The sequence below is a fragment of the Carcharodon carcharias genome, assembly GCF_017639515.1.
Source record: "Carcharodon carcharias isolate sCarCar2 chromosome 36 unlocalized genomic scaffold, sCarCar2.pri SUPER_36_unloc_1, whole genome shotgun sequence".
Lineage (NCBI taxonomy): Eukaryota > Metazoa > Chordata > Chondrichthyes > Lamniformes > Lamnidae > Carcharodon > Carcharodon carcharias.
The window spans coordinates 2,418,354-2,488,403 of NW_024470726.1; the positions used below are offsets into that span (position 1 = coordinate 2,418,354).

The 70,050-nt window shown below is 54.5% G+C and overlaps 2 protein-coding genes and 1 long non-coding RNA gene across 4 annotated transcripts in view; all 3 read left to right on the plus strand.

Annotated features, from left to right (window-relative positions):
- Positions 1 to 1,599: 1,599 nt before the first annotated feature.
- LOC121274360 lies at positions 1,600 to 33,793 on the plus strand. The gene is made up of 3 exons (XR_005942249.1): positions 1,600 to 1,624; positions 16,166 to 16,389; positions 33,260 to 33,793. It is a non-coding gene; the product is annotated as an uncharacterized LOC121274360 (long non-coding RNA).
- Positions 33,794 to 35,347: 1,554 nt separating this feature from the next.
- On the plus strand, positions 35,348 to 49,757 carry vps72b (vacuolar protein sorting 72 homolog b). The gene is made up of 6 exons (XM_041181611.1): positions 35,348 to 35,589; positions 40,363 to 40,515; positions 42,278 to 42,401; positions 43,683 to 43,868; positions 44,226 to 44,370; positions 49,367 to 49,757. Exons 1-6 carry the CDS (start codon positions 35,473 to 35,475, stop codon positions 49,734 to 49,736), a joined length of 1,095 nt encoding a protein of 364 aa, XP_041037545.1. The 5' UTR covers positions 35,348 to 35,472; the 3' UTR covers positions 49,737 to 49,757.
- Positions 49,758 to 62,546: 12,789 nt separating this feature from the next.
- tmod4 (tropomodulin 4 (muscle)) overlaps positions 62,547 to 70,050 on the plus strand; it is a 25,355-nt gene continuing 17,851 nt past the window's right edge. Inside the window, exons 1-3 of one of the 2 annotated variants that reach the window (XM_041181659.1) lie at positions 62,547 to 62,716; positions 66,023 to 66,179; positions 68,498 to 68,623. In XM_041181659.1, the coding sequence (XP_041037593.1) occupies positions 62,600 to 62,716; positions 66,023 to 66,179; positions 68,498 to 68,623 (400 nt within the window). In that variant the 5' untranslated portion in view covers positions 62,547 to 62,599. The remainder of the gene's footprint in view (positions 62,717 to 66,022; positions 66,180 to 68,497; positions 68,624 to 70,050) is intronic. The other variant, XM_041181660.1, reaches the window with a different exon arrangement.

Here is a 70,050-nt window from a genome sequence, read left to right on the forward strand (position 1 = left end):
GCTCCCACGGGGAGTGGGGAGAATGTGGGACTCGCTCCCGCGGGGAGTGGGGAGAATGTGGGACTCGCTCCCACGGGGAGTGGGGAGAATGTGGGACTCGCTCCCACGGGGAGTGGGGAGAATGTGGGACTCGCTCCCAAGGGGAGTGGAGAGAATGTGGGACTCGCTCCCACGGGGAGTGGTCGAGGTGGATCGCAGAGATGGATTGAAGCGGAGGGGGAAGCTGGATAAACACATGAGGGAGAAAGGAATAGAAGGATATGGTGATGGGGGAGATGAAGAGGGGGGTGGGAGGAGCCTCGTGTGGGGCTGAAACACCAGCACGGAGCAGAGGGGCTGAATGGCCTGTTTAATGCTGGAAAGTCCATGTAACATCTTATGTAGCTCAACATCAAATCTTGTCCAATATCCTCCACTGGGGCTCCCTGGGTCATCTTATCACACAAATGGTGCCACATGAATGCAATTTGTTGTTGTAGCTGTGGCCCCTTCGAGGCACTCTCCCTCCACTCTCCCTCCCCTCTCTCACTCTCTCTCCCACTCTTTCCCTCCCCTCTCTTACTCTCTTTCCCCCCTCCCTCACTCTCTCTCTCCCTCCCCTCTCTCACCTCTCCCTCCCTTACTCTCTCTCCCCCTTTCCCTCCCCTCTCTCACACTCTCTCTCCCCCTCCCTCTCTCTCTCCCTCCACTCGCTCCCTCCCCTCCCTCTCTCTCTCTCCCTCCCCTCTCTCACTCTCTCTTCCCCTCCCTCACTCTCTCTCCCTTCCGCCTCTCACTCCTCCCCTTTCCCTCCCCTCTCATTCTCTCCCCTCTCTCTCTCTCCTCCGCTCTCTCACTCTCACTCTCTCTCCTCTGCGCTCTCACTCACGCTCTCTCCTCCGCGTTCTCACTCTCTCTCCTCCCATCTTCCTCCCCTCACTCACTCTCTCTCCTCCCTGCTCTCTACTCTCTCTCGTCCCCTCTCTCACTCTCTCTCCTCGCCTCTCTCACTCTCGCCCTCCCCTCTCTCTTCCCCTCCCCTCTCCCTGCCCTCTCTCTTTCTCCCCTCTACTGTCTATCTCTCTCTCAATCTCTCTCTCTCTCTACTCTTGCATCTCTCGCTCTCCTCGCTCCATCTCTCCTCTCCGTTGATCTCCTCTTCCTCACCTCTCTCTTTCTCCTGATTTCTAACTCTCTCTCTACTCTCCTCTCTCCCACCTCTCTATCTCTCTTTCTCTCTCCTCTCGCCTTCCTCACTATCTCTTTTTTCTCTCTCTTTACTCTCAAACTCCTCTCCCCCTCCTTTCTCCTGATTCTACTCTCTATTTCTATTTCTCTCTCTACTCTCCTCTCTCGCACCTCTTTGGTTCTCTCTCTCTGCTCTTGATCTTCTCTCACCCGCCTCTCTCCCTCTTTCTCCTGATTCTGCTCTATTTCTATCTCTCTCTCTATTTTCCCCTCTCCCACCTCTCTCCCTGTCTCTATCTCTCTCTCTCTCTGTGCTTGAATGCAAGGTCAGTGACTTGGCTGAGAGCCTCCAAATTTCCTCTCCATGAAGAAATATGTTGATTGGCTCGTAAAAGCTTTTTTGCTGTGAGAGAGCCAAGTTCCTGGTGGTCTGTTTTGGCACGGGCTGCATCAAAAGGTGTGTTGGGGGCTGTGGGGGGTGGGGGAAGGGTGAATGGTGGGACTAGGGGGTGGGGGGGGGGGGTGGTTGTCAGCGTGGGGTACATGCTGGCACATTTTTAAACAGTGAGCTCACTTTTATAAGAGAGGAACTTAAACGCCCGTTTTCTCAGGGCTCTCCCACAGAGCGATTTCACATTCCACACCCTTGCCCAGACTTGTTTACAATGCTCTGGTATTTATCCTCTGCATGTTGAAGGGAAAATCAGCATGAACTCTGGTAACCTAGAGGCCCAGGCAGGGTTCCTCGCGGGAGGAGGCCTCAGGCTTCAGGCTTCAGGCCTACGCACAGGTTAGTCTGAACGAGTTTTCTGAGGAGGCTTGCCCCCACAGAAAATATCAGTTGTGGGGGAGGTTAAATGTGTCAAGGAAGAGAACACCCAAGTTCCACTTGGCCATTGACTGTGTTCTCCTGCCGAGTTCCTTTCTCTTAAGCGAAAATGCTTGACTTTATTGTCTTTATTGTTTGGGTGTGTGTGAGGGCCTCAGGGCCCTTGCTATTGTGGCCCTTGTTCACGCCGACCTTCTGGGCGATACAGGCTGATAATGGCAGCTGAGGTGTCTCGTACCTCGGGGGTAACTGTTTTACCAGCCGATCCCCCCGGCTCTGCCTGGGGTTTTGAGGCAGGGTTCGGTGGGAAGGTGTTTGCGAGAGAGGGTGTGAGAGACACAGAGAGAGAGGGAGACATAGAGATTGAGAGGGACTGAGAGAAAAAGGGAGAGAGGGACAGCTGGAGTGAGGGAAAAATTGAAAAGAGGCAGAATGAGAGAGTGAGGGAGAGAGAGAGGGACAGTGAAAGGGAGAGAGGGAGAAGAGAGAGGAAGAGAGTGAAATTGAGACAGAGAAAGAGACAAAGAAGTGAGAGAAAGGAAGAAAGAGAGACAGAGTGAGAGAAAGGGAAAGGGAAAAAGGGTGAGAGTGATAAAGAGAGAGGAAGAGACAGAGAGGGAGAAAGAGAGATACAGAGTGAGAGAAAGGGAAAGAGAGAGAAAAGGAAAGAGAGAGAGAGGGTGAGAGAGGGAAAGAGGAAAGTTCAGGCAGAGTGAGAGAAAGAGAGTGAGGGAGAGAGAGTAGAAGAGACTGAGGGAGAGAGACAGTAAGAGAGCAAAAGAGAGTGGGAAAGAGAGAGAGAAAGAGATAAAGAGGGAGAGACTCAGAGGGAAAGAGATAGAGAGTATGAGAGGGATTAAAAGAGACTGAGGGAGAGAGGGAAAGAGACTAAGAGAGAGAGACTGTGAGAGGGAGAGAGAAAAAGAGAGAAAGAAGCAGTGACAAGGGAAAAGGGGAAAAGAGAGAGAGGGAAAAGGGGTAGAGAGGGGGAGAGAGAGAGCGAGAGAAGGAGAAAAAGTGATATAATGAGAGAGGGTAAGTGATAGAAAGAGAGACAGAGTGAGAGAAACAGTTACAGAGAGAGAGTGAGAGATAAGGGAAGAAAATAGCCCCGATTTGATCCTGTCCCTCAGTTTGACAAGGACCGGGTGAACGAGAGATGGACAAGTTCCAAGCACTGATGGTGGTTCCTGGCTGCCTTCAGGTTGCAAACAGTTTTGTACAGCTGGAGATATCACTCAGACCAGAGGTTATTTTACCCCAGGGTCTGGGGAAGAGGAACAGAAATAAAACTAGCTGGAAAAACTCAGCAGGTCTGACAGCATCTGCGGAGAGGGACACAGTTAACGTTTCGAGTCCGTGTGACTCTTCAACAGAACTAGGGAGAAAAGGAATTGTCCCCTGGGGGACAGGAGGGATCCTTAGACTCAGGCTACCCCTCCCCTTCCTGTGACCACAATGGGTTTGGACCAACGCCCCTGTCCACTCCCTCATAGCCCGGGGCTCTCACATTGACAAACCTCTCGGCCCTCGCTGAACGTTCACCCATGTTAAAATGGAGCCTTTTACCAACTAAAATGAGCCTTCATAATAGACCAAAGCCCGTTAAACTCTATTCCTCACCCCTCCCTATCTCTGTAACCTCCTCCAGCCCCCTACCCCCCTCCCTATCTCTGTAACCCCCTCCAGCCCCTACACCCCTCCCTATCTCTGTAACCCCCTCCAGCCCCTACACCCCTCCCTATCTCTGTAACCTCCTCCAGCCCCTACACCCCTCCCTGTCTCTGTAACCTCCTCCAGCCCCTACACCGCTCCCTATCTCTGTAACCTCCCCCAGTCCTGACAACCCTCCGAGATCTCTGCTCTCCTCCAATTCCGGCCTCTCGCCCATCCCCCGATTCCCATCGCTCCACCATTGGCGGCCGTGCCTTCAGCTGCCTGGGGGGGGTGCCCTGAGCTCTGGAATTCCCTCCCTCAACCTCCCCCCTTCTCTCTCCTCCTTTAAGACGCTCCTTAAAACCGACCTCTCTGACCGAGCTTATGGTCACCCTGTCCCTAATATCTCCTCACGCGGCTCGGGGTCAGATTCTGTCCGATAACGCTGCTGTGAAGGGCATGGGGACATTTCACTGAAGGAGCTAAATAAGTGCAAGTTCTTTCTGTTGTGCGATGACTAGGCCGAGGCCTGTTGTCATGACAATCTGGTTAATCATTAATGGCCTCAGGAAAGCAACCGTGCCTCACGCATTTCATATGTTGACCGTCATGTTTGTCAGCAAGAGTAAATATCCGACTTTAGAGGGGGAGAGCGTCACTAATGCAAGGCTTCAACTTGGAACTTGAGGGCCATCTCCGGAGCAGATGGACCTCATCCATTCTCAAACTTCCTCCCCATCTCCTTCTTGGCAAGTTGACACACCTGTCACTCTGTCACTACGCACAGGTAGACACGGCCTTAGAAATGTTGTCTCACCTGACAGAACAGGTGACTGGTCTGTCACAACCCCGCCATAGGAAAAGTAGGAATGGGAGGAGGCCATTCAGCCCCTTGAGACTGCCCTAGCCATTCAATGCCTATATCAGGATCTCAATTCCACTCACTCGCCGCACCTCCCTATCCTTTCCCCCTCTCGGATGGATCTCAGGCTGCTCATGTCAATTGAAGAGGGGGGTCTCTCTGTCAGGGACCCCTGTTTAAAGAGGGAGTCTCTCCATCAGGGACTCCTTTTTAAAGAGGGAGTCCCTCTGTCAGGGACCCTGCTTAAAGAGGGAATCTCTCCATCAGGGACCCCTTTTTAAAGAGGGAGTCTCTCCGTCAGGGACCCCTGCTTAAAGAGGGAGTCTCTTCTTCAGGGACCCCTTTTTAAAGAGGGAGTCTCTCCGTCAGGGACCCCTGCTTAAAGAGGGATTCTCTCTGTCAGAGACACTTTTTAAAAAGGGAGTCTCCCTCGGGGACCCTGCTTAAAGAGGGAGTCCCTCCGTCAGGGACACTTTTTAAAAAGGGAGTCTCCCTCGGGGACCCTGCTTAAAGAGGGATTCTCTCCGTCAGGGACACTTTTAAAGAGGGAGTCTCTCCGTCAGGGACCCCTTTAAAAGAGGGAGTCTCTCCGTCAGGTTCCCCTTTTAAAGAGGGAGTCTCTCTGTCAGTGACCCCTTTTAAAGAGGGGGTCTCTCTGTCGGGGACCCTGTTTAAAGATGGAGTCTCTCTGTCAGTGACCCCTTTTAAAGAGGGAGTCTCTCTGTCGGGGACCCTGTTAAAGAGAGAGTTGCTCCATCAGGGACCCTGTTAAAGAGGGGGTCTCCCCGTCCTGGACCCCTGTTAAAGATGGAGTCTCTCCAGTGGGGACCCTGGGGACCCTGTTTAAAGAGGGAGTCTCTCCATCAGGGACCCCTGTTAAAGAGGAATTCTCTCCATCAGGGACCTTATTAAAGAGGGACTCTCTGCGTCAGGGACCCTGTTGATGAGGGAGTCTCTCTGTTAGGGACCCCTGTTAAAGAGGGATTCTCTATGTCAGGGACCCCTATTAAGGAGGGAATCTCTCCATCAGGGATCCTTTTAAAGAGGCAGTCACTCCATCAGGACCCTTTTAAAGAGGGAGTCTCTCTGTCCGGGACCCTGTTTAAAGAGGGAGTCTCTCTGTTGGGGACCATGTTTAAAGAGGGAGTGTCTCCGTTAGGGACCCTATTTAAAGGGGGAGTGTCTCCGTCGGGGACCCTATTTAAAAAGGGATTCTCTCTGTCAGGGACCCCTTTTACAGAGGGAGTCCCTCCGTCAGAGACCCTGTTTAAAGAGAGAGTCTCTCCATCCGAGACCCTTTTAGAGAGGGAGTCTTTTCATCAGGGACCCTTTTAAAGAGGGAGCCTCTCCGTCAGAGACCCCTGTTAAAGAGGGATTCTCTCCATCAGTGACACCTTTTAAAGAGGGGGTCTCTCTGTCAGGGACCCTTTTTAAAGAGGGGGTCGCTCCCTCAGGAACGCTTTTATAGAGGGAGTCTCTCCATCAGGGACCCTGTTTAAAGAGGGGGTCTCTCCATCAGGGACCCTTTTTAAAGAGGGTGTCTCTCCGTCAGAGACCCCTGTTAAAGAGGGAGTCTCTCCGTCAGAGACCCCTGTTAAAGAGGGAGTCTCTCCAGTGGGGTCACCTTTTAAAGAGGGATTCTCTCCGTCAGGGACCCTTTTTAAAGAGGGTTTCTCTCCGTCAGTGACCCCTTTTAAAGAGGGGGTCTCTCTGTCAGGAATGCTTTTATAGATGGAGTCGCTCTGTCAGGGACCCTGTTTAAAGAGGGGGTCACTCTTTCGGGGACCCTGTTAAAGAAGGAGTCTCTCTGTCAGTGACCCCTTTTAAGGAGTGAGTCTCTCTGTCGGGGACCCTGTTAAAGAGAGAGTTGCTCCATCAGGGACCCTGTTAAAGAGGGGGTCTCCCCGTCCTGGACCCCTGTTAAAGATGGAGTCTCTCCAGTGGGGTCCCTGGGGACCCTGTTTAAAGTGGGAGCCTCTCCGTCAGGGACCCCTGTTAAAGAGGGAGTCTCTCCAGTGGGGTCCCCTTTTAAAGAGGGATTCTCTCCGTCAGGGACCCTTTTTAAAGAGAGTTTCTCTCTGTCAGGGACACCTGTTAAAGAGGGATTCTGTCAGTGACCCCTTTTAAAGAGGGAGTCTCTCTGTCGGGGACCCTGTTAAACAGGGATTCTCTCTGTCAGAGACCCTTTTAGAGAAGGAGTCTCTCCGTCAGGGACCCTTTTTAAAGAGGGAGTCTCACCGTCAGGGACCCCTTTTAAAGAGGGAGTCTCTCCACTGGGGGCCCCTTTTAAAGAGACGGTCTCACCGTCAGGGACCCCTGTTAAAGAGAGATTCTCTCCATCAGGATTCCCTGTTAAAGAGGGAGTCTCTCTGTCAAGGACGCTTTTAAAGAGGGAGTCTCTCTGTCAGGGACACTGTTTAAAGAGGGAGTCTCTCTGTCAGGGACCCTGTTTAAAGAGGGCGCCTCTCCGTCAGGGAGTCTCTATGGTGGGGTCCCTGTGGACCCTGTTTAAAGAGGGAGTCTCTCCATCAGGGACACTTTTCAAGAGGGAGTCTCTCCGTCAGGGACCCCAGTTAAAGAGGGATTCTCTATGTCAGGGACCCCTGTTACAGAGGGAGTCTCTCCGTCAGGGACCCCAGTTAAAGAGGGATTCTCTATGCCAGGGACCCCTGTTAAAGGGAGATTCTCTCCATCAGGGTTCCCTGTTAAAGAGGGAGTCTCTCTGTCAAGGACGCTTTTAAAGAGGGAGTCTCTCTGTCAGGGACCCTGTTTAAAGAGGGCGCCTCTCCGTCAGGGAGTCTCTATGGTGGGGTCCCTGTGGACCCTGTTTAAAGAGGGAGTCTCTCCATCAGGGACACTTTTCAAGAGGGAGTCTCTCCGTCAGGGACCCCAGTTAAAGAGGGATTCTCTATGTCAGGGACCCCTGTTACAGAGGGAGTCTCTCCATCAGGGACCGTTTTAAAGAGGGAGTCTCTCTGTCAGGGACCCTGTTTAAAGAGGGAGTCTCTCCGTCAGGGACCCCTTTTAAAGAGGGAGTCTCACTGTCATGGACCCTGTTTAAAGAGAGAGTCTCTCCATCAGAGACCCTTTTAGAGAAGGAGCCTCTCCGTCAGAGACCCCTATTAAAGAGGGAGTCTCTCCAGTGGGGTCCCCTTTTAAAGAGGGATTCTCTCCATCAGGGACCCTGTTTAAAGAGGGATTCTCTCCGTCAGGGACCCCTGTTAAAGAGAGAGTCTCTCCGTCAGGGACTCTTTTTAAAGAAGGGTTCTCTCTGTCAGTGACCCCTTTTAAAGAGGGAGTCTCTCCATCAAGGACGCTTTTAAAGGGGGAGTCTCTCCATCAGGGACCCTGTTTAAAGAGGGAGTCTCTCCGTCAGGGATCCTGTTTAAAGAGGGAGTCTCTCCGTCAGGGACCCTTTTTATAGAGGAAGTCTCTCCGTCAGGGACACCTTTTAAAAAGGGAGTCTCTCCACTGGGGGCCCCTTTTAAAGAGACAGTCTCACCGTCAGGGACCCCTGTTAAAGAGAGATTCTCTCTGTCAGGGTTCCCTGTTAAAGAGGGAGTCTCTCTGTCAAGGACGCTTTTAAAGAGGGAGTCTCTCCGTCAGGGACCCCTGTTAAAGAGGGAGTCTCTCCGTCGGGGATCCTGTTTAAAGAGGGAGTCTCTCCGTCAGGGACCCCTGTTAAAGAGGGAGTCTCTCCGTCGGGGACCCTGTTTAAAGAGGGAGTCTCTCTGTCAGAGACCTTTTTTAAAGAGGGAGTCTCTCCGTCAGGGACCCTGTTTAAAGAGGGAGTCTCTCCATCAGGGACCCTTTTTAAAGAGGGAGGCTCTCCGTCGGGGACTCTGTTAAAGAGCGAGTCTCTCTGTCAGGGTTCCCTGTTAAAGAGTGAGTCTCTCTGTCAGGGACCTGATTAAAGAGGGAGTCTCTCCCTCAGGAACCCTTTTTAAAGAGGGAGTCTCTCCGTCAGGGAACAATTTTTGAAGAGTGAGTTGCTCAGTCAGGGACCCTGTTTAAAGAAGGAGTCTCATCATCAGGTTCCCCTTTTAAATAGGGCGTCTCTCCATCAGGGACCATGTTTAAAGAGCGAGTCTCTCTGTCAGGGAACCTGTTTAAAGAGGGAGTCTCTCTGTCAGAGACCCCTGTTAAAGAGGGATTCTCTCCATCAGAGACCCTTTTTAAAGAGGGAGTCTCTCTGTCAGGGACGCTTTTAAAGAGGGAGACTCTCCATCAGGGACCTCTGTTAAAGAGGGAGTCTCTCCGTCAGGGACCCTGTTTAAAGAGGGAGTCTCTCCATCAGGGACCCTTTTTAAAGAGGGTGTCTCTCCGTCGGGGACTCTGTTAAAGAGGGAGTCTCCCTGTCAGAGACCCCTGTTAAAGAGGGATTCTCTCCATCAGAGACCCTTTTTAAAGAGGGAGTCCCTCCATCAAGGACGTTTTTAAAGAGGGAGTCTCTCCGTCAGGGACCCTTTTTATAGAGGAAGTGTGTCCGTTGGGGACCCTGTTTAAAGAGGGAGTCTCTCCGTCAGGGACCCCTTGTAAAGGGGGAGCCCCTCCACTGCGGACCCCTTTAAAAGAGGGATTCTCACCGTCAGTGACCCCTTTTAAAGAGTGAGTCTCTCCGTCAGAAACCCTGCTTAAAGAGGGAGTCTCTCCGACAGGGACCCTGTTTAAAGAGATTATCTCTCCATCAGGTACCCGCTCTTAAAGAGCGAGTGTCTCGGTCAGGGACCCTGTGTATAGAGGGGGCCTCACCATCGGGGACCCTGTTTAAGGAGAGAATCCCTCTGTCAGGGACCGAGGGTTTGGTCACTTGTCCGCTAATATCTGCTTCTGCGTCTTGGGGTCAGACTGTGTCTGTCTGACGCTCCTGTGGAGCGGCCAGGGCTGCGGAGCTGGTTTAAAAACACTGGCTAAGTCGCTGAACTTGCCGTAGTGTCCATTTTGAGGAACTGGTCAGCCAGGGATGCTTTACCTGAAGGGCGAATCTGCTTGGGTGTGGGGGAAGAGGCTCTCACACGGTGTCCGGTGAGAGATTCGAGGTAGGCGCGACCTCCGGGGTTCCGAAACGCGTCCCTACCGGCAAGAGAATCGACCAGACAAACGGCCGAAGTTAGCAACAATCCTCTTCTCCCTCAGTTCCTTCCTCCCACCCCCACCAAGTGACCATCCATCAATCACAGGCCTCACGCGACAAAGTGGAGCTGCATTTCTCTAGCGCCCTTTGGGAGGTTCCCCGGAAGTGCTCCCCCAGCTGACGCTGCAATTCTGCTCCTAACCCCTGGAGCGCAGCAGCAGCAGCTGACTTGTGCACAGCAAGATCCCGCCGAGCGGCGGCTGTTCGTTTCGAAACGTTGGCCTGTAACGGGGAAACGTTGGCCTGTAACGGGGGTGGGGAGGGGGGGTTGCGAGTCGACCGGCGCCTTCCTGGACAGCGCAGCACTCCAACAGTACCAGGTTCTGGGCCTGTTGGATGAGTATTGCAGTGAGAGTTCGGCAGTTCAGCGGGGGATTGTTGTGGTGGCGGGGTTTGGGGGGGGCTGGTTGTGGAGGGCATCGGGGGCAAGGGGGGGGGGGTTACAAACCCAAACTCCCCGGGTATTCTTGGGCCCAGAAACACATGTGAAAAATACTATCTCTGCCCTCGCCACCAGTGTGCGGTTTGAGCCTCAGGATTATAGACCAGTGTGACCTCCTGTAGTCGAATAGCTGAGCCCCACTTTTACACCCTCCACCCCCACCGCCCACCCCCAACCCCACACCAGCTCAGAAAGCGACATGTCAGCAAGGGAACCCCACCCCCCCAGCAGACTCATTGAAGGCGTCTGTGTTTCAGATGGAAACATCCCTCTAGTGAGCTGTGTTAGTATACTGTGCCCTCAGGCTCTGGCTGCAGTTCGCTCTCAGTGTTATGACTCCAGCAAGCCAACTCCTGCATTCTTCCTCGTTTTTCTGCGCAGTGTTTGTGATGGAAACTCAGCAGGCGGTGTTTATTGTAAACAGTCAACTGAGAACATTCACATTTCAGGGACTTCACAGTCTCCTCCTATCTGGGAGCAGTAAGCTCTGTCTGTTCAGATCTCCATCAGAAGGGAAGACACACACACACTCCACACACACACACGCTTACTCACACACACTCAAACATACACTCTCACACACACTCAAAACATACACACACACTCAAACATACACTCACACACATATACTCAAACATACACACACACACACACACACACTCAAACATACACACACACTCAAACATACACTCACACACACACTCAAACATACACACACACTCAAACATACAGTCACACACTCACTCAACTATACACACACACACTCAAACATACACTCACACACTCAAACATACACTCACTCACACTCAAACATACACACACACTCAAACATACACACACACACACTCAAACATACACACACACACACACTCAAACATACACACACACTCAAACATAAGTCACACACTCACTCAAACATACACACACACACTCAAACATACACTCACACACTCAAACATACACTCACTCACACTCAAACATACACACACACTCAAACATACACACACACACACTCAAACATACACACACACACACTCAAACATACACACACACTCAAACATACAGTCACACACTCACTCAAACATACACACACACACTCAAACATATACTCACACACTCAAACATACACTCACTCGCACTCAAACATACACACACACTCAAACATACACACACTCAAACATACACACACACACACTCAAACATATACACTCACACTCAAACATACACTCACCCCCTCTCAAATATACACTCATACACACTCAAACATACACTCAAACACACTCACTCACACTCAAACATACAGTCACTCACACTCAAACATACACTCACTCACAATCCACTCACTCACACTCAAACATACGCACACACACTCAAACATACGCACACACACACTCAAACATACGCACACACACACACTCATACACTCAAACATACACTCACTCACACTCAAACATACACTCAAACACACTCAACATACACTCACACACACTCAAACATACACTCACTCAAACATACACACTCACAGACTCAAACATACACTCAATCACACACTCAAACATACACTCACACACACTCAAACATACACTCACTCACATACTCAAACATACACACACATACTCAAACATACACACACACTCAATTCACACTCAAACATACACTCACACACACTCAAACATACACACACACAAACATACACTCACACACTCAAACATGCACTCACTCACATACACACACTCACTCAAACATACACACACACACACACATGCACTCTCACGTGCACACACAAACTCACTCACACACAAACATACATGCACTTACACACAAACATACACTCACACCCATTCACAGACTCATACACACACACAGTCACACACACACTCACACACTCAAATATACACACACACTCACTCACACTCAAACATACGCTCACTTAGACTCTTACACTCCACATACACACACACATACACTCACTCGCACATACGCTCATAGACATACATTTACACATTCACACATACACTCACTCACACACACACTCAAACATACACTCACACACTCACTCACACACACACATTCCACAAACACACACACACTTACACTCCACATACATGCACACACACTTACACCCTTCCTCACACACACACACACTCACACACATTTACACTCTTTCACACACTAACACACGCACTCACACGTCAAAAGCCAAAGCCCTGTCTGCCCTCTCAGGTGGAGGTCAAAGATTCCACACCCACTCCTATTCACGATCTATATCAGTGATTTGGACGTGGGGATTAAATGTAATATTTCCAAGTTTGCAGATGAGACAAAGCTAGGTGGGTTTCGAGGAGGATGCAAAGATGCTTCAAGGGGATTAGGAGAGGCTGAGTGAAGGGGCAAAAATTTGGCAGCTAGAATACAATGTGGAGAAATGTGAAGTTATCCACTTTGGGAGGAAAAACAGAACATGGTGAGAGGCTGGAAAGTGTTGAACTTCAAAGGGACTTGGGTGTCCTTGTTTTTAAGTCACTGAAAGCTAACATGCAGGTACAGCAAGTAATTAAGAAGGCAAATGTTGTGTTGGCCTTTATTATAAGAGGATTTGAGTATGGGAGTAAAGATGTCTCACTGCAATTATATAGAGCCTTGGTGAGACCACACCTGGAGTATTGTGTGCAGTTTTGGTCTCCTTACCTGAGGAAGGATATACTTGCCATAGAGGGAATGAAATGAAGGTTCACCAGGCTGATTCCTGGGATGGAGGGATTGTCCTGTGAGGAGAGATTGAGGAGACTGGGCCTTTATTCTCTGGGATTTAGAAGAATGAGAGGTGATCTTATTCACTACTGAGGGAGACTGCACCACGTTTCCTCCAATAGCAGTCATGGGATACTTTACATCTGAGAGGGCAGACGGGAGCCTCCATTTAACATCTCTGACAGTGCGGCACTCCCTCAGTACTGACCCTCCGACAGTGCGGTGCTCCCTCAGTACTGACCCTCCGACAGTGCAGCGCTCCCTCAGTACTGACCCTCCGACAGTGCAGCGCTCCCTCAGCACTGACCCTCCGACAGTGCAGCACTCCCTCAGTACTGACCCTCTGACAGTGCAGCACTCCCTCGGTACTGACCCTGCGACAGTGCAGCACTCCCTCAGTACTGACCCTCCGACATTGCAGCACTCCCTCAGTACTGACCCTCTGACAGTGCAGCACTCCCTCGGTACTGACCCTGCGACAGTGCAGCACTCCCTCAGTACTGACCCTCCGACAGTGCAGCACTCCCTCAGTACTGACCCTCCGACAGTGCGGCGCTCCCTCAGTACTGACCCTCCGACAGTGCAGCACTCCCTCAGTACTGACTCTCTGACAGTGCAGCACTCCCTCGGTACTGACCCTCCGACAGTGCAGCACTCCCTCAGTACTGACTCTCTGACAGTGCAGCACTCCCTCGGTACTGACCCTCCGACAGTGCAGCACTCCCTCAGTACTGACTCTCTGACAGTGCAGCACTCCCTCGGTACTGACCCTCCGACAGTGCAGCACTCCCTCAGTACTGACTCTCTGACAGTGCAGCACTCCCTCAGTACTGACTCTCTGACAGTGCAGCACTCCCTCGGTACTGACCCTCCGACAGTGCAGCCCTCCCTCAGTACTGACCCTCCGACAGTGCAGCACTCCCTCAGTACTGACTCTCTGACAGTGCAGCGCTGCCTCGGTACTGACCCTCCGACAGTGCAGCCCTCCCTCAGTACTGACCCTCCGACAGTGCAGCACTCCCTCAGTACTGACTCTCTGACAGTGCAGCGCTCCCTCAGTACTGACCCTCCGACAGTGCAGCACTCCCTCAGTACTGACTCTCTGACAGTGCAGCCCTCCCTCAGTACTGACCCTCCGACAGTGCAGCACTCCCTCAGTACTGACTCTCTGACAGTGCAGCGCTCCCTCAGTACTGACCCTCTGACAGTGCAGCGCTCCCTCAGTACTGACCCTCTGACAGTGCAGCGCTCCCTCAGTACTGACCCTCCGACAGTACAGCAGGCCCAGTTTGCGCGTGGACAGCTCCCGCGAGCCTTGATGGGGGCCCGGCCCTCGCGCCGGTGATGTCGGTTCGAGGGGGCTGCCCACCGCTCGGGGTGGGCTGATCCTTGACCCGCTGACTTTTGGGGCCCGCGAAGCAGCAGGGATCCGGAGTGCAGGACCCGACTCCCTTCCCCCTTCCCTGCCGCCGCTCTGCCTCATCACTGGGACGTGGTGACTCGAGGCGCGGCCCAGCTTGTCGGGCAGTGGGGGGAGACGAGCGGCTGCCATCTTGACCGATGGCTCGCGAGGCTCCTCCCTCTCGCGAAGCTCCTCCCTCTCGTGAGGCTCCTCCCTCTCATGGGGCTCCTTCCTCTCGCGAGGTGGGGCTCCTCCCTCTTGCGAGGCTCCTCCCCCTCATGGGGCTCCTCCCTCTCACGGGGCTCCTCCCTCTCTTGAGGCTTCTCCCTCTCGCGAGACTCCTCCCTCTTGCGAGGCTCCTCCATCTCATGGAGCTCCTCCTTCTCGCGGGGTCTCCTCCCTCTCGCGGGGGCTCCTCCCTCTCGTGAGGCTTCTCCCTCTCGCGAGACTCCTCCCTCTTGCGAGGCTCCTCCATCTCATGGAGCTCCTCCTTCTCGCGGGGTCTCCTCCCTCTCTTGAGGCTTCTCCCTCTCGCGAGACTCCTCCCTCTCGCGGGGTCTCCTCCCTCTCGCGGGGGCTCCTCCCTCTCGTGAGGTGGGGCTCCTCCCTCTCACGGGGCTCCTCCCTCTCTTGAGGCTTCTCCCTCTCGCGAGACTCCTCCCTCTTGCGAGGCTCCTCCATCTCATGGAGCTCCTCCTTCTCGCGGGGTCTCCTCCCTCTCGCGGGGTCTCCTCCCTCTCGCGGGGGCTCCTCCCTCTCGTGAGGTGGGGCTCCTCCCTCTCGCGGGGTCTCCTCCCTCTCGCGGGGCTCCTCCTTCTCGCGGGGCTCCTCCCTCTCGCGAGGTGGGGCTCCTCCCTCTCGCGAGGTGGGGCTCCTCCCTCTCATGGGGCTCCTCCCTCTCGCGGGGCTCCTCCCTCTCGCGGGGTCTCCTCCCTCTCGCGGGGGCTCCTCCCTCTCGCGAGGTGGGGCTCCTCCCTCTCATGGGGCTCCTCCCTCTCGCGGGGTCTCCTCCCTCTCGCGGGGTCTCCTCCCTCTCGCGGGGCTCCTCCCTCTCATGGGGCTCCTCCCTCTCACGAGACTCCTCCCTCTCGCGGGGGCTCCTCCCTCTCATGGGGCTCCTCCCTCTCATGGGGCTCCTCCCTCTCACGAGACTCCTCCCTCTCGCGGGGGCTCCTCCCTCTCATGGGGCTCCTCCCTCTCACGAGACTCCTCCCTCTCGCGGGGGCTCCTCCCTCTCGCGGGGTCTCCTCCCTCTCGCGGGACTCCCTTGTGGGGCCAGCCTCAAGAGGGGCACCAGCGCTTGCTCGAGGGTCCTCCCGTTGAGTCCGGAGGACAGAGGCATTGCCCTCGGGGCTTCTCTTGGGCCCTCGTATGTCGCCGGTGCACAGTCCGGAGCATGGAGCGTGGTGACGATAACTGCTCCGCACACGAGGACATTCACTGACTTAGCGGGGTCTTGGCTGGCAGGCGCTCGCTGCCACAGGTTGTACCAAGGCTGGAGCCGGCAAACAGGTGATCTGGTGAGAGAGGTGGCTGCCTTTCAGCACAGGAAGCGCATTCCCGAGTCTCCCCTCCCACACATCGGGCAGGTGGAATATTTGACGGGCCAGGTCGCGAGCGATGGAAGAGTTTTGTTTTGCTAGCGTTGGAGAAGGCCGAGCGGTGTGGATGCAGAACGGAGGAGAGTCCTTTGCTCTGTGACACCTTTGGCAATCTCTTCTTTGCCTCCACCCACCACTGGCCCCCTCTCCAGCTCTACCCATCCCACTGCCCCCCCCTCAGCCAGCTAATGTTTCGCCTCATTTCTCCATTTCCTCACCTCCGTTGAAGAGTCACACGGACTCGAAACGTTAACTGTCTCCCTCTCCACAGACGCTGTCGGACCTGCTGAGTTTATCCAACAATTTTTGTTTCTCTTTCAGATTTCCAGCATCCGCAGTTTATTTTTACTTTTATCTTCGAGATTGAGAACGGCTTGTCCAGCGGGAAGAGAGTCAGCCGCGACACTGCAGCCATCCGGAAACTGACCGGTCCACGGTGGGGGAGGGGTCAGTTCAGTTTCGCCACGGAAGCAACTGAGGTTAAAGGGATTTCCATCTGGACGGTGTTTAATGATGACACCAGGGGCCAGTTGATCTTCGATTCGGTAAGTAGTCACTCTCGGGCCGATTGGAAATAGTGTTGGGGCTATCGCGCAGCTTTGCTTCACCCCAGTCAGGATGTTGAAGGCGTGCGATTCCAACCTCCTCCTCAAGGCAGCTGTGGTCTTATTGTCCTGAATCGGCTGCAGCATGTATGAGCAAGTCCTGCGGACCTCCAGATTGTTGCAATCTCAGTTTGCGGCAGCACACGTTTGGCAGAACACGTTCCCACCCTGTTCCAGATTCGGCTACTCCCACGCACTCCCGGCTGCTCCCCCACATTCTGCCCTCCGTAAAATTCAGCTCGTCCAAATCTCTGCCGCCCTCCACCAACCACCGCCCCCCCCCCCCACCGCGTGTCCCAACTTGCATCGATTCCCCGTTAATCCAACATCCTCAGTGCTCGCTGACCCACACTGAGCCCCGCTCCAGCAACATGGTGATTTTTCAAAAGTCTCCTCCTCCTTTCCAAATCCCTCCATGGCCTCACACCCCTCCCTATCTCTGTAACCTCCTACACCCCTCCCTATCTCTGTAACCTCCTACACCCCTCCCTATCTCTGTAACCTCCTCCAGCATCTACATCCCTCCCTATCTCTGTAACCTCCTCCAGCATCTACATCCCTCCCTATCTCTGTAACCTCCTCCAGCATCTACATCCCTCCCTATCTCTGTAACCTCCTCCAGCCCCTACACCCCTCCCTATCTCTGTAACCTCCTCCAGCCCCTACACCCCTCCCTATCTCTGTAACCTCCTCCAGCATCTACATCCCTCCCTATCTCTGTAACCTCCTCCAGCCCCTACACCCCTCCCTATCTCTGTAACCTCCTCCAGCCCCTACACCCCTCCCTATCTCTGTAACCTCCTCCAGCCCCTACACCCCTCCCTATCTCTGTAACCTCCTCCAGCCCCAACACCCCTCCCTATCTCTGTAACCTCCTCCAGTCCCTACACCCCTCCCTATCTCTGTAACCTCCTCCAGTCCCTACACCCCTCCCTATCTCTGTAACCTCCTCCAGTCCCTACACACCTCCCTAACCCTGTAACCTCCTCCAGCCCCTACAACCCTCCGAGATCTCTGCGCTCCTCCAATTCTGGCCTCTTGCCCATCCCCCGATTCCCATCGCTCCACCACTGGCGGCCGTGCCTTCAGCTGCCTGGGGGGGGCCCTGAGCTCTGGAATTCCCTCCCTCAACCTCCCCCTCTCTCTCTCCTCCTTTAAGACGCTCCTTAAAACCGGCCTCTCTGACCGAGCTTTTGGTCACCCTGTCCCTAATATCTCCTCACGTGGCTCGGGGTCAGATTCTGTCCGATAACGCTGCTGTGAAACGCGCTGAGACACTTCAATATGTTAAAGGTTAACTATATAAACGCGAGTTGCTATTATTCTTTTGCGAGATGTGGGCGTTGCTGGGCTGGGCCCAGCACTTATTGCCCATCTCTAATTGCCCCCTTGAGAAGGTGGGGGGTGAGCCGCCTCCTTGAGCCGCTGCAGTCCCTGTGGTGTAGGTACACCCACCGTGCTGTTAGGGAGGGAGTTCCAGGATTTTGACCCAGCGACAGTGAAGGAACGGCCGATATGTTTCCAAGTCGGGGATGGTGAGGGGCTCGGAGAGGAACCTTGGCAGTGATTTTGAAGCGAGCAGCAACGGGAGGACCATTGGGCAGCCCGTGAACAAGGGAGCCGCCACGATAAAGCGCACCCTAGCTCCAGGGCTTGGCAGTGCGCAGGGACATGAATGGAATCTGTTCAAATTCTCACACGCCACCACATTCCGACCTAACGTGAGGTTAGCTGGAGTTTGAAAAGAATCTGAAGCATTTCGGTGCCTCAGCACCACAAAATTGCTGCCTCTTTTATTTGGAAAGAAATTCCTTCGCCGCTGTCGTTCCCTCGCACGGAGTCACATCCCTGTTCTGCAGCCGAAACTATTCTCGGAATGGGGTGAAATTCTGCCCGTTGGCATTTACTGTTCCTCTCTCTCTCTCTCTCTCTCTCTCTCGAGGGCGCCGAGTTAAGTGTGAGCGGAAGGTGCCTCGACCCAGGTGGCTGCGTAAGCACTGGATGCTCGACCATGGGAGGCATCGCCCGTTCACACAGGCCACACGCGCACGTTACACACGAACGAGGGGGCAGGAGTGAGGCCACTCGGCCCCTCGAGCCTGCTCCGCCATTCCATAAGATCGTGGCCGATCTGAGTGTAGCCTCAACCCAGCATTCCCGCCAACCAACCCCCACACCGCCCCCCCACCTCCAGATAACCTTTCACTCCCCTTGTTAATCCAGAATTTACCCACCCCTGCCTTAAAAATATTCCAAGTCTTTGCTTCCACCGCCTCTTGAGGAAGAGAGTTCCAAAAACTCACGACCCTCCGAGGGAACATTTTCCACCCCTCCACTCATCTCCGTCCTAAATGGGAGACCCCCCCCCCCCCCCCGACCCTTGAACCTGCCCTGTCATCCAATCAGAGCGCGGCTGATCTGTCGTACCCTATGTCCGTAACCCTTAATCCCTCTTGAACCAGCATAAACCCATCAGTTTTGAGATCTCCAGTGAGGTTTACTTGTTCGGGATTGGGTGGGGGGGGGTGGGGGGAAGAGTTCCAGATTTCCACTCCCCCCCTCTATGTATGTGTGTGTGTGTCTGTGTGTGTGTGTGTCTGTGTGTGTGTGTGTGTGTGAAGTGCTTCCTGACATCACCCCTGAATGGCCTGGCTCCCATTTTAAAGGTTCTGGCACCACCCCCCCCCTCCGCCGCCCTTGTTCTGGACTCTCTCCACCCTCACCAGAGGAAATAGTTTCTCTCTAAATAATCACCCCTCGTATGAATTTTTGAAAGTGTTGTCAGGTTAGGTGACTATGCAAAGTTTGAATTAAAGGCCTCCGGGGAAGTTGCTAAGTTACCCAGGTTATATGGAAGAGGTTGAGGGAAATTCCCTCCGAATAATTAGTCCGGGAGTGCTTTGTTTTATTCTCATACCTGCCATTCTGCAACTTCCTGCTCAAAACTCTGCCCCCACCCCCGACGCAAACTCGGAAGGCACCCACGCCAGAGGTTGAGCTATTTTAGTGACTGGACTGCCACCAGTCCACCTGCTGCTGATACCCTGACCCACGTCTTTGACCTCGACTGTCCCCATCGCTGTCCAGCACAGAGGTGCACCTCCCTCCCTCTACAGCTTCACCTCAGTCCGAAACTCCGGTGCCCAACCGCCTCCCCGTGTCCTACCTCGCACCGAGTCCCCGTTCATCCATCTCCTCCCACCCCCCTCCCCCAACACTGACCTCGCTGACCGCCGCTGCCTCTCGCGGTCCGACAGCCCCTCCATTTCAAAACTCAATCTCCATCCTGGTTTTCAAAGCCCGCCTTGGCCCCTCCCTGGCCGGGGTTTTCCGGTCAAGGCGGTGGGGGGGTGGGGTACAGTGAGCCCTTCAACCCCCCTGTCACGGTCAGGGGAAGCTGAAAATCCCATAACCTCCTCCAGTCACTGCACGCCTCCCTATCACTGTAACCTCCTCCAGCCCCTACACCCCTCCCTATCTCTGTAAACTCCTCCAGTCCCTACACCCCTCCCTATCTCTGTAAACTCCTCCAGTCCCTACACCCCTCCCTATCTCTGTAACCTCCTCCAGTCCCTACACCCCTCCCTTTCTCTGTAACCTCCTCCAGCCCCTACACCCCTCCCTATCTCTGTAACCTCCTCCAGCCCCTACACCCCTCCCTATCGCTGTAACCTCCTCCAGCCCCTACACCCCTCCCTATCTCTGTAACCTCCTCCAGCCCCCTACACCCCTCCCTATCTCTGTAACCTCCTCCAGCCCCAACACGCCTCCCTATCTCTGTAACCTCCTCCAGCCCCTACACCCCTCCCTATCTCTGTAATCTCCTCCAGCCCCAACACCCCTCCCTATCTCTGTAACCTCCTCCAGCCCCTACATCCCTCCCTATCTCTGTAACCTCCTCCAGCCCCTACACCCCTCCCTATCTCTGTAACCCCCTCCAGCCCCTACACCCCTCCCTATCTCTGTACCCTCCTCCAGCTCCTACACCCCTCCCTATCTCTGTAACTTCCTTCAGCCCCTACACTCCTCCCTATCTCTGTAACCTCCTCCAGACCCTACACCCCTCCCTATCTCTGTAACCTCCTCCAGTCCCTACACTCCTCCCTATCTCTGTAACCTCCTCCAGCCCCTACACCCCTCCCTATCTCTGTAACTTCCTCCAGCCCCTACACCCCTCCCTATCTCTGTAACCTCCTCCAGCCCCTACACCCCTCCCTATCTCTGTAAATTCCTCCAGCCCCTACACCCCTCCCTATCTCTGTAACTTCCTCCAGCCCCTACACCCCTCCCTATCTCTGTAACCTCCTCCAGCCCCCTACACCCCTCCCTATCTCTGTAACCTCCTCCAGCCCCCTACACCCCTCCCTATCTCTGTAACCTCCTCCAGCCCCTACACCCTCCCTATCTCTGTAACCTCCTCCAGTCCAGACAACCCTCCGAGATCTCTGCGCTCCTCCAATCCCGGCCTCTTGCCCATCCCCCGATTCCCATCGCTCCACCATTGGCGGCCGTGCCTTCAGCTGCCTGGGGGGGACCCTGAGCTCTGGAATTCCCTCCCTAAACCTCTCCCTCCCTCTCCTCCTTTAAGACGCTCCTTAAAACCGACCTCTCTGACCCAGCTTGTGGTCACCCCGTCCCTAATATCTCCTCATGCGGCTCATGCTTTATAACGATGCTGTGAAGCACCTTGAGGTCGTTTTTAAAGGGTGACAGGCGACAGGGGCTATATGAATGCAACTAGTTGACTGCTGTGTGTGCGTTGCCTTGATGACAAGGCCTACTCTGATGCGTATGTTTGAGAGGCCTCCCCCCCACTAGGCCTCCGTAGTAGGCCCGAGGCTCACTTGGGCAGAGCTGAGGTGGTATCTGAGGTTAATGAGGGTGTGGGCGGGGGAGCGGGCAGGGAGGGTGTGAAATATCTGCCAGTGAAACTGGATCTGTGAGTAATGAAAATCGGACTTCAAAGAAGTCAGCTTGCTTATGCACCTGGGCCTCTCCACAAAAGCAGACACAATGGCATTTCTTTTTAAGTGTGTATTTCGTTGCTCCTTTGAAAAATGATTCCCCCCCCCCCACTCCCCGCCCTGATCGCTGTTTCGTTCCACAGAAGCCAGGAAACAAGTCTTTTCTCCCTTCACGTCACCAACTGGGATCCGGACGTTTTCCGAATCCGCTATTGCCTCTCGAGTGGAGGCTCTTCTCCCCTGTGTCTGGATTCGCGCCATCCCCTGTGTCCAGCCCCCTACACCCCTCACTATCTCCGTAAACTCCTCCAGTCCCTACACCCCTCCCTATCTCTGTAACCTCCTCCAGCCCCTATACCCCTCCCTATCTCTGTAACCTCCTCCAGCGCCTACACCCCTCCTTATCTCTGTAACCTCATCCAGCTCCTACACCCCTCCCTATCTCTGTAACCTCCTCCAGCCCCTACACCCCTCCCTATCTCTGTAACCTCCTCCAGCCCCTACACCCCTCCCTATCTCTGTAATCTCCTCCAGCCCCTACGCCCCTCCCTATCTCTGTAACCTCCTCCAGCCCCTACACCCCTCCCTATCTCTGTAACCTCCTCCAGCCCCTACACCCCCTCCCTATCTCTGTATCCTCCTCCATCCCCTACACCCCTCCCTATCTCTGTATCCTCCTCCATCCCCTACACCCCTCCCTATCTCTGTAACCTCCTCCAGCCCCTACACCCCTCCCTATCTCTGTAACCTCCTCCAGCCCCTACACCCCCTCCCTATCTCTGTATCCTCCTCCATCCCCTACACCCCTCCCTATCTCTGTAACCTCCTCCAGCCCCTACACCCCTCCCTATCTCTGTAACCTCCCCCAGCCCCTACACCCCTCCCTATCTCTGTAACCTCCTCCAGCCCCTACACCCCTCCCTATCTCTGTAACCTCCTCCAGCCCCTACACCCCTCCCCATCTCTGTAACCTCCTCCAACGCCTACACCCCTCCCTATCTCTGTAACCTCCTCCAGCCCCTACACCCCTCCCTATCTCTGTAACCTCCCCCAGCCCCTACACCCCTCCCTATCTCTGTAACCTCCTCCAGCCCCTACACCCCTCCCTATCTCCGTAACCTCCTCCAGCCTCTACACCCATCCCTATCTCTGTAACCCCCTCCAGTCCCTACATCCCTCCCTATCTCTGTAACCTCCTCCAGCCCCTATAACCCTCCGCGATCTCTGCGCTCCTCCAATTCCGGCCTCTTGCCCATCCCCCGATTCCCATCGCTCCACCATTGGCGGCCGTGCCTTCAGCTGCCTGGGGGGCCCTTGAGCTCTGGAATTCCCTCCCTAAACCTCTCCCTCTCTCTCTCTCTCTCTCTCTTTACTCCTTTGAGACGCTCCTTAAAACCGACCTCTCTGACCGAGCTTTTGGTCACCCTGTCCCTAATATCTCCTCATGTGTTTCGGGGTCAAATTTGGTGTGATAATCGTACCGTGTGGACATTTACGAAAAACGGTGCTATGTAAATGCAAGTTTCTGGGTTCTCTTTGGTGCCTGATTGTAAAGTGTTGGCAAGTTTGTTCAGCTCAGACATAACAGCCCTCACTCGATGCGCCTGCACACTTTCCACTCCCTGTGTAGTGGCCCCGGGAGACAGAGTCCCTGGGCTAGAGTTAGGCTGCGGCCCTCTGCAAAGGCCCTTGACATTAAGCAGCTCCAGTGTGGGCTGTTGACGGTGCCTCGGCCTTGAACCCATCCACAAAACAGCTCGGTCATGCGCCAGAAGAACTGAGGAGCATTTTCATACAAAAATAGCTGAAACTGGCTGCAAGGAGAACTAGTTTCGACTTGCCTTCATTGTTCTCTGTCGCTAAGCAACACAAAGCATGGGGTTTGATCACGTAAGCCAAGAATGCACAACATGACTAGGCCTCTACTAGTTACCAGCAGCCTAACAACCCCCGTGCTCCTATATATTGGCTCTGGGAAAAACCAGTCAGGTTTTACCATGAAATGGACGCCATTTCTGTCCTCTTAACCCAGAATCAGAATTTTAAATGCGACTCCCATTGCCGAGTGCCATTCCTCGTTATCTCCTTCAATTCGATTCGAGAGATGGGGCTCGGTCGTCTCTTTAGAAAAGAGAGGCTGGGCCCGATCGAGGTCGTTAAAATTCTGAAGAGGTTCAACAGGGTCAACGTAGAGATGTTTCCACTGGTGGAGGGGAGGCCAGGACAAGGGGGGGGCCACCAATATAAGATGGTCACTAATAAACCCAATAACCACCCCAATTTGTATTTATGTCATGCCAGGAGGAGCATCCAAACATAATTGGAAACCAAGCCATACCTAGCACAAAGGAAGATGGTTGTGGTTGTTAAGGGTCAATCATCTCAGCTCCAGGACATCACTGCAGGAGTTCCTCAGGGTAGTGTCCTCGGCCCAACCATCTTCAGCTGCTCCATTAATGACTTTCCTTCCATCATAAGGTCAGAAGTGGGGATGTTCGCTGATGATTGCACAATGTTCAGCACCATTCGCAACTCCTCAGATACTGAAGCAGTCCATGTCCAAATGCAGCAAGACCTGAACAATATCCAGGCTTGGGCTGACAAATGGTAAGTAACATTCACGCCGTACAAGTGTCAGGCAATGATCATCTCCAACGAGAGAGAATCTACCCCATCACCCCTTGACATGCAATGGCATTACCACCACTGAATCCCCCACTATCAACATCCTGGGGTTTATGATTGACCAGAAACTGAACTGGACCAGCCATATAAATACTGTGGCTACAAGAGCAGGTCAGAGGCTGGGAATCCTGCGGTGAGTAACTCACCTCCTGACTCCCCAAATCCTGTCCACCATCTACAAGGCACAAGTCAGGAGTGTGATGGAATACTCCCCACTTGCCTGGATGAGTGCAGCTCCCACAACACTCAAGAAGCTCAACAACATCCAAGACAAAGCAGCCCCGCTTGATTGGCACCCCATCCACAAACATTCACTCCCTCCACCACCGACGCACAGTAGCAGCAGTGTGTGTACCATCTACAAGATGCACTGCAGCAACTCACCAAGGCTCCTTTGACAGCACCTTCCAAACCCACGACTTCTACCATCTAGAAGGACAAGGGCAGCAGACACATGGGGAACACCACCACCTGCAAGTTCCCCTCCGAGCCACTCACCACCCTGACTTGGAAATATATTGGCCGTTCCTTCACTGTCGCTGGGTCAAAATCCTCCCTAACAGCACGGTGGGTGTACCTACACCACAGGGACTGCAGCAGCTCAAGAAGGCGGCTCACCCACCACCTTCTCAAGGGGCAATTAGGGATGGCCCAGCCGGAGATACCCACATCTCACAAATGAATATGTAAAATCAGAAAATGCTGGAAAAACTCAGCAGGTCCCGACAGTATCTGTGGAGAGGGAAACAGAGAGATAACGTCTCGAGTCTGTATGACTCCACTTCAGAGCTCGACTTGAAAGGTTAACTCTGTCTCTCTCTCTCCACAGACGCTGTCAGACCTGCTGAGCTTTTCCAGCATTTTCTGTTTTTATTTCAGATTTCCAGCACCTGCAGTATTTTGCTTTTATAATACACAGGGGCCTGGTTACTAAGTGCAACCTGTCAGGATCATATCGAAACCTAATTATTGGGGTGGGAGTGGGGAATATATCCAAAGGTTTGGAATTATACAGAATCAGAATACTGGAAAATAATTTTATCCCCACAATAAACTGATTGAATCCTTCGTCGTTGTTCTGCATTTCTATAGCACCAGTTCAAGAAGGTGGCTCACCACCCCCTTCTGAGGGGCAATTAGGGGTGGGCAATCAATGCTGGGCCCAGCCAGCGACACCCACGTCCCATGAATGAATAAAAAATATTAGGACAGGTGACCAGAAGCTCGGTCTAAGAGGTCAATTTTAAGGAGGTTTTATATGGAGAGAGAGAGAGAGAGAGAGAGGCGGAGAGGTTTAGAGAGGGAATTCCAGAGCTCAGGGCCCCCCCCAGGCAGCTGAAGGCACGGCCACCAATGGTGGAGCGATGGGAATCGGGGGATGGGCAAGAGGTGGAAATTGGAGGAGCGCAGAGATCTCGGAGAGTTGTAGGGGCTGGAGGAGGTTACAGAGATAGGGAGGGGTGTAGGGGCTGGAGGAGGTTACAGAGATAGGGAGGGTTGTAGGGGCTGGAGGAGGTTACAGAGATAGGGAGGGGTGTAGGGGCTGGAGGAGGTTACAGAGATAGGGAGGGGTGTAGGGGCTGGAGGAGGTTACAGAGATAGGGAGGGGTGTAGGGGCTGGAGGAGGTTACAGAGATAGGGAGGGGTGTAGGGGCTGGAGGAGGTTACAGAGATAGGGAGGGAGGGATGAGGCCATGGAGGGATTTGAAACAAGGATGATGGTTTTAAAATGGAGCTGTTGCCAGAGTGAGGGCTGGTGCAGGTCAGCGAACACGGTGGGCCGGGGGGTGAACAGGAACCTGGACACGGCGGCAGCAGAGTTTCGGATGAGCTGATGTGCAGGGAGTGTGGAAGATGGGAGCCGTGACAGAGCATTGGAAGTTCTGGAGGAGGCATGAACCCCAAGGGGAAGTCCGGAGAAACTCCTTGACCCAGAGAGAGGGGAGAATGTGGGACTCGCTCCCGCGGGGAGTGGGGAGAATGTGGGACTCGCTCTCGCGGGGAGCGGGGAGAATGTGGGACTCGCTCCCGCGGGGAGAGGGGAGAATGTGGGACTCGCTCCCACGGGGAGTGGGGAGAATGCAGGACTCGCTCCCACAGGGAGTGGTCGAGGTGAATCACAGAGATCGATTGAAGGGGGGGGGTGGGGGGGGAAGCTGGATAAACTCACGAGGGAGACAGAAATAGAAGGATATGGTGATGGGAGGGGGAGGGAGGAGGCTGGTATGAAGCAGAAACACCAGCACGGAGCAGAGGAGCCGAATGGCCTGTTCCTGTGCTGTAAGGTCTGTACAATTCGACGTAAATACATCTTTTAATACAAAACACGAGAAAAGGTTTTTTTTTAACCTCACCCACGCCCCTCGAGGTCATGAATAATCCATTCAGGAAATGAGATTCCAGGAATGTGTTGGTCCTGGTCACAAGTTACAAAGAAAAACTCCAATTCTCTGACTGTGTCCTGACGCTCAGCCAAGCGCTGTCATCTAACGCTGAAACAACAGCATTCCTAGAAAGTTCCAGAACAGAAATACGCCATTCAACCCATCAAGTCCGTACTAGCACTTCCCTCCATTGTTAACAGCACTATTTCCATTATTTTTAAATGTATTTCCATCCATTGTTTTATCTCTAGCTTTTAGCCTATTTCGATCCCTTCCCCACCCCACCCCACCCACCCCCACTAGGGCTATCTGTACCTTGCTCGTCCTGCTTTCTACCCTTAATTAGCACATTCCTTAGATAATATCACCACCTTCAATACCTCTTTGTCCTTCTGTCTGTGACATCTTTTGGTTATCTCCACCTATCACTGGCCCTCTATCCAGCTCTACCTGTCCCACCCCCCCTTAAACCAGCTTATATTTCACCTCTCTTCTATTTTTACTTAGTTCTGTTGAAGAGTCATACGGACTCGAAACGTTAACTGTGTCCCTCTCCGCAGATGCTGCCAGACCTGCTGAGTTTGTCCAGGTATTTCTGCGTTTGTTAACAGCACCCACTTGCATTTCTAAAACGCCTTGAACGGAGTAAAGCCTCACAAAGGTGCTTCACCAGAGGGTTATCAGAATTCGACCTTCAGGTCCAAAGTTAGGGATTTTCACGAGATGCAGTCGGTCGGTGAGGTGTCAGTTGTGGCTCAGTGCCCCGTTCTCTCTCTGTTCCCCCGTCTTGGAGTCAGAAAGTCCTGGGTTAGACGCCCCGCTCCAGGCACTTAACCACAAAATCCAGACCGACTCTACCAGTGGGAGGGCCGCACTGTCCAAGGGTCAGTACTGAGGGAGCGCCGCACTGTCGGAGGGTCAGTGCTGAGGGAGCGCCGCACTGTCAGAGGGTCGGTACTGAGGGAATGCCGCACTGTCGGAGGGTCAGTACTGAGGGAGCGCCGCACTGTCGGAGGGTCAGTACTGAGGGAGCGCCGCACTGTCGGAGGGTCAGTACTGAGGGAGCGCCGCACTGTCGAAGGGTCTGTACTGAGGGAGCGCCGCACTGTCGGAGGGTCAGTACTGAGGGAGCGCCGCACTGTCGGAGGGTCAGTACTGAGGGAGCGCCGCACTGTCGGAGGGTCAGTACTGAGGGAGCGCCGCACTGTCGAAGGGTCTGTACTGAGGGAGCGCCACACTGTCGGAGGGTCAGTACTGAGGGAGCGCCGCACTGTCGGAGGGTCAGTGCTGAGGGAGCGCCGCACTGTATGAGGGTCAGTACTGAGGGAGCGCCGCACTGTCGGAGGGTCAGTACTGACGGAGCACCGCACTGTCTTTTGCTTGAGACGTTACTCTGCCCCCGCAGGTGGATGTGAGAGATCCCAGGGAAGAAGAGCAGTGGGGGCGGGTGGGATTTCTCCCCACTGCCCTGGGGCCCAATATATATCCCTCAGCCAGGTGATGTGGGTCATTAGCACCCTGCTGTTTACGGAACTTCCATTTCCCCACCACACTTCACTGATAAAGCATTTTGGCAGGTGTGAGGTTTTGACAAGGAAAGCACAACATTACTGTTGACGCTGGTGGCTTCGCACCTCCCTATCTCTGTAACCTCCTCCAGCCCCTACACCCCTCCCTATCTCTGTAATCTCCTCCAGCCCCTACACCCCTCCCTATCTCTGTAACCTCCTCCAGCCCCTACACCCCTCCCTATCTCTGTAACCTCCTCCAGCCCCTACAACCCTCCGAGATCTCTGCGTTCCTCCAATTCTGGCCTCTCGCCCATCCCCCGATTCCCATCGCTCCACCATTGGCGGCCGTGCCTTCAGCTGCCTGGGGGGGGGGGCCCTGAGCTCTGGAATTCCCTCTCTAAACCTCTCCGCCTCTCTCTCTCTCTCTCTCTCTCTCTCTGCTCCTTAAAACCGGCCCCTTTGACCAAACCTTTGGTCGCCCGTCCCTAATATCTCCTCACGTAGCTCGGGGTCAGGTTGTATTTGATAACGCTGCTGTGAAGCACCCAGGGGTGTTGTACGGCCCAGAGGCGCTACTTCAAAGCGAGACGTGGTTGGCTCATGAACCAGTTGGACCAAGCTCTCAAACACTGGCCTGATTGGCGGGCTCCTCCGGTTGGGCTGTGCATCAGCCTGAAGCTGTGTGGTCGCCTCCCCTCCTGTCCTGTCGGCGAGACAAGTTTCAACCTCCCAGAAACAGAAACTGAAAGGGAAAAGAGCTGGTGAAGAAAATGATAAGTGCTTGGGCTGCCGGCCCTGTTGCTCCCCCCCTGTCTGTGTGGTGCTGCCAAGAGAAGCACGGTCGCTGCCCTCCTCTCTCGGCTGAGTTAACAGGGCCGCAGCCGGACCCTGTCCCCGAGCTCCCGACACCGCCCCCTCTCCCTGGCTCCTGCCCGAGCGCCGGTCAGGCTGTTCGCCAACCTTGGCGCCACACTTGGCCCTCAGGTCGGCCTCCGGCCCTCGTGCCCGCGCCGTCGCTAACGCTGCTCCTTTCTGCTTCCCGCACACCACCGCCCCCCCGTCCTGTCCTGGCTGATCGGCTGTGGAAGCCCTTGTCCGCCTCCCCTCCAGACTCAGGCTATCCCGACATCCTCCCCTCCAGACACCAGCTCCTCCGAAACTCCGCTGCCCCCCGCCCCCCAACCCGTGTCCTCACTCGCACTGAGTCCCCTTCACCTGCCAAACCACCCCCCCCACCCCGCTCGCTGACCCACACCGGCTCCCAGTCCAGCAACGCCTCCTTTTAACATTCTCGTTCTTGATTTCAAATCCTTCCATGGCCTCACACCCCCTCCCTACCTCTGTAACCTCCTCCAGCCACTACACCCCTCCCTATCTCTGTAACCTCCTCCAGCCCCTACACTCCTCCCTATCTCTGTAACCTCCTCCAGCCCCTACACCCCTCCCTATCTCTGTAACCTCCTCCAGCCCCTACACCCCTCTCTATCTCTGTAACCTCCTCCAGCCCCTACACCCCTCCCTATCTCTGTAACCTCCTCCAGCCCCTACACCCCTCCCTATCTCTGTAACCTCCTCCAGCCCCTACACCCCTCCCTATCTCTGTAACCTCCTCCAGCCCCTACACTCCTCCCTATCTCTGTAACCTCCTCCAGCCCCTACACTCCTATCTCTGTAACCTCCTCCAGCCCCTACACCACTCCCTATCTCTGTAACCTCCTCCAGCCCCTACACCCCTCCCTATCTCTGTAACCTCCTCCAGCCCCTACCTCCCCCCTCCCTCCCTATCTCTGTAACCTCCTCCAGCCCCTACACCCCTCCCTATCTCTGTAACCTCCTCCAGCCCCTACACCCCTCCCTATCTCTGTAACCTCCTCCAGCCCCTACACCCCTCCCTATCTCTGTAACCTCCTCCAGCCCCTACACCCCTCCCTATCTCTGTAACCTCCTCCAGCTCCTACATCCCTCCCTATCTCTGTAACCTCCTCCAGCCCCTACACCCCTCCCTATCTCTGTAACCTCCTCCAGCTCCTACATCCCTCCCTATCTCTGTAACCTCCTCCAGGTCGGGGGGGGGGCACAGGTTTGTAGTCATCGGTGAAAGGAACAAAAGTGACATGAGGGGGTAAAAGCATTTCCCTGCCTCCAGTGGTCAGGGTCCGAGAAGTACGGCCTGACAGAGCGGTGGAGGCAGGTTCAATCAGAGGAGGGAGTTTTCGGGAAGGAGTTGGACTGTTATCGGAGGAGGAGGAATACGCTGGGTGACGGGAGGAAGAAAGGTGACGAGTGGCTGGGCCTGGACGAATCACTCGTACGGAGGGCCGGCGCGGACACGACCGGCCGAGCGGCCCCCTCCTGCCCCGCAGCAATCCTGTGACCCTGGTCGACTCTGAACTGCCCTCTGACAAGGGCCTAGCAAACCTCACAGTTTATGGGCACTTTGGGTGGGCCAACAAATGCTGGTCTTGCCGGCGATGCCCCACATCCAATGAGAGCAGTCGTAGAAAAGTTGGGGGGGGGTAGTAGGGGGGAGAAAAAAAACAGAGGCGATGCCTCACACAGTCGAACAGCCACCCTGAAACCCAGGGGTGGGGGCAATTTTCTTTCTTTTTATGGTTTCCGGCAAATTCACCCCTTTTTTGGTGTATTACTGCCACCTGCTGTATCAGAGGAGAAAGTGCAATGGAAAAGGTTTTTTCAAAACTAAACTCCAAGCCTGTGAAATATAAAAAAGACTTTATGAGTCTCCCAATACCCAAATCTGGCTGGGAAAATACTGGCCGCTGTATCACACCGCAGACCCTTCTGATGTAAATTAGGCTGCCTAGTCCCCCTTTCGGCTGCACCCTTAGTTAGGCGTAATAAAACACTCTCCACCCATTGCAAGGAATCCTTCTCCACACTCCCGACACAAACCGTCAGCCTGTTTCCCTATTAAACACGGAGGCTTATTTAACCCGCACGTGCCCAGTCCTAATCCTGCTCATAATCACCTCATCCCTTCTGCACTTGCCAGTGAACTGGCTACATAGCCTCACATTGTTTTGGATCTGATATAAATGTCTTCCATTCTCTTCCTCATCCCACTTTTGCTGCCCTGGTGCATATCGTCTATCCTTAATAATAGATTTCATTCCATCTTCCCCAATGAAATCTCAACGTCTGGAGTCGAGTGATTTACTGAACTTTTAGCCCAACGAGCCTGCTGTCTCATTCCCTTACACCTTTATACCCACCGCAATGTCCGACTGCTGTAGGTTACACAATAAATGATAAACGTCAAAAAATAAAGTCCTGTCCGGACTTGGGACAACTTGATGGGATAGGCAGCGATGCTGACGGCGAATCTGAATAAATGACGACTCTCAATGGCTTTACCTCCGCCACCCACTCTAAAGCCAACACAATTACCGTCAATTCAACTGGAAAATACCGATAACCTTTTCGCAAGTTTAACTTTAAATTCAGGAATGAAAACAGCTGAGTCCTACCTTCCCTTTCCAGATCTTTGGAACCATCAGTGTGAAGTTGAGTAATCAGCAAACCAATTCTCACCTCTATATTCTTTTACAAAGCTAAGCAAAATTAAAACCTATGCTAATTCCTTTAAGTTTGTCCAGTGTTGTAAAATCAACAGTAAAAACAGAAATAGCTGGAAAAACTCAGCAGGTCTGACAGCATCTGCGGAGAGGAGGGGAACACAGTTAACGTTTTGAGTCCGTATGACTGGTCACCAGAGCTATTGAAGAGTCATACGGACTCGAAACGTTAACTGTGTTCCTCTCCGCAGATGTCGATGAAGGGTCATACGGACTCGAAACGTTAACTGTGTTCCTCTCCGCAGATGCTGATGAAGGGTCATACGGACTCGAAACGTTAACTGTGTCCCTCTCCGCAGATGCTGTCAGACCTGCTGGGTTTTTCCAGCTAGTTTTGTTTTTGCTTCAGATTTTCAAAATCCGCAGTATTTTAGATAAAAACAAAAAACTGCGGATGCTGGAAATCCAAAACAAAAACAGAATTACCTGGAAAAACTCAGCAGGTCTAGCAGCATCGGCGGAGAAGAAAAGAGTTGAAGTTTATCGAGTCCTCATAACCCTTCCACAGAACTGAGTGAATATAAGGAGAGGGGTGAAATATAAGCTGGTTTAATGTGGGGGGGGAAGAGAGAAGTTGGGGGGGGTGGTGTGGTTGTAGGGACAAGCAAGCGGTGATAGCAGATGCCTCACCGTCCAAGGACCCAAACACTCCTTTCAAGTGAAGCAGCATTTCACTTGCATTTCCCCCAACTTAGTCTACTGCATTCGTTGCTCCCAATGCGGTCTCCTCTACATTGGAGAGACCAAACGTAAACTGGGCGACCGCTTTGCAGAACACCTGCGGTCTGTCCGCAAGAATGACCCAAACCTCCCTGTCACTTGCCATTTTAACACTCCACCCTGCTCTCTTGCCCACATGTCTGTCCTTGGCCTGCTGCAATGTTCCAGTGAAGCCCAACGCAAACTGGAGGAACAGCACCTCATCTTCCGACTAGGCACTTTACAGCCTTCCGGACTGAATATTGAGTTCAACAATTTTAGATCTTGAACTCCCTCCTCCATCCCCACCGCTTTCTGTTTCTTCCCCCTTCCTTTTGTTTTTTCCAATAATTTATATAGATTTCTCTTTTCCCACCAATTTCCATTATTTTTAAATCTTTTATGCCCCCCCACCCCCACTAGAGCTATACCTTGAGTGTCGTACCATCCATTCTTAATTAGCACATTCGTTTAGATAATATCACCAAATTCAACGCCTCTGTGTTCTTTTGTCTGTGACATCTTTTGATTATCTGCTCCCATCACTGCTTGCTCGTCCCTACAACCACAACCCCCCCACTTCTCTCCCCCAAAGCCCCCGCCCCCCCACCACCTTAAACCAGCTTATATTTCACCCCTCTCCTAATATTCACTCAGTTCTGTCAAAGGGTCATGAGGACTCGAAACGTCAACTCTTTCCTTCTCCGCTGATGCTGCCAGACCTGCTGAGTTTTTCCAGGTAATTCTGTTTTTGTTCCGCAGTATTTTGCTTTTCTTGTAAAATCGGCCTCAGGTTGTTGAAAGCACCGGGGTGGAATTGCAGACCAGCGTGCTTGTATCTTATATTAAAAACTCTTCCACTGAAACCACTTACTCTTTTCCCAAATCATTTCCCTCTTCTTTGCGGCTGAGCTCCCCAACTATCTCGAAGGACACATTTGGTGAAATGATCTTTTTCTCTGCCCTGCCAGGTTCACCCAAAAATTCAAATCCACTCACCTTCTCAATTGAAGAGGCATTTTCCTAAAGCTACTACTGGAGAACGAATAAAAGCACCAGGACAAATTCTCAATGCTTTTGAGGCTGAATTACATCCAATTTACACCATAAGGTCGTTTTTTGCCGCTGATCCATATGATTGGGGAGCAGGCGATCACTGATCATATCGTTGCTTGATATATTCTTAATAAAGTTCCCTTATCTGCACCCCCCCCATCATATCCAGCAATACATCTCATTAAATTCATCACTTTTTTACACTTACTGACTATTAACATAAGAACAAGGAGTGAGGCCATTCAGCCCCTCAAGCCTGCTCCGTCATTTCATAAGATCTGATAGTAACCTGAAATCTGCATCCCATCTACTCCCCCGAGAACCTATCACCCCCTCGCTTGTTTACCAAGAAGCTATCCACCTCTGCCTTAAAAATATTCAAAGACTCTGCTTCCACCACCTTTTCAGGAAGAGAGTTCCAAAGACTCACGACCCTCTGAGAGAAAATATTTCACCCCTTCTCTGTTTTAAATGGACGACCCCCTTATTTTTAAACAGTGACCCCCAGTTCTAGATTCTCCCACAAGGGGAAACATCCTCTCCACATCCACCCTGTCAAGACTCCTCAGGATCTTAAATGTTTCAATCAAGCCGCCTCTTACTCTAAACTCCAGTGGATACAAGCCCAGTCTGTCCAACCTTTCCTCATAAGACAACCCGTCCATTCCTGGTATTAGTCTGGTAAACAATTGTTTCAATATGTCTTTTCCATGTGTTATGAAGAGATATTAATGTATATAATGTTATTGGAAATTATTTTAAATTGGGCTTGTAGTAGGTCTGTAGGTGTGAATGTGAGTGTGTAACTGGATTAAAGCCAGATAGCCTGGGCGATTTGATGTATAGTAGTTTTGAGATGTAAACAGTAAGGGTAGAGGATACATTTGCATTTTATTGAATAAACCATTCAAAGGCTGGGGGTGAAATCTTGCACCTAGCTAGCAGACACCAAGTAATATGTTTATAATACTAATAAAATTTGTACTTTGAAAAGGGTTTTATTGTTAGAAGAGGTGGAGTTCAAAGAGCCTGGCGATACAATGAGAATTTGCATTCAAAGGGAAGGCTAAGTATATCCAGAAAAGAGTTTTGTGTTTGGAAGTCAGAGGCATGAGATCTAAGCTGCCTGTGAGCCTACAGCTGTCTGCAAAGGGAACACATTGAAAGGGATAAAAACAAAAAAACTGCAGATGCTGGAAATCCAAAAAAAAAAACAGAATTACCTGGAAAAACTCAGCAGGTCTGGCAGCATCGGCAGAGAAGAAAAGAGTTGATGTTTCGAGTCCTCATGACCCTTCAAAAACTCAGTTCTGTTGAAGGGTCATGAGGACTCGAAACATCAACTCTTTTCTTCTCCGCCGATGCTGCCAGACCTGCTGAGTTTTTCCAGGTAATTCTGTTTTTGTTTTACATTGGAAGGGACCTCATTTTGAATTCGTGAGGTCAAGTGTGCTTTGCCTGGCGTCTGTTTAAAGTCTATGGGTTACTGTTGCCTTGGGGAAGATTTACCTTGGAGATTTGTTTAGAAGTTATTATGGTGGTAATTTGTAGAGATGTGCATGTGTTGAATTCCTTGTTGAGTCAATAAACATTTGATTTATGTTAAAAAAATAAACTTGGTGGGTGTGTTTCTGAATTCCGAACTGCATCTCAAAACATACCAGTTGAAAACATAGGTTGTGACAGTTGTTTAGGGTTTCCCTCTGGCATTTTAAATAACTCAACCTTTACCAAACTGCTGTGTCACAACACATACCAAAACCAAATCCCTGAAACAAACACCTCAATTGGTTTGAGATAGATAGAAAACATTACCACCCATGTTTTGAGGTTGGGGAACTATATAAAGGGTAAACTCAGGGGATTGGAAAAGAAAACAAAAAAAAAATTAACAGCCCCCACCCCTCCCCTCCCCACACACACTTCAAAATATTTAAACCAAGAGGAGGAGGGTTTCCACAAGGAATCTGGCTCTCGATCGATGCGCTCCCGGATTGATTGGCGTAGCTGGAGGACCGCGGCGGTGCGGCGGGAGAGCCGGCCAGGCGCGATTTATCGATCGCCGAGCGTAGTTCCAAACCGGCCGCCAAGCGGAAAGGAGGAGGGGTGGGGGAGGAAAAAAGAAGCCATGAGCCTGGCGGAGAATCGGCCGTCGCGGAAAAATGCCGGCAACCGCATGTCGCGGCTGCTGGAAGCCGAGGAGGAGGACGACTTCTACAAGACGACCTACGGGGGCTTCCACGAGGTGAGAGAATTGGCCGGCGGAACGAAGGGAAAGAGGCGGAGAAGGCGGCTTGGGGAAGCGCCGCCATTTTATCCGAGCCGGAGCGGGGCAACCTACCTTGATGACGGCGAGGGGAGGGAGCGCCCCACCCCCCTCCCCCGTCCCTCCCCTCTGACCGGCTCGGCGCCCCGTCACTCAACACGGCACCCCGCTCCCTATTGGCCGCGCGGCGCTGTCAATCAGCGCTGGGCTCTGCCGTGCAACCGAGCCGCACTGTGGACATCTTTTGCTGGTCACCCCTGAAGTCCTGTCCCACATTTTGGGTGCTAAAGTTCACCTCCCCTGTCCACCAGTGCAGCCAGCCCACTCGCCAAAAAGTTAAATACTATTTTTTTTTCAATCATGCATTTGGAAATCAATTGCAAAATGTTCAAAATGATGCCATCTTTCAGAATGCATTGTTTTTTTAAGCATTGTGAACTGTGAGGAGGACAGGGCAGAACTTCAGAGGGCCCACAGTCAGGTGGCAGATGAATTTCGGTGCAGAGGAACGTGAGGTGCTTCATTTTGGTAGAAAGAATGCGAGGGGAGGCTTCTAAGACAAGGGGGGGGTACAACCCACAACTCTTACAGGGGGTGCAGGTGCAGAGGGACCTGGGTGTATATGTGCATAAGTCACTGCAAGTGGCAGGAGGAGTTGAGACGCTGGTTAATAAAGCGTGCGGGATCCTAGGCAGCTCACCACCGCCTTCTCAAGGGCAGCTAGGGATGGGCAATAAAGGCTGGAAGCCCACATCCCGTGAATGAATTTTTAAAAAAAAATTGATAAGGGCATGGAGGACAAGAGCAGGGAAGTTATGTTGAATTTGTATCAGTCACGAGTTTGGCCTCAGCTGGAGTACTGCGTCCAGTTCTGGGCACCACACTCCAGGAAGGGTGTGAAGGATTTGGAGAGAGAGTGCAGAAAAGACTCACGGGGCTGGTTCCAGGGATGAGGAGCTTCAATCATGAAGACAGATTGGAGAAGTTGGGGCTGTTTTCCTTGGAGAAAAGAAGGTTGAGAGGAGATTTGATAGAGGTGTCCAAAATCCCGAGGGACCTGGACAGAGTAGATGAGAGAGAAACTGTTCCCACGCGCGGAAGGATCGAGAATGAGAGGGCACAGATTCAAAGTGATTAGTAAAATAAGCAAAAGTGATTTGAGGAAAGTCTTCCACACAGCGAGCTGGTAAGTTCTGGAATGTGCACTGTGGGTGGAGGCAGGTTTAATCGAGGCAGAGCGGGTAAGTTCTGGAATGTGCACTGTGGGTGGAGGCAGGTTTAATCGAGGCAGAGTAGGTAGGTTCTGGAATGTGCGCTGATTGGAGGCAGGTTTAATCGAGGCATTCAAGAGGAAATTAGACTGTTATCTGAAGAGGAATTATGTGCAGGGCCACAGGGAGAAGGCAGGATAATGGCACAAGGTGAATTACTCATTTGGAAAGCCAGTGCCAACACAATGGGCCGAATGACCTCCTGCGCTGTGAGAATTCTGTGATTGTGTAAGTGAATCTTAATTGGATTTGCAGCCCCTTCAGCCCAACTCAATGTTCAACATCAGGCCACCCCTACTTCGTCCCATCCTATCAATTCAACATATCCTTCTATTTCTTTTCTCCCTCATCTGTTTATCCAGCTTCCCCTTTAAATGCATCTCTGCTATTCACCTCAACCACTCCCTGTGGGAGTGAGTCCCACATACATTCTTACATACATACAATTACATACATATGTAATTCCGCTCCCCCCCTCCCCTTGAGCCCCTACTAACCCCCTCCCTCCTTGTAATAGCAACCATAGGATTTTCACCTGAGAGGGTAGATGTGTGCCTCAGTTTAACAGCTCATCCAAATATATGGCACCTCTGATAGTGGGACACTCCTTCAGCACTGGCACTGGGGAATGTTGACCTGGTTTATGTGCTCAAGTCTCTGGACACCAACCCATGATCTTCTGACTCTGAGGAGAGAGAGAGACCCACTGGGTCGTGACTGCCACCAATGAGCACAGGTCCTTCTGATGTTTCTGCTCCTTCCCCCCTCTCTTCATCTCCCCCCATCAACACATCATTGTCCTTTCTCCCTCATGTGTTTATCCAGCAACATCCCCCCCCCTTCAATTCACCTTTGCTATTTGCCTCGACCACTCCCTGTGGGAGCGAGTCCCACATTCTCCCCACTCCCCACGGGAGCGCGTCCCACATTCTCCCCACTCCCCACGGGAGCGAGTCCCACATTCTCCCCGCTCCCCGCGGGAGCGAGTCCCACATTCTCCCCACTCCCTGTGGGAGCGAGTCCCACATTCTCCCCACTCCCCGTGGGAGCGAGTCCCACATTCTCCCCACTCCCTGTGGGAGCGCGTCCCACATTCTCCCCACTCCCTGTGGGAGCGCGTCCCACATTCTCCCCACTCCCCGTGGGAGCGAGTCCCACATTCTCCCCACTCCCCGTGGGAGCGAGTCCCACATTCTCCCCACTCCCTGTGGGAGCGCGTCCCACATTCTCCCCACTCCCTGTGGGAGCGCGTCCCACATTCTCCCCACTCCCCGTGAGAGCGAGTCCCACATTCTCCCCACTCCCTGTGGGAGCGCGTCCCACATTCTCCCCACTCCCTGTGGGAGCGCGTCCCACATTCTCCCCACTCCCCGTGGGAGCGAGTCCCACATTCTCCCCACTCCCTGTGGGAGCGAGTCCCACATTCTCCCCGTGGGAGCGAGTCCCACATTCTCCCCACTCCCCGTGGGAGCGAGTCCCACATTCTCCCCACTCCCCACGGGAGCGAGTCCCACATTCTCCCCGCTCCCCGCGGGAGCGAGTCCCACGTTCTCACAACTCTCTGGGTAAAGACATTTCTACTGAATTCCCCATTGGATTTATCAGTGATTGTCTTATATTGATGACCCCCCCTAACCCCCAACAAGCAGAAATGTCAACATCTAACCTATCAAAACCGTTTTATAATTTTAAAGACCTCGATCAGGTCGTTCCCCTCCACCTTCTCTTTTCTAGAGAAACGAGCCCCAGCCTGTTCAATCTTTCCTGACAGTTATAACCTCTCCGTTCCGGTATCATCCTTATAAATTTTTAGTCATTAAAATTTTAATAAAAGTGTTCCGTCTATTTCTTTTCTTCGTAGGCCGGAGTGGGACCCACAATTAAACCTTTCTGTAATATAAAATAAAAGCAAATTACTGGCAATCTGAAATCGAAGCAGCCAGTGCTGGAAAATCTCAGCAGGTCTGGCAGCATCTGCAGGGACAGAGACAGAGTTAACGTTTCGAGGTCAGAGTCACACTCGAAATGTTAACTCTGCTCCCCCTCTCCTCCGATGCTGCCAGACCTGCTGGGTTTTGTTAGCATTTTCTGTTTCTGAACCCTTCTGCAGTTAAGACACAACACCATTGCTAGTTTTCATGGATAATAGTATTTTTAAAAAGCAGGTGCAGGAGTTTATCACGATGATACAAGTACATGGGCTTAAGCATCACCTCCATCGTGTGTGCCATGCCCGAAGGTAGGTTCTTGGGTTATAGGAGTCTTCCCTTATCCCTCTCTCCTGCATTTGTCACTAACTTGCTTCAGTTTTCAAACCATCCGACATCGATATTATCTTTTCTTTCTATTTGTCCTTTATCTTCGAAATCTTCCCTCCCTAACGTCCCTTACAAATCCGCTCCCTGTTAAACTGCGCCCTGCCCAGTCTCTCTGCCTTTCTCGAGATGAGGTTCAAAAAATGTCCTTGTTTGCTCGCTCTCCGCAGTACTTCATAGAAAACTAGGAGCAGGAGTAGGTCATCCGGCCCTTCACATTACGTTCAGTCTGATCATGGCTGATCCCCTATCTCAACGCCACACTCCCGCTCTCCCCCCATACCCCTTGACGCTTTCAGAGCCTAAAAATCTATTTCCTTCTTAAATATATTCAGTCACTTGCCCTCCACAGCCCTCTGTGGTAGTGAATTCCACAGGTTCATCTCCCCTCTGAGTGAAGAAGTTCCTCCTCGTCTCAGTCCTACATGGTCTACCCCGTATCCTGAGACTGTGACCCCCACCTCGTTCTAGACCTCACCCCAGCCAGAGGAAACATCACCCCTGAGTCCAGTCTGTCCAGCCCCTGTCAGATTTTACACGTTCCAGTGAGATCCCCTCTCATTCTTCTAAACTCCAGTGAATACAGGCGATCTCTCCTCATAACGACAGTCCTGCCAACCCGGGATCGTTCGATACTTTTCCTGTCCAGCTGATCCTATCTGTTCTCCTCCCACCCCCCCCCCCCCCCCCCCCACCCCCACCTTTTCAAAGTTATTCAGCAAGTTGGCCTCTTCCTTCTCCTGTCAGGCCCAAGTCTCACGTCCCACACGAAACAACACACCCCCGAGCTCTCCCCGCTGTCCGATATTTACCCCTCAACCAACATCGCTTAAAAAAAACCAGATGGCCTGGGGTCGTTATCCCATCGCTGTTTGCGGGAGCTTGCTGTACACACAGATTGGCGTCTGCAGCATTGCAGCGGTGACCAGACTTTAAACGAAGTACCTCATTGGCTGTGATGCGCCCTGGGACGTCCTGGGGTGTGGGGGGGTGGTGGGGGGGGGGAAGTGAAAGGAGCTAGAGAAATGCAGATTCTTCAGAAAAGGCAGATCCATTGCTCGGAATTCTATTCCATTGGGCTGTTGTTGTTTTTTCTCTCTCTCTTGAATGAATGAATCTGTTTTGCTCTCTCCTGGTTTCATTTCTGACCCTGATTTGCACCCCAGGAATCAGGAGATGACGAGTACAACACGGACCAGTCGGAGAGCGAGGACGAGGTCGACTCGGACTTCGACATCGACGAGGGGGACGAGCCGACCAGCGACCAGGAGGACGATGAGCCGAAGCGGAAACGTCGAGTGATCACCAAAGTGTACAAGGCAAGCTGGGCGGGAGCGAGGAACCCCGTCAGAAACCCTCCCCCGGCACCCTGGCGTTTGGGGCCACCTGCAAACGCCCCCTCCCCTGGAGGCACCCGGCCCAACGGCTCACTCCTCCATACCAGGGATAGCGAGTTGTCGGGCTACTCGACTGCAGGAGGCATCACAGCCGGCCTCCCAAGCTGGTCGAGGGCTTTCCACCAGTGCCTTCCCGGCTGATGTCTTGGAGACGGCGACCTTGATTGGTATCTACCTCCACCCTCCTCTGCAAACCCCCTCCACCCTCCTCTGCAACCCTCACCCCTCCCTCCGCCCTCCTCTGCAACCCTCCCACCCCTCCCTCCGCCCTCCTCTGCAAACCCCCATCCCTACCTCCGCCCTCCTCTGCAAACCCTACCCCTCCCTGCGACCTCCTCTGCAACCCTCCCAACCCTCCCTCCGCCCTCCTCTGCAACCCCCCCACCCCAGCTCCACCCTCCTCTGCAACCCCCCCACCAATCCCTCCGCCCTGCTCTGCAACCCTCCCACCCTTCCCTCCGCCCTCCTCAGCAACCCCCACCCCTCCCTCCGCCCTCCTCAGCAACCCCCACCCCTACCTCCGCCCTCCTCTGCTCCCCTCAACCTTCCCTCTGCCCTCCTCTGCAACCCCCACCCCTTCTCTGCTCCCACCCACCCTCCCTCCGCCCTCCTCAGCTCCCCCCCCCACCCCTCCCTCCGCCTTCTTCTGCTCCCCCCACCCCTCCCCCAACCCCCTTCCCCTTTGTCTGGCTCTACGAACGTTGGAGTTTGGAAATGGTGCACAGCTGGGAAGAATGGAGGCCCGTAGAGATTTAGGTTGGGGTGGGGGTGGGAGGTGTGTGTTCAGGCTCACAGATCATTATAAAGTCCTGTACAGATACCGAAAATGACTAAAGAGCCTTACAGCATGCTGGCCTTTCTAAAGAGTTCGAATACAAGGGGGTAGAAGTTGTTCTCCAGCTGTATGAATTCCTGGTTAGACCACACCTGGAGTTGCTGAGAGCGGTTTTGGGCTCTACACCTTGGGGAGGAGAGATTGACCCCGGAGGGAGTGCAGGGTAGATTCACCAGAATGATACGCAGACCGCAAGGGCTAAATTGCAGGGAGAGATTACGCAAACTAGGATTGTGTTCGCTAGAATTTAGACAGTTAAGGCAGGGGGTGGGATTTTGATTGAGGTTTTTGAAGGGGAACTGATGGGTTGGACAGAGGAAAACTACTTCCACTGGTCGGGGGGGGGGGGGGCGATGGTCTTGGACAAGGGGGCAGAGACCAAATATTCAAGCCAGACCTTTCGGGAGTGAAATTAGGAAACGCTTGTCCGCACAAGAGGTGGTGGAAGTTTGAAACTCTTGATACTGGATCCATTAATGTTAAATCTGAGACTGATAGCTTTTAGTTACCCAAAGGTATTGAGGAAAGGCCTCCTCCTGTTCCAGTCTCGTGGGCCATATGTTAACAGTTGAGCTGTTGAGGAGATTTTAGATCCTGGTGCAGTTATCACTCTGAAAGCTGTCGGCTGTCGCAGAGCTGGTATAAACCGTCGAGGGTGACCCCCCTCCCCCACTCCTTGCCACAGGCTCTGCCTGAGCTGCGTTACCGGGGTGACCTGCCTTCTCGCTGAGCCGAGCCTCTCCCCCCGGCGAGGGGCGCAGAGTCCCGGCTCCCTCGAGTAGGCCCAGGCTCTGCGCCCCGCCTGCCTCCTTGTCGGCCGCTGACGTCTCGCTCTTGGTGCCTCTGCAGGAACCCGTCAAATCGGCCAGACCCAAAGCCAAGGTCAAGAAGCCTGCCTCCAGCCCCGGCGGCTTCGAGAAGCTGAAGACAGAGAAGGGGGACATCGCGGAACAGCAGGATGAGTTCGAAGAGTGTAAGGTAGCAGCTAATCTGCAGAGTCGGGTGAGACAGGACAGGGGGTGACTGAGGTCCCACACAAACTCCCTCCGCCCACTGTTCATCTCCCCCCATCAACGTATCCTTCTATCCCTTTCTCCCTCGTGTGTTTATCCAGCTTCCCCCCTCCTTCAATCCATCTCTGTGATTCACCTCGACCACTCCCCGCGGGAGCGAGTCCCGCATTCTCCCCGCTCCCCGCGGGAGCGAGTCCCACATTCTCCCCGCTCCCCGCGGGAGCGAGTCCCACATTCTCCCCGCTCCCCGCGGGAGCGAGTCCCACATTCTCCCCCACTCCCCGTGGGAGCGAGTCCCACATTCTCCCCACTCCCCGTGGGAGCGAGTCCCACATTCTCCCCACTCCCCGTGGGAGCGAGTCCCACATTCTCCCCGCTCCCCGCGGGAGCGAGTCCCACATTCTCCCCACTCTGAGCAAAGACGTTTCTCCTGAATTCCCCATTGGATTCATCAGTGACTGTCTTGTATTGATGACCCCCCCTAGTTCTGGTCTGTACTCCCCACAAGTGGAAACATCTTATCTACGTCGACCCTATCGAAACCCTTCCAGAATTTTAAGCTCCTCCGTCAGCACCCACTCAGCCTCCTCTTTTCCAGAGGAAAGGGCCCCCACCTGTTCAGCCTTTCCGATATCGAAGAGGTTTCCAATCCCGCGAATCTGCCTTGCATCTTATTAATCTCCGCAAACAGTGCTGTATGTTTTGATAGGCGCTTGTTTTGTCCCACTCCAGAGACTCGAGACCCATAATCCAGGCTGGTGCTCTTGAGTGCCAGTACCGGGGAAATGCTGCACTGTCAGAGGTGCTGTCTTTCAGAAGAGGCCCTGTCTGACCCCTTCCTTTCCCCCCCCCCCAGGGTGAACGTTAAAAAAAACCCCACAGTGACATTTAGCAAAAGAGCAGGGGTTGGTGGGGCAGGGGATGGGGCGCAGTGTTCCCTGCTGACCTGGGACCCCATATTTATCCCTCGGCCAACGTCACCTTAAGAAAAAAAATTGGTCTTTCCTCGTATCGCTTGTGGGATCTTGCTGTGTGTGAATGCCGGCGGGTGGGTTAGGAGAATTCCAGAGGGAAGAAAGACAGACTTGCATTTCTATAGCGCTTTTCATGGCCTCGGGACATCCCAAAGCGCTTTGCAACCGACGAAGGAGTCTTCTTGTGGTGTAGTCTCTGCTGTAATGTAGAAGGTTGAAGCCCAGTCTCCACATACCGGGCCTGATGTTCCCTCTCTTGCGTTGCAGGCGGCCGCAAATCCGTGCGCCAGTCGACAACGGAGCACACCCGCCTGACCTACCTGCGGGTACAAGAGCGCCAGGTGCAGCCTCGTCGTCTGCGCAAGGCCCCGCATGCTGAGACCCGTCAGCTGACACAGGAGGAGCTTCTGGCGGAGGCGAAGATCACGGAGGAGATCAACCTTCGCTCCCTGGGTACGATTGCGATCTGGCGGCCTCCACACAGCCCCCGCGCCAATTACCATTAACAAGTAGTTTTACAGCGGAAACTTCCTATGTAAACGTGTCACGTTGTAATTACCACCTCCCGCCAGGAGATGGCGATAAGTGTGCGCGTGTGTTTGTGGTGCCCCAGTCCTGTATCCTCGCCACGTTGCTCTCCCTCTCTCCCTCTCAAATCGGGGACAGCCCAGAGGGAGAGAAATTTAAAATGGGTAACGTCTTGCATTTTTGTAGCACCTATAAAATGCCTCAAGGCTAGGGACCGAACCTGTGCTTTCTGCACCCCCAGGCCCTGATTCCTGACTCCCCCCCCGTCTCTTCTTTCCACAGAAAACTATGAGCGGCTGGAAGCAGACAAGAAGAAGCAGGTCCTAAAGAAGCGCAAGTGCGTGGGGCCGACCGTTCGCTACCACTCTGTAACAATGCCCCTGATCACGGAGATCAACGTGAAGGAGGAGAACGTGGACGTGGTAGGGTGAGTGAGAAAAGGGAGCGAGTGAGCCCTGAGGGAACGAGGAGTCTCTGGGAGCGAGTGAATTGAGGAATCCCTGAGGGAGGAACCTGAGTTAGTGAGTGAGGAATCCCTGGGGGAATGAGGAATCCCAGGATGAGTGAAATGAGGAAACTCTCAGGGAGCGAGTGAGGAATCTCGTGAGGGAGTGAATGAGGAATCTCTTGAGGGAGTGAATGAGGAATCTCGTGAGGGAGTGAATGAGGAATCTCGTGAGGGAGCGAGTGAGGAATCTCGTGAGGGAGCGAGTGAGGAATCTCGTGAGGGAGTGAGTGAGGAATCGCGTGAGGGAGTGAGTGAGGAATCTCGTGAGGGAGTGAGTGAGGAATCTCGTGAGGGAGTGAGTAGGAATCTCGTGAGGGAGTGAGTGAGGAATCTCGTGAGGGAGTGAGTAGGAATCTCGTGAGGAATCCCTGAGGGAGCAAGCGAAGAAACTCTGAGGGAATGAGTGGAAATCTCTGAGGGAGTGAGGAGTGAGTGACGAATCACTGGGTGAGTGAGGGAGGAATCTCTGAGGGAATGAGGAATCTCAGAGTGAGTGAAATGAGGAATCCCTGAGGGAGCGAGTGAGGAATCTGAGGGAATGAGTGGAAATCTCTGAGGGAGTGAGTAAGTGCAGAATCTCTTGAGTGAGGGAGAGGGTGAGGATTGGCTGGGGGAGCGAGTGAGTGAGGATTGGCTGGGGGAGCGAGTGAGTGAGGATTGGCTGGGGGAGCGAGTGAGTGAGGATTGGCTGGGGGAGCGAGTGAGTGAGGATTGGCTGGGGGAGCGAGTGAGTGAGGATTGGCTGGGGGAGCGAGTGAGTGAGGATTGGCTGGGGGAGCGAGCGAGTGAGGATTGGCTGGGGGAGCGAGCGAGTGAGGATTGGCTGGGGGAGCGAGCGAGTGAGGATTGGCTGGGGGAGCGAGCGAGTGAGGATTGGCGGGGAGCGAGCGAGTGAGGATTGGCTGGGGGAGCGAGCGAGTGAGGATTGGCTGGGGGAGCGAGCGAGTGAGGATTGGCTGGGGGAGCGAGCGAGTGAGGATTGGCGGGGAGCGAGCGAGTGAGGATTGGCTGGGGGAGCGAGCGAGTGAGGATTGGCTGGGGGAGCGAGCGAGTGAGGATTGGCTGGGGGAGCGAGCGAGTGAGGATTGGCTGGGGGAGTGAGTGAGGATTGGCGGGGAGCGAGCGAGTGAGGATTGGCTGGGGGAGCGAGTGAGTGAGGATTGGCTGGGGGAGCGAGTGAGTGAGGATTGGCTGGGGGAGTGAGTGAGTGAGGATTGGCTGGGGGAGTGAGTGAGTGAGGATTGGCTGGGGGAGTGAGTGAGTGAGGATTGGCTGGGGGAGCGAGTGAGTGAGGATTGGCTGGGGGAGCGAGTGAGTGAGGATTGGCTGGGGGAGCGAGTGAGTGAGGATTGGCTGGGGGAGCGAGTGAGTGAGGATTGGCTGGGGGAGCGAGTGAGTGAGGATTGGCTGGGGGAGCGAGTGAGTGAGGATTGGCTGGGGGAGCGAGTGAGTGAGGATTGGCTGGGGGAGTGAGTGAGTGAGGATTGGCTGGGGGAGTGAGTGAGTGAGGATTGGCTGGGGGAGTGAGTGAGTGAGGATTGGCTGGGGGAGTGAGTGAGTGAGGATTGGCTGGGGGAGTGAGTGAGTGAGGATTGGCTGGGGGAGCGAGTGAGTGAGGATTGGCTGGGGGAGCGAGTGAGTGAGGATTGGCTGGGGGAGCGAGTGAGTGAGGATTGGCTGGGGGAGCGAGTGAGTGAGGATTGGCTGGGGGAGCGAGTGAGTGAGGATTGGCTGGGGGAGCGAGTGAGGATTGGCTGGGGGAGTGAGTGAGTGAGGATTGGCTGGGGGAGCGAGTGAGGATTGGCTGGGGGCAAGGCTGACGTCCCTGGGGAAAGCTTTATCTAGGGTTGGGGTGGGATTGAACCAGGCTGTCAACTGTGGGCTTCAAGTTCCCAGTCCAGAAGCTTCAGTCCATAATCCAGGCTGACAATCCCATGCCCACTGAGGGAGTGTCGGAGGGTCAGTACCGAGGGAGCACCGCACTGTCGGAGGGTCAGTACTGAGGGAGTGCTGCACTGTAGGAAGGTCAGTACTGAGGGAGCGCCGCACTGTCGGAGGGTCAGTACTGAGGGAGTGCCGCACTGTCGGAGGGTCAGTACTGAGGGAGCGCCGTACTGTCAGAGGGTCAGTACTGAGGGAGTGCTGCACTGTCGGAGGGTCAGTACTGAGGGAGCGCCGCACTGTCGGAGGGTCAGTACTGAGGGAGTGCTGCACTGTCGGAGGGTCAGTACTGAGGGAGTGCTGTGCTGTTGGAGGGTCAGTACTGAGGGAGCGCCGCACTGTTGGAGGGTCAGTAGTGAGGGAGTGCTGCACTGTCGGAGGGACAGTACTGAGGGAGCGCCGCACTGTCGGAGGGTCAGTACTGAGGGAGTGCCGCACTGTCGGAGGGTCAGTACTGAGGGAGTGCCGCACTGTCGGAGGGTCAGTACTGAGGGAGTGCCGCACTGTCGGAGGGTCAGTACTGAGGGAGTGCCGCACTGTCGGAGGGTCAGTACTGAGGGAGTGCCGCACTGTCGGAGGGTCAGTACTGAGGGAGTGCCGCACTGTCAGAGGGTCAGTACTGAGGGAGTGCCGCACTGTCGGAGGGTCAGTACTGAGGGAGTGCTGCACTCTCGGAGGGTCAGTAGTGAGGGAGCGCTGCACGGTTGGAGGGTCAGTACTGAGGGAGTGCTGCACTGTCGGAGGGTCAGTACGGAGGGAGCGCCGCACTGTCGGAGGATTAGTACTGAGGGAGTGCCGCACTGTCGGAGGGTCAGTACTGAGGGAGCGCCGCACTGTCGGAGGGTCAGTACTGAGGGAGTGCCGCACTGTCGGAGGGTCAGTACTGAGGGAGTGCTGCACTGTCGGAGGGTCAGTACTGAGGGAGTGCTGCACTGTCGGAGGGTCAGTACTGAGGGAGTGCTGCACTGTCGGAGGGTCAGTACTGAGGGAGCGCTGCACTGTCGGAGGGTCAGTACTGAGGGAGCGCTGCACTGTCGGAGGGTCAGTACTGAGGGAGCGCTGCACTGTCGGAGGGTCAGTACTGAGGGAGCGCTGCACTGTCGGAGGGTCAGTACTGAGGGAGCGCTGCACTGTCGGAGGGTCAGTACCGAGGGAGTGCTGCACTGTAGGAAGGTCAGTACCGAGGGAGTGCCGCACTGTCGGAGGGTCAGTACCGAGGGAGCGCCGCACTGTCGGAGGGTCAGTACCGAGGGAGCGCCGCACTGTCGGAGGGTCAGTACTGAGGGAGCGCCGCACTGTCGGAGGGTCAGTACTGAGGGAGCGCCGCACTGTCGGAAGGTCAGTAGTGAGGCAATGCCGCACTGTCGGAGGGTCAGTAGTGAGGGAGCGCTGCACTGTCGGAGGGTCAGTACTGAGGGAGTGCTGCACTGTCGGAGGGTCAGTACTGAGGGAGTGCCGCACTGTCGGAGGGTCAGTAGTGAGGGAGCGCTGCACTGTCGGAGGGTCAGTAGTGAGGGAGTGCCGCACTGTCGGAGGGTCAGTAGTGAGGGAGTGCCGCACTGTCGGAAGGTCAGTACTGAGGGAGTGCTGCACTGTCGGAGGGTCAGTACTGAGGGAGCGCCGCGCTGTCGGAAGGTCAGTACTGAGGGAGTGCCGCGCTGTCGGAGGGTCAGTACCGAGGGAGTGCTGCACTGTCGGAGGGTCAGTACTGAGGGAGCGCCGCACTGTCGGAGGGTCAGTACTGAGGGGGTGCTGCACTGTCGGATGGTCAGTACTGAGGGAGCGCTGCACTGTCGGAGTGTCAGTAGTGAGGGAGTGCTGCACTGTCGGAAGGTCAGTACTGAGGGAGTGCCGCACTGTCGAAGGGTCAGTACCGAGGGAGTGCTGCACTGTCGGAGGGTCAGTACTGAGGGAGCGCCGCACTGTCGGAGGGTCAGTAGTGAGGGAGTGCTGCACTGTGGGAGGGTCAGTACTGAGGGAGCGCCGCACTGTCGGAGGGTCAGTACTGAGGGAGTGCCGCACTGTCGGAGGGTCAGTACTGAGGGAGCGCCGCACTGTCGGAGGGTCAGTACTGAGGGAGTGCTGCACTGTCGGTGGGTCAGTACTGAGGGAGTGCTGCACTGTCGGTGGGTCAGTACTTAGGGAGTGCTGCACTGTCGGAGGGTCAGTACTGAGGGAGTGCCGCACTGTCGGAGGGTCAGTACCGAGGGAGTGCTGCACTGTCGGAGGGTCAGTACTGAGGGAGCGCCGCACTGTCGGAGGGTCACTAGTGAGGGAGTGCTGCACTGTCGGAGGGTCAGTACTGAGGGAGCGCCGCACTGTCGGAAGGTCAGTACTGGGGGAGTGCCGCACTGTCGGAGGGTCAGTACTGAGGGAGTGCCGCACTGTCGGAGGGTCAGTACTGAGGGAGCGCCGCACTGTCGGGGGATCAGTACTGAGGGAGTGCTGCACTGTCGGAGGGTCAGTACTGAGCGAGTGCCGCACTGTCGGAGGGTCAGTACTGATGGAGTGCCGCACTGTCAGGGGGTCAGTACTGAGGGAGTGCCGCGCTGTCGGCGGGTCAGTACCGAGGGAGTGCTGCACTGTCGGAGGGTCAGTACTGAGGGAGTGCTGCACTGTCGGAGGGTCAGTACTGAGGGAGTGCCGCACTGTCGGAGGGTCAGTACTGAGGGAGCGCCGCACTGTCAGGGGGTCAGTACTGAGGGAGTGCCGCACTGTCGGAGGGTCAGTACTGAGGGAGCGCCGCACTGTCGGAAGGTCAGTACTGAGGGAGCGCCGCACTGTTGGAGGGTCAGTACCGAGGGAGCGCCGCACTGTTGGAGTGTCAGTACTGAGGGAGTGCCGCACTGTCGGAGGGTCAGTACTGAGGGAGTGCTACACTGTCGGAGTGTCAGACTCACTGAGACGTGGCTGACATCAGCATGGAGGGCCCCATATTGACTCTGCTCCACTTTGTTCCCTGTGCCCTCCGCAGGTTGGACCACGACCCGCAGCCGGCGGCCGAGGGCCCGTCCCTGGCGGTGTTGGCGCCGGTCGGGCGGTGCCTCCGCAACTTCGTCACCTTCAGCGACGACGCCACCTTCGAGCGGGCGTTTCCCCGGGCCCGGGTGCCGCGCGTGCCCGCCCGCGAGCTGTGCCCCGTCACCCACAAGCCGGCCCTGTACCGCGACCCCATCACCGACATCCCCTACGCCAACATCCGGGCCTTCAAGATCATCCGGGAGGCCTACAAGAAGTACATCACCGCCCACGGCCTGCCCAACGCGGCGGGCAGCTCCCAGTCCGAGCAGAGCAGCCGCACGCGGCAGAAGATCATCATCAAGCAGGCGGTGCCGCCGACCTGACACTCCCGGTGCCGGGGGTTGCGGGGGGTGGGGTGGGGGGGGGTGGGGTAGAGGGCAGGTGGGTGTGGGGGGACTGCACCTTTAAGACCGCCTGCGGAGCTCCCGGCCTTCCCAGGCTCAGGGGAACCCGAATCCATGCCCGGGGTCCCTGACTCTTAGTGGCGCCCGTTGTGTCTCTTGCCCCCCACCCCCCTCGCTCCTGAAGGAGAACAGAGGGCTGTCAGCCTTCACCTGCCTCACCTCTGTGGTGCCAGGTTTCGGAGGTTAGAAAGCCCCAGACTGCTGCGCAGAGCTTACACAGAGTGGGATGTGACACCAGTTGCACTGGGTACAGCAGTGGGGCCTCCTGCACCTTGTAGGCATGTGCACAGGATTGAGGCAGTGTAGAGGGAGCTCTACTCTGTGTCTAACCCCGTGCTGTACCAGCCCTGTGAGTGTTTGATGGAGACAGTGTAGATGAATTTTACTCTGTATCTAACCCCGTGCTGTACCTGTCCTGTGAGTGTTTGATGGAGACAGTGTAGATGAATTTTACTCTGTATCTAACCCCGTGCTGTACCAGCCCTGTGAGTGTTTGATGGAGACAGTGTAGATGAATTTTACTCTGTATCTAACCCCGTGCTGTACCTGTCCTGTGAGTGTTTGATGGAGACAGTGTAGATGAATTTTACTCTGTATCTAACCCCGTGCTGTACCTGTCCTGGGAGTGTTTGATGGGGACAGTGTAGAGGGAGCTTTACTCTGGATCTAACCCCGTGCTGTACCTGCCCTGGGAGTGTTTGATGGGGACGGTGTGGAGGGAGATTTTCTCTGTACCTAAACTGTCGTTTACCTGCCCTGTGTGTGACTTATTTTTAAAGTTAGTAATTAAAAGTAAATAAAGATTAAGTTGTTTTGGTGAAATATTTGCATCTCTGGGATCTCCTACAACTCTCCGAGATCCCTGCACTTCCTACAATTCCGGCCTCTCGCACATCCCCCGATTCCCATCGCTCCACCATTGGCGGCTGTGTCTTCACCTGCCTGGGGCCCTGAGCTCTGAAATTCCCTCCCCATGGAATACTCCCCACTTGCCTGGGTGAGTGCAGCTCCCACAACACTCAAGAAGCTCGACACCATCCAGGACAAAGCAGCCCCGCTTGATCAGCACCCCATCCACAAACATTCACTCCCTCCACCACCGACGCACAGTAGCAGCAGTGTGTGTACCATCTACAAGATGCACTGCAGCGACTCACCAAGGCTCCTTCAACAGCACCTTCCGAACCCACGACCACCACCAACTAGAAGGACAAGGGCAGCAGACACATGGGGAACACCACCACCTGGAAGTTCCCCTCCGAGCCCCTCACCACCCTGACTTGGAAATATATCGGCTGTTCCTTCACTGTCACTGGCTCAAAATCCTGGAACTCCCTCCCTAACAGCACGGTGGGTGTACCTACACGACAGGGACTGCAGCGGCTCAAGAAGGCGGCTCACCCACCACCTTCTGAAGCGGGCAATTAGGGATGGATAATAGATGCTGGGCCCAGCCAGTGACACCCACATCCTGCGAATGAATAAGGAAAACCTCTCCATCTCTCCTCGTTTAAGATGCTCTTTAAAACCGACCTCTTTGACCCAGCTTTTAGTCACCTGTCTCCTTAATGTGGCTTGGGGTCAGATTCTGTCTGGTTACGCTCCTGTGAGGTGGCGCAGGCTGTTTTGCTGAGTTAATAATGCAAGTTGTATCTCCGTCGATACAGCAACTTGCTCCTCCTGCCTTGCAGTAGCATGTTGCGGTCAGCAGGTGGCACAATTTACATAACATTCAACCACAGGAGGGTTCCGGTGCAGAAAGTGGCCATTCAGCCCAAACTGTTTGCGCTGGCCAAAAAAGAAACTAGCCGCTCACTTTAATCCCACTTTCCAGCCCCTGGTCCCTAGCCTTGCAGGTTACGGTGCTTCAGATGCAGATCCAGGTACCTTTTTAATGAGTTGAACGTTTCAGCCTCAACCACAAACTGAGACAATGAATCCCAGACACCCCCCACCCTCTGGGTGGGAAAGTCTTCCCTCATGTCCCCTCTAATCCTTCTACCAATCACCTTAAATCTGTGCCCCCTGGTAACTGACCCCTCAGCCAGGGGAAGCAGGTCTTTCCTGTCTACCCTATCCAGGCCCCTCATAATTTTATACACCTCAATTAGCTCACCCCCTCTCAGCCTCCTCTGTTCTAAGGAAAACAACCCCAGCCTGTCCAGTCTCTCCTCGTGGCTGCAATTTTCCAGCCCTGCCAACATTCTTGTAAATCTCCTCTGTACTCTCTCCAGAGCAATGACGTCCTTCCTGTAAAGTGGTGGCCAGAACTGTACACAAAATTCCAGCTGTGGCCTAACCCGCGTTTTATACAGTTCCAGTCTCGCATCCCTGCTCTTGTATTCAGTCCCCCATCCGATAAAGGAAAGCACGTTCCATCCGCTTTCTTTACCAGCGTGTCCACCTGTCCTGCCACCTTCCAAGGGGCCTGTGGACACGCTCCCCAAGCTCTCTCACTTCCTCAAATCCCTCTCAATAACTTCCCGTTTATTGAGTGTTCCCTTTGCTGCGTTTGCCCTCCCCCAGTGCATTACCTTAACGTTTTGCCGGATTGAATCCCATTTGCCGCTTCTCCGCCCACTCAAGCAAACCATTGATACCATCCTGGAGTCGACAGCTATCCTCTTCGCTGTCAACCACACGGCCAAGTTTTGTCTCATCTGCAATCATGGCTAATAAGTTTCTCAACCCCATTCTCCCACCTTCTCCCCGTAACCTTTGATCCCCTTACCAATCAAGAACCTATCTATCTCGCTCTTAAATACACTCAATGACCCGGCCTCCACAGCCTTCTGTGGCAATGAATTCCATCGATTCACCACTCTCTGGCTAAAGAAGTTTCTCCTCATCTCTGTTCTAAAAGGTCTTCCCTTTACTCTGAGACTGTGCCCTCGGGTCCTGGTCTCTCCTACTAATGGAAACATCTTCCCCACGTCCACTCTATCCAGGCCTTTCAGTATTCTGTAAGTTTCAATCAGATCCCCCCTCATCCTTCTAAACTCCATCGAGTATAGACCCAGAGTCCTCAAACGTTCCTCATATGTTAAGCCTTTCATTCCTGGGATCGTTCTCGTGAACCTCCTCTGGACCCTCTCCAGGGCCGGCACATCCTTCCTGAGATACGGGACCCAAAATTGCTCACAATATTCTAAATGTGGTCTGACCAGAGCCTTATAAAGCCTCAGCAGCACATCCCCGCTTTTATAGTCTAGTCCTCTCGCGAAATAAATGCCAACATTGCGTTTGCCTTCCTAACTACCGACTCAACCTGCAAGTTAACCTTAACAGGACTTGGGGGGGGGGGGGGGAGAGAGGTGTGGCCACAGGTGTAAGGTTTTGGGTAAGAGATATGGGGGGGTGGATATGAGGAAGAGCTATTTTACTCAGCGCGTGGTTAGTGACCTGGAACCATGAGGTGGGGGTGGGTGGGTGCGGTGGTGACGATGAACCATGCCAAAGGGAAGCTGGACAGGCAATAAACTCGCAGGGCCACAGTGGGTGAGTGGGTGAGTGCGTGGGAGGGGATGCTGGTAGTAATGGGGACTGCTCTACAGAGAGAGCCAACATGGTCTGGATGGGCCGAACGGCCTCCTTGCCTTCCACGTTAACAACCTGCTGTCACTAGTTGGCGCCTCTGTAAAAACAAAAACCACACACACCCACTGATGCGGTTTTTTTATTGGCAATTTAATCCCCAGATGAGTCATGAGTGACCTGGCAAGAGTTCGCTGCTAGCCTCGAACCTACCCTCCCTCCCTCCCCAGAGAGAGAGAGAGAGAGAGGGGGGGACACAAACTCATACACACACACATACACTTTCCATTTGCAGCCAGCCCGAAGCTACGGGTGAGTGAGTCCCCCATTGCAGCCGCTCACTTCGGCGTCTAACGTTAACCCAGGGCTGAAAGTGGTCTTTCTCTTTACCGAGGCCAGTTAGGAGGAACTTTTTGCAAACTTTTGTACTTAACCCTGGGAAAAGTTTGGGGTGAAAGGAAGATGCGGGAATCCTGGTTTTGTTTGCAAAAAGAAAAAAAAACAACAGCCCTCCTCTTTGTTTCTGCCAAAAATGTCTCGTTTTCAATCCTCTTTTTCCGAATTCAGTGCAGTTAAACGTGTTCAGCTGGGTCCTGTCAGTCAGGAGGTGGGGTGGGTTAACACTGTTAAAACTCTCCATAACTTTTGTGGCGAGTGACTTTTAGAGTCGAATTCGCAGGCGATGCGTTTTGAAATCTTTCCAGACTTTGAACTTTAGTTGTGCATGTTCATGCGGTTTTTTTTAATATAAAAATATATATTTCTGGATAATAATTGGCAACTGTTGCATGAATCTATTCTGCATTTGGATGGAAGGGTTCTGCCCCTTTTTAAAGGGGATCTGCTGGTCGCTTATTGTTGTCAGTTTGTGTGTGACTCGTGTTACTGTGAAATCTGCTCTCTTTTCAATGTAGTGGCCCCCACCCCCGGGGGGTTTGCTCGCCCAGGTAGGATTTTCCATCCCAGAAGCCGGCCATTCGGCCCCTCTGCTCCGGTGCTGGCCTTTCTGCCCCACACGAGCCTCCTCCCACACCCCACTTCCTCTCCCCCCATCACCATATCCTTCTATTCCTGTCTCCCTCGTGTGTTTATCTATCTTCCCCCACCCACCCCCTTCAATCCATCTCTGTGATTCACCTCGACCACTCCCCGTGGGAGCGAGTCCCACATTCTCCCCACTCCCCGTGGGAGCGAGTCCCACGTTCTCCCCTCTCCCCGTGGGAGCGAGTCCCACATTCTCCCCACTCCCCGTGGGAGCGAGTCCCACATTCTCCCCACTCCCCGTGGGAGCGAGTCCCACATTCTCCCCACTCCCCACGGGAGCGAGTCCCACATTCTCCCCACTCCCTGTGGGAGCGAGTCCCACATTCTCCCCACTCCCCGTGGGAGCGAGTCCCACATTCTCCCCACTCCCTGTGGGAGCGAGTCCCACATTCTCCCCACTCCCTGTGGGAGCGAGTCCCACATTCTCCCCACTCCCCGTGGGAGCGAGTCCCACATTCTCCCCACTCCCTGTGGGAGCGAGTCCCACATTCTCCCCTCTCCCCGGGGGAGCGAGTCCCACGTTCTCCCCTCTCCCCGTGGGAGCGAGTCCCACATTCTCCCCACTCCCCGTGGGAGCGAGTCCCACATTCTCCCCTCTCCCCGTGGGAGCGAGTCCCACATTCTCCCCACTCCCCGTGGGAGCGAGTCCCACATTCTCCCCACTCCCCGTGACAGCGAGTCCCACATTCTCCCCACTCCCTGTGGGAGCGAGTCCCACATTCTCCCCGCTCCCCGCGGGACCGAGTCCCACATTCTCCCCGCTCCCTGGGTAATGAGATTTCTCCTGAATTGCCTGCAATCAGCACAGTCGGAGGCCCTTCAGCTCATCGTATCTGTGCTAGTTCTCTCTAAGAGCCCTTCACCTAGTCCCACTCCCCACCTTTCCCCCCATAGCCCTGCACAGTCTCCCTCTGTAGACGACGATTCAATTCCCCTTGGAAAGCCTCGATTGAACCAGCCTCCCCCGCGCTCTCAGGCAGCGCGTTCCAGACCCTAACCACTCGCTGCGTGAGAGAGTTTCTCCTCATGTTTCCATTGCTGCTTTATACCAATCACTTTAAATTGTTGCCCTCTCATCATCCACCAATGGGTGCAGTTTCTCCCTCTCCTACTCTTGTTCCAGACCCCTCCTGATTTTGAACGCCTCTACCAAACCCCCCTCTCAACCTTCTCCTCTCCAAGGAGAACAGTCCCCAGCTGCTCCCACCTATCCACGCAACTGAAGTTCCTCATTCCCTGGAACCATTCTTGTGAATCTTTTCCGCACTCTCTCCAAAGCCTCCACATCCTTCCTAAATGTGACACCCTGCAGCAAGTTTTTAAGAAAAAAATACAGCATGTCACTCAAATATTTCTTGTGAGCCCACGGTCAATATAAACTTGATTTTTCCACAGATATGTCCTGGGGGGATAGTGGTATTGTCATGGACCGGTAATCTGAAAACCTAGTGGTAATGCTCTGGGGGACCCAGGTTCAAATCCCTCCACAGCAGACGGTGGAATTTGAATTCAATAAATATCTGGGATTAAAAGTCTAACGGTGACCATGAAACCATTGCTGATTGTTGTAAAAAACCCCCATCTGGGTCACTAATGCCCTTTAGGGAAGGGAAATCTGCCCTCCTTACCCGGTCTGGCCCACACGTGACTCCAGACCCACTAATGCCCTTTAGGGAAGGGAAATCTGCCCTCCTTACCCAGTCTGGCCCACACGTGACTCCAGACCCACAGCCCACGTGGCTGACTTTTTCAAAATGCCCTCTGAACAAGGGCAATTGGGGATGGGCAATGAATGCTGGCCTAGCCAGTGATGTCCACGTCCCATAAATAAAAAAGATATATTATTGGATTTAGTAGTAACTATCTTATAGTGGAAAAGATCTTTTGTCTACTCCATTGAGTACTTTCCTAACCTTGAAGAACTAGTTTGAAGGATTGTTGAAGAAAGAGACATGTCAAAGCATCACTGGTGCATTCTCCATGGCAACACCTCTACCAATCAGAGCCAACTTGCCGACCAATCAGCACTCTCTGCACAATTGTTGTTTTCCCCCTTTATATTAATATTCTTGCAGTGTCCTGATGAGTGCAAGTCAAAAAGCTTCGACACGTCTCTTATTTTCAGCAATACTCAAGTTCTGTGCTACCAAACGACTATTTTAAGGATTAATGCTATATCTGAAAGACAGTACGGCACTTCCTCAGTACTGACCCTCCGACAGTGCGGCGCTCCCTCAGTACTGACCCTCTGACAGTGCGGCGCTCCCTCAGTACTGACCCTCCGACAGTGCGGCGTTCCTCAGTACTGACCATCTGACAGTGCGGCGCTCCCTCAGTACTGATCCTCCGACAGTGCGGCACTCCCTCGGTACTGACCCTCTGACAGTGCGGTACTCGCTCACTCCCTTGGTACTGACCCTCTGACAGTGCAGCGCTCCCTCAGTGCTGACCCTCCGACAGTGCGGTACTCACTCAGTACTGACCCTCTGACAGTGCGGCAATCCCTCAGTGCTGACCCTCTGACAGTGCAGCGCTCCCTCAGCGCTGCCCCTCCTACAGCGCGGCGCTCCCTCAGTACCGACCCCCCGACAATGCGGCACTCTCTCAGCACTGACCCTCCGTCAGTGCAGCGCTCCCTCAGTACTGACCCTCCGACAGTGCAGCACACCCTCAGTACTGACTCTCTGACAGTGCGGCACTCCCTCAGTGCTGACTCTCTGACAGTGCGGCACTCCCTCATTACTGACCCTCTGACAGTGCGGTGCTCCCTCAGTACTGACCCTCCGACAGTGCGGCACTCCCTCAGCACTGACCCTCCGACAGTGCAGCGCTCCCTCAGCGCTGCCCCTCCTACAGCGCGGCGCTCCCTCAGTACCGACCCCCCGACAATGCGGCACTCTCTCAGCACTGACCCTCCGACAGTGCAGCATACCCTCAGTACTGACCCTCTGACAGTGTGGCACTCCCTCAGTACTGACCCTCCGACAGTGCAGCACTCCCTCAGTACTGACCCTCTGACAGTGCGGCACTCCCTCAGTACTGACCCTCTGACAGTGCGGCACTCCCTCAGTACTGACCCTCCGACAGTGCGGCACTCCCTCAGTACTGACCCTCCGACAGTGCGGCACTCCCTCAGTACTGACCCTCCGACAGTGCGGCACTCCCTCAGTACTGACCCTCCGACAGTGCGGCACTCCCCCAGTACTGACCTTCCGACAGTGCGGCGCTCCCTCAGTACTGACCCTCCGACAGTGCAGCACTCCCTCACTAGTGACCCTCCGACAGTGCGGCGCTCCCTCAGTACCGACCCCCCAACAATGCGGCACTCCCTCATCACTGACCCTCCGACAGTGCGGCACTCCCTCAGCACTGACCCTCTGACAGTGCGACAGTGCGGCACTCCCTCAGCACTGACCCTCTGACAGTGTGGCGCACCCTCAGCACTGACCCTCTAACAGTGCGGCGCTCCCTCAGCACTAGCACTGGTAGTGTCGGCCTGGACTGTGGGTCTTGGGACTCTGGAATGGGGACTCGAACCCAAGACCCTCTGACGCGAGGTGAGAGAGAGCAACCAGTGAGCCACGGGCCTGACTCTGACAGAAAGCACCTGACTGCCTAGTTTTCTGGTAGAGGGACTAAAAGGTGTCCCGAAAGTCACCCCTTTTCGCTATTTCGCGTTTCAACCACTGCATTCTTTCATGGGGACGTGGGTGTCGCTGGGCAAGGCCAGCATTTGTTGCCCATCCCTAATTGTCCCCTTGAACTGAGTGGTCTCGCTCGGCCATTTCCAGAGGGGCAGTTAAGAGTCAACCACATGGCTGTGGGTCTGGAGTCACGTGTAGGCCAGACCGGGGTAAGGACAGCAGATTTCCCTCCCTAAAGGGGACATTAGTGACCCAGATAGGTTCGATCACATCATTCGTTAGGGATTCTAGCTCTGTGATTGGACAGATTCCTTCTCCAATCATCTCCAATCAGCCCTGCGCCACCCCCGCGCCCCCCCCCCTCCCCCCCCACCAGCCACAACATTCTCTCGCCATTGGTTGCTCAATGCGCCAATCCTTCCGTGGGCCTGCCTTCCCCTGGCCAATCAGAGAGCCAATAGGCTCCTTCCAAACCTGATTGGGTGGTTTTCGACCAATGGTCCAAGATCGCCGATATTTGCTATTCCAATGAGTAAAATGTTAAGAATTGTTTTTTGGGAGAGAGGACTTCCTGAATGATATTATTTACGGGTGTCGCGCACACACAGGACCCTCTAGAGATTAATCTTTAATTCCCAGAGACCTTGGGGTTATCCTGGAGGAGTTGGCGACCAACTATCCCACGGGAATCCTCGATTCCCAGCCTCGGGTTAAGATTCAGGTCCGATTTGATTCGTGGGTTCGTTCCCAAATTTTATCCCGGTTTTCAATCGTGAGCTTTGATCATCCCCTTCTTTATGTTCAGGAAACTTGCTCTCTCTCCAAATTTGTGTCTCAAAGTACGAGCTGGTTCTTGGTGCACGTGTCTGAGGCCGAGAGGAAGGAACGTCAGGATATGATGGTTTGATTGTTGCCCTTGTGTTAATTCCAAAAATTCCGCTGCCTCACACCGACCTGTACCCTAATCTGCAATAGGTCCAGCTCACCCCTCACCCCGACCCCCACCCTCCGCCCCTCCCCCTGACCAACACTGGCTCTTAGCCCGGCAAAGCCTCCATTTTACAATTCAAAATCCATGTTATCAAATCCCTTCTTACCCCCTCCCTATCTCAGCAATCTCCTCCAGCCCCTACAACCCTCCCTATCTCAGCAATCTCCTCCAGCCCCTACAACCCTCCCTATCTCAGCAATCTCCTCCAGCCCCTACAACCCTCCCTATCTCAGCAATCTCCTCCAGCACCTACATCCCTCCCTATCTCAGCAATCTCCTCCAGCCCCTACAGCCCTCCCTATAACCTCCTCCAGCCCTTACACCCCTCCCTATCTCTGTAACCTCCTCCAGCCCCTACACCCCTCCCTATCTCTGTAATCTCCTCCAGCCCATACACCCCTCCCTATCTCTGTAACCTCCTCCAGCCCCTACACCCCTCCCTATCTCTGTAACCTCCTCCAGCCCCTACACCCCTCCCTATCTCTGTAACCTCCTCCAGCCCCTACACCCCTCCCTATCTCTGTAACCTCCTCCAGCCCCTACATCCCTCCCTATCTCTGTAATCTCCTGCAGCCCCTACACCCCTCCCTATCTCAGCAATCTCCACCAGCCCCTACACCCCTCCCTATTTCTGTAATCTCCTCCAGCCCCTACACTCCTCCCTATCTCTGTAACCTCCTCCAGGTCCTACACCGCTCCGTATCTCTGTACGTCCTCCAGCCCCTACACCCCTCCCTATCTCTGTAACCTCCTCCAGCCCCTACACCCCTCCCTATCTCAGCAATCTCCTCCAGCCCCTACATCCCTCCCTATCTCTGTAATCTCCTCCAGCCCCTACACCTCTCCCTATCTCCGTAACCTCCTCCAGCCCCTACATCCCTCCCTATCGCTGTAACCTCCTCCAGCCCCTACAACCCCTCCCTATCTCTGTAACCTCCTCCAGCCCCTACACCCCTCCCTATCTCTGTACATCCTCCTGCCCCTACACCCCTCCCTATCTCTGTAATCTCCTCCAGCCCCTACACCCCTCCCTATCTCTGTACGTCCTCCAGCCCCTACACCCCTCCCTATCTCTGTAATCTCCTCCAGCCCCTACATCCCTCCCTATCTCTGTAATCTCCTCCAGCCCCTACACCTCTCCCTATCTCCGTAACCTCCTCCAGCCCCTACATCCCTCCCTATCGCTGTAACCTCCTCCAGCCCCTACAACCCCTCCCTATCTCTGTAACCTCCTCCAGCCCCTACACCCCTCCCTATCTCTGTACATCCTCCTGCCCCTACACCCCTCCCTATCTCTGTAATCTCCTCCAGCCCCTACACCCCTCCCTATCTCTGTACGTCCTCCAGCCCCTACACCCCTCCCTATCTCTGTAATCTCCTCCAGCCCCTACACCCCTCCCTATCTCTATAACCTCCTCCAGCCCCTACACCCCTCCCTATCTCAGCAATCTCCTCCAGCCCCTACACCCCTCCCTATCTCTGTAACCTCCTCCAGCCCCTACACCCCTCACTATCTCTGTAACCTCCTCCAGCCACTACACCCCACCCTATCTCTGAAACCTCCTCCAGCCCCTACACCCCTCCCTATTTCCATAACCTCCTCCAGCCCCTACACCATGTCCCTATTTCTGTAACCTCCGCCAGCCCCTACACCCCTCCCTATCTCTGTAACCTCCTCCAGCCCCTACACCCCTCCCTATCTCTGTACATCCTCCTGCCCCTACACCCCTCCCTATCTCTGTAATCTCCTCCAGCCCCTACACCCCTCCCTATCTCTGTAATCTCCTCCAGCCCCTACACCCCTCCCTATCTCTGTAACCTCCTCCAGCCACTACACCCCTCCCTATCTCTGTAACCTCCTCCAGCCCCTACACCCCTCCCTATCTCTGTAATCTCCTCCAGCCCCTACACCCCTCCCTATCTCTGTAATCTCCTCCAGCCCCTACACCCCTCCCTATCTCTGTAACCTCCTCCAGCCACTACACCCCTCCCTATCTCTGTAACCACCTCCAGCCCCTACACCCCTCCCTATCTCTGTAATCTCCAGCCCCTACACCCCTCTCTATCTCCGTAACCTCCTCCAGCCCCTACACCGCTCCCTATCACTGTAACCTCCTCCAGCCCCTACACCCCTCCCTATCTCCGTAACCCCCTCCAGCCCCTACACCTCTCCCTATCTCCATAACCTCTTCCAGCCCCTACACCATGTCCCTATCTCTGTAACCTCCTCCAGCCCCTACACCCCTCCCTATCTCGTAACCTCCTCCAGCCCCTACACCCCTCCCTATCTCTGTAAACTCCTCCAGCCCCGACACCCCTCCCTATCTCTGTAACCTCCTCCAGCCCCGACACTCCTCCCTTTGTCTTGAATAGTTGAGTGTTCTTGGAGTTGCACTCATCCAGGCAAGTGGATTTAAGGGGATATGTGGCTTCTCGCTGACTTTGAACCTCTGTTTGCACTCTGGGAGTGTGCACTACCTTTGTGCCTTATCCAGTAAACAGCCCAAGTGGATGTCAGTTAGCTGCCGTTCTCTCTCTCTCTCTCTCTCTCTCTGTTGTGGTTGACTTATGATCTGGTCATGGTAGCTCCCCTTCAGCCTTATCACCAGACCAGAACCCAGCAGCGTGGATTGCTGACTCCTTGTCTCACGCTGACACTGCTGAGAAGGAATGATCAGCGTTTTCTCTCACCCCCTCACAACGCCCCAAAGCGCTTCACACCCAGTGAAGGATTCAGTCACCCAGTTGCACAGAACTCGAGTGTTGCTGATGAAAGAGACAATCTGTCGAAGCTTTCCACCCGGCACTCATCAGGACAGACACAACTTCAGAGGAAGCAACAATTTATACTGTGTGAGAAAAGTCGGCTCTGATTGGTCGAGGTGTTGCCATGGGGAAAGCACCAGGGAACTCCTGTTCCCCAGGCCTTTGTTTAATTCAGTAAAAGGCACGATGCCTGGACTTATTCCTTTTGGCTGCAGAGGACAGGTCCCTATGTATGAATCTATGTAGCTTCTAGCACGTATAAGTAAGCCACTTTGCCAGCCCGACTGATGGCCTTAAATTGGTTGTTCCTAGCGCACTTGGGATTATTCCGCAAGTGCTGTCCAACCGTGGAGTTACATCCAACCTTAGTCCTGATGAGTGCAAGACGAAAAGCTTTGACAGCGTGTCTCTCTTCCTCAGTGATGCCTCCCGCAGCGTAGCTGCTGGTGGCGATGTAGGAAGACGCCGGCAGCTGGTTTTGCGCAGAGTAAGATCCCACGAGGCGGTAAATGACCGGGATCCGTGATCTGTGCTGCGCAGGGTTCGAAGCTGGGAGTGGCGTTGAGGCGCGAGGTCGGCTGCCGTTTGGTCAACGAGGCTCGAGAGGGGGTCAAGATAGCCTCGGGCTGAAGGAATAGGGACCCGCGGCTGTTAACGTTTCCCTGTCTGCCTCTTCCGACAGGGTCAGTCGGGGAGTCCCCGCTGCTGTTGATGCCCCTCGGACTAGGAGCCGGGAAGCTTCTGAACTCTGACCCCCCTCCTCCCCCTCCCCCCACCCACAACCCCCCCGCTGCAGATCGGAAATGGCGCACAGTGATGTGGCCAAGTACCTGAACATCGACGAGGACCAGATCCTCCGGCAGCTCTCCGAGAAGGAGCTGGAGCAGTTGGATTACGAGTTGGCGGAGATGGACCCTGAGGTGAGGGGCACCACCCGGGGAATGGGGAGATGGTCAGCGGGGGTGGGGGGTAGAGGACTGAAGATTCCGCGTTTACAGGCCAAAGATCCTGCATTGCTGTAGCGCCTTTCAGCACCACCGGGCACCCCTGTAGCACGTCAGGCCCAGTGGGGTCGTTGTTCTTGTTTTGAAGTGGGGGGGGGGGGGGGGTCACCATTCCAATGCAGGAAAAGCCATTCTGCGCACAGCACGATCCCACAAACAGCAGTGTGCTCGTGATCCCGATCGTCTCTCTCTCTCTCTCTTTTATTTTTAGCGGAGTCCATTCAGGAATAATGTAGGAAACTCTGTCAGCTCCACATCCCGGGTTTGGAGCCACATAATCCATTTTAATGCTCCCCAGGGTCAGTACTGAGGGAGTGCCGCACTGTCGGAGGGTCAGTACTGAAGGAGTGCCGCACTGTCGGAGGGTCAGTACTGAGGGAGCGCCGCACTGTCGGAGGGTCAGTGCTGAGGGAGCGCCGCACTGTCGGAGGGTCAGTACTGAGGGAGCGCCGCACTGTCGGAGGGTCAGTACTGAAGGAGTGCCGCACTGTCGGAGGGTCAGTACTGAGGGAGCGCCGCACTGTCAGAGGGTCAGTGCTGAGGGAGCGCCGCACTGTCGGAGGGTCAGTACTGAGGGAGTGCCGCACTGTCGGAGGGTCAGTACTGAGGGAGCGCCACAATGTCTGACGGTCATTACTGAGGGAGCGCCGCGCTGTCAGAGGGTCAGTACTGAGGGAGTGCTGCGCTGTTGGAGGGTCAGTACTGAGGGAGTGCCACACTGTCGGAGGGTCAGTAGAGGGAGTGCCGCACTGTCGGAGGGTCAGTACTGAGGGAGTGCTGCGCTGTCGGAGGGTCAATACTGAGGGAGTGCCGCGCTGTCGGAGGGTCAGTACTGAGGGAGTGCCGCACTGTCGGAGGGTCAGTACTGAGGGAGTGCCGCACTGTCGGAGGGTCAGTACTGAGGGAGTGCCGCACTGTCGGAGGGTCAGTACTGAGGGAGCGCCGCGCTGTCAGAGGGTCAGTATTGAGGGAGCGCCGTGCTGTCGGAGGGTCAGTACTGAGGGAGTGCTGCGCTGTCGGAGGGTCAGTACTGAGGGTGTGCCACACTGTCGGAGGGTCAGTAGAGGGAGTGCCGCACTGTCGGAGGGTCAGTACTGAGGGAATGCTGCGCTGTCGGAGGGTCAGTACTGAGGGAGCGCCGCACTGTCGGAGGGTCAGTACTGAGGGAGTGCCGCACTGTCGGAGGGTCAGTACTGAGGGAGAGCCGCACTGTCGGAGGGTCAGTACTGAGGGAGTGCCGCACTGTCGGAGGGTCAGTACTGAGGGAGTGCCGCACTGTCGGAGGGTCAGTGCTGAGGAAGTGCCGCACTGTCGGAGGGTCAGTACTGAGGGAGTGCAGCACTGTCAGAGGTGCCGTCTGTCAGGATGAGACATTGAGCCGAGGCCCTCGTCTCCCATCTCAGTTGGATGTGAAAGATCCCACGGTTGCTATTGGAAGAAGAGTAGGACTGGTGGAGGGAGCAGGCGGGGCGGAGTTCTCCCTGTGTCCTGGGGCCAAATTTATCCCTCAGTCAACATCACTGAAGAACAGACGATCAGGGTCACTATCACGTTGCTGTTTGTGGGAGCTTGCTGTGCACAAATTGGCTGCTGCGTTTCCCACATTACAACAATGCACACACCCCAGAAATGCTCCATTGGGGATGAGGTGGTGAAAGGCGCTAGAGTAATGCAAGTCTGCCTTTCTTCCTGATCGTGGTCCGCTCCCAACATTGGGTGGGCAGTGAATCGGGACAGGGCTGTGGTGCCTCCTGTGGGCGAAGAGCTACACCTTAGCTTCTTTGCTATCCATGTGTGTGTTGGTGTAGGGCAGGGTGTTGGGTGGTGGGATACGGTGTCGGATGGGGGATGTGGGTGTCGGGGGGGGGGGGATGTGGGTGTCGGATGGGGGAGGTGGGTGTCGGGGGGGGGGGGATGTGGGTGTCGGGGGGGGATGTGGGTGTCGGATGGGGGAGGTGGGTGTCGGATGGGGGATATGGGTGTCGGCTGGGGGATATGGTTGTTGGGGGAGGGATATGGGTATTCGGTGGGGGATATGGGTGTCGGATGGGGGATATGGTTGTTGGGGGAGGGATATGGGTATTCGGTGGGGGATATGGGTGTCGGCTGGGGGATATGGTTGTTGGGGGAGGGATATGGGTATTCGGTGGGGGATATGGGTGTCGGCTGGGGGATATGGTTGTTGGGGGAGGGATATGGGTATTCGGTGGGGGATATGGGTGTCGGATGGGGGATATGGTTGTTGGGGGAGGGATATGGGTATTCGGTGGGGGATATGGGTGTCGGCTGGGGGATATGGTTGTTGGGGGAGGGATATGGGTATTCGGTGGGGGATATGGGTGTCGGATGGGGGATATGGTTGTTGGGGGAGGGATATGGGTATTCGGTGGGGGATATGGGTGTCGGCTGGGGGATATGGTTGTTGGGGGAGGGATATGGGTATTTGGTGGGGGATATGGGTGTCAGGCACTCAGCCCATTTTGGGACCGGGACCACACAGGTTTCCCTGTCTCTCACTCTCTCTCTCACTCTCTTCCTCTCTCTATCCTTCTCTCTGTGTCTCTCGCTATCCCTCCCTACCTGTCTGACTCTTCCCCCCTCACTGTCTCACCCTCCCCGCCTCTCGCCCCCCTCTCCCTCTCTCTCTCCCTCCCTCAGTATCTCCCTCTCTATCTCTCCCTCCCTCTGTAACTCCGTCTCCCTCTCTTTGTCTCTGTCTCTATATATACCTCTCACTCCCTGCCCCTCTCTCTCTGTCTCTCTCCCTCTGTCTCTCTCTCTCTCTCTCTGTCCCTCTCTCTTTGTCCCCCTCTCTCTCTCCCTCTGTCTCTCCCTCTCTCTCTGTCTCTCTTCCTCTCTCTGTCTCTCCCTCTCTCTGTGTCTCTCCGTCTCTCTCCCTCTCCCTCTGTCTCCCCCTCTGTCTCCCCCTCTCTGTCTCTCTGTGTCTCACCCTCTCTCTCTCCCTCTGTCTCTCTCTCTGTCTCTCCCTCTCTCTCTCCCTCCCTCTCTGTCTCTGTCCCTCTCTCTCTCTCTCTCTCTCCCTCTGTCTCTCTCTGTGTCTCACCCTCTCTCTCTCTCCCTCTGTCTCTCTCTCTCTCTCCCTCCCTCTCTCTGTCTCTCTCTCTCTGTCTCTCTCTCTCTCTGTCTCTCTCTCTCTCTGTCTCTCTCCCTCTCTCTCTCCCTCTCTCTCTCTCTCTCCCTCTCCCCCACTCCCTCACACAGAATGCTCTCTTGCCAGCGGGAATGCGACAGAGAGACCAGACCAAGAAGAACCCGACAGGGCCCTATGACCGAGACCAGCTGCTGGGCTACCTGGAGAAGGAGGCCATGGAGGTGGAGGACCGGGAGGATCTGATCCCCTTCACCGGCGAGAAGCGGGGTGAGGAACGGAGGACAAAGCTTGTCTTTTTGTCTAAGAGTTCTCACTATTAGGCCTCAATGTCCCAGGTTAGGCGAGGGTGTGGGTAGGGCAAATGATTAACTTTCCACTTGCACTGCAATGCTGCAGGGTATCGACTCATCTGTGATGCCCCACACTGCCGAATTGCTTCTCACATTTCTTACCTGCAGATACTTGAAGCATGAGCAAGTCTGACAGAAGAAAATAGAGGAAGCTTTACTCTGTATCTAACCCCGTGCTGTACCTGTCCTGGGAGTGTTTGATGGGGACAGTGAACAGGGGGATTTACTCTGTATCTAACCCCGTGCTGTACCTGTCCTGGGAGTGTTTGATGAGGACAGTGTAGAGGGAGCTTTACTCTGTATCTAACCCCGTGCTGTACCTGTCCTGGGAGTGTTTGATGGGGACAGTGTAGAGGGAGCTTTAATCTGTATCTAACCCTGTGCTGTACCCGCCCTGGGAGTGTTTGATGGGGACAGTGTAGAGGGAGCTTTACTCTGTATCTAATCCTGTGCTGTACCTGTCCTGGGAGTGTTTGATGGGGACAGTGTAGAGAGAGCTTTACTCTGTATCTAACCCCGTGCTGTACCTGCCCTGGGAGTGTTTGATGGGGACAGTGTAGAGGGAGATTTACTCTGTATCTAACCCTGTGCTGTACCAGCCCTGGGAGTGTTTGATGGGGACAGTGTAGAGGGTGCTTTACTCTGTATCTAACCCCGTGCTGTACCTGTCCTGGGAGTGTTTGATGGGGACAGTGTAGAGGGAGATTTACCCTGTATCTAACCCCGTGCTGTACCTGTCCTGGGAGTGTTTGATGGGGACAGTGTAGAGGGAGATTTACCCTGTATCTAACGCATGCTGTACCTGTCCTGGGAGTGTTTGATGGGGACAGTGTAGAGGGAGATTTACCCTGTATCTAACCCCGTGCTGTACCTGTCCTGGGAGTGTTTGATGGGGACAGTGTAGAGGGAGATTTACCCTGTATCTAACCCCGTGCTGTACCTGTCCTGGGAGTGTTTGATGGGGACAGTGTAGAGGGAAGTTGTGTGATAAGACTTTTCTTGGAATGAACCCTGTGAGCTGTTGGAATTACTATGGCATGGAGTCTATATCCAGAGTCTTTTTAACTGTGACCCCCGTTTGCTATCAGAACCCTGATCCAGAATCTACCGATAGCTCGGCTTTTAAAAACCCATTGAAGAATGGGCCATGTCGAGTAAATGATTGAGTTTAATCTGTTGTATGTGAGGTTTGATGCTCCAAGCCGCGAGTGATATTTGGGGTACTATCGTTAACCTTATGCCACCCCCAGTGATTGGTGTTAAATCAACATCAACAACAACTTGTGTTTATGTATCTCACTCCCCAACTCTTATTCGCTTCTGTCTCCCTGGTCCCTGTTATTCACAAACACACACACTCTCTCTCTCTCTGTTTGTCTCTCTCTATCTCTGTCATTCTCTCTCTCTGTCTGGTGGTTTCTCTCTTCCCCGTGGCAGTCTATCTCTCTCTCTCTTTTTCTCCTTCTGTCAGTCTCTCTCGCTCACTCCATCTGGCAGTCTCGCGCTCTGTCTCTCGCTCCGTCTGGCAGTCTCGCGCTCTGTCTCTCGCTCCGTCTGGCAGCCTCGTGCTCTGTCTCTCGCTCCGTCTGGCAGCCCCGCGCTCTGTCTCTCGCTCTGTCTGGTAGTCCCGTGCTCTGTCTCTCGCTCCATCTGGCAGTCTCGCGCTCTGTCTCTCGCTCCGTCTGGCAGCCCCGCGCTCTGTCTCTCGCTCCGTCTGGCAGTCTCATGCTCTGTCTCTCGCTCCGTCTGGCAGCCTCACCCTCTGTCTCTCGCTCTGTCTGGCAGCCTCACCCTCTGTCTCTCGCTCCGTCTGGCAGCCTCACCCTCTGTCTCGCTTCGTCTGGCAGCCTCACCCTCTGTCTCTCGCTCCGTCTGGCAGCCTCACCCTCTGTCTCTCGCTCCGTCTGGCAGCCTCACCCTCTGTCTCTCGCTCTGTCTGGCAGTCTCGCACTTTCTGACAGTTGACTCTCACTGTTGCTCACTCGCTCTCTCTCCCCCTCCTCTGCTCTGTCTCTCTTGTTTGTGATCTTGCTTGTGTTCTCTCTCTCTCACGCTCCTTCTCTCATGTGTCCTCTCTCACACTATCTCTCTCTCGCACTCTCTCCCATACTCTCTGTCTCTTGCTCGGACAATCTCTGCTTACCTCTTGCCCTTTGTGCGTGTGTCTCCGTCTCTCTCTGTGTCTCTCTGTCAATCTCTGTCTCCCTTTTAACTCCCTCTCTCTGTGTTGTGCAGGAAAGCCATTTGTTGCTAAGGAGTGCGAGAAGACGCAGTTTGAGAAGGACGCTGATGTGATTCTGGAACCAGAGCTGGAGGAAGCTCTTGCCAATGCAACTGATGCTGAGATGTGTGACATCGCTGGTAAGCTCAGCCTGCCCCTTAGGAGGGGAAGGTGTGTGTCTGACAGATAACCGGGGTTACTGAGGGCCAGTTACATGGCGGACTGAGGGGCTGACGTAGAATGAACCACACCGAAAGGGTGCTGAGGCTAATAATCTCGCTGAAGCTAGGGTCAGCTGTGCCTCCGTGAGTTGCTCTCTCCATCTCTCTCACCTGAGACAGGAGATTTGTGGGTCCGAGTCCCCACTCCAGAGAGTTGAGCCTCATAATCCAGGCCAACACTCCCAGTGTTGGGACTGAGGGAGCGCCGCATTGTCAGAGGGTCAGTACTGAGGGAATGTCGGAGGGTCGGTACTGAGGGAGCGCCGCACTGTTAGAGGGTCAGTACTGAGGGAGTGCCGCACTGTTAGAGGGTCAGTACTGAGGGAGTGCCGCACTGTCGGAGGGTCAGTACTGAGGGAGTGCCGCACTGTCAGAGGGTCAGTGCTGAGGGAGCGTCGCACTGTCGGAGGGTCGGTACTGAGGGAGCGTCGCACTGTCGGAGGGTCGGTACTGAGGGAGCGTCGCACTGTCGGAGGGTCAGTATTGAGGGAGTGCTGCACTGTCGGAGGTGCCATCTCGCTGATGAGACGTTAAACAGAGGCCCTGTCTCCCCTCTCAGGTGGACGTAAAAGGTCCCACGTGGAGCACGAGCAGTGGGGGGGGAGAGGGGAGCTCCCCCCCCCACCCCCGGTGTCCTGGGGCTGACATTCACCCCTCAACCCACATCACGAGAAAACAGACGATTGGGGTTGTTATCACACTGCTGTTTGCGGGATCCTGCTGTGCGCAAACTGTGGAACCTACAGTTACCTACAGTGGAACCTGGGAAGGGAAACTGGCTCTATTGGCATGTACCCGATTGCTCTGTCCCCCGACCCCCACCACCCTCCCGGAGCTGTGCACATTCTTCCCCTTCGAGTATCTATCCTTTGCAGATGGGGGCGGGGGGAGAGTTTATCCGAAGAGGCGAGGGCACTCAAGGGGGCAGAGAGGGGTGTATAAACGGGCAGAGGCTGGTTGGAATGCACATTCCCTCACACACAACTCTCCGAGCTGCACTGCGCAAATATTCGAATCTGCTCAGGCAGAGCAACACGAGATTAAATTACCAAAAACCTTATGTCTGGCAGGATTAGATTCCCTCTTAACATGGGTTATATGTCAGTGCGCAAAATGCCGTTTGACATCCGAGTGGTTGAGATACGCGCTGGGACTCAGTCGGGGGATTGTGTTTAAAGAGCAGCCTGCGCTCTGAAGCAGTGGACATCAATTGGCTCATCCTGTTCCACTTTCCTCACTCCATAGCAGTGACAGAACAGAGGGAGGCCATTCAGCCCAACGGAGCCGTGCTGGGCGCTGAATCTCCCATCAGCCGGCCTCGCCCTCTCCTCATCTCTGTAACCTCC

Bases quoted from the DNA above. Each gene is read 5' to 3' on its own strand.
- vps72b (XM_041181611.1), top strand. From the start codon at position 35,473: ATGAGCCTGGCGGAGAATCGGCCGTCGCGGAAAAATGCCGGCAACCGC. The intron at 40,516-42,277 runs GCAAGCTGGGCG...GTGCCTCTGCAG, and splicing joins TGATCACCAAAGTGTACAAG to GAACCCGTCAAATCGGCCAG. The intron at 44,371-49,366 runs GTGAGTGAGAAA...TGCCCTCCGCAG, and splicing joins GAGAACGTGGACGTGGTAGG to GTTGGACCACGACCCGCAGC.